The following is a 66,568-nucleotide window of genomic DNA, read 5'->3' as shown; positions in this document are numbered from 1 at the left end:
AGGGGATTGCCATGTCCTTCGTTTTTTAAAAAGGGGCTAACCTTCGGAAAATTAAAAACTTTAACATCTTATTTTTTGATGGATTTTTTGAGTAGAAATCGACGTGCTACATTATGTATTGTATATGGCTGAAGAAATTATATACTTTGACTTTTGAAAAAAAGATCTCTTAAAAAATCTTCCAATTTATAATAACACGTCAGGAAATTGATGCATTTACCGTCTAGTGATACAGTTCCCGGACCATAAGCTAGACTCGGGTCTGGAAGAAAATAAACAATTTCTAGAAAATGTCGCATACATTCAATTCAACCTCTTCCCTAGCAGAACACCAAACTTACCATTTAAACTCAACAAATGCAGAACACTCTATTGCAAAGAACAATTAAGTATATAAATATACAATTTTAACACAAAAATGTGTCATGCGCAAGCCATAAACTAGTTATTGTAATTCGAAACTCCACAGGCCGATGAACGCGGTAAAAATGAAAATGTTGCAGTCTCCATTAGATTGAGTCTGTTTTTTAAACGTAGTGGTAATGCCTGTTACGTCCACCCCCTCTAGCTCCGTGATGAATAGAACCGTTACAAATTAAAATACATTTAAGAGACATATGCATATGTATTCAAACCCGGCAGTATACATGGAGCATTTAATGAAAGGCGTAGGGTTTCCTAAGGGTTTACCGTCTTGGATGGTCTGTAAGAAAACTCTAAACGGGGCTCAATTAACGGTTTACCTAACCTCACTGTTGCCATCCCACCCCCTTTCCACTACAGCTCAAGTTTAAGAACTTTTGGTGTTCTAACTTGTTTATATGTTAAGTTACAAAAATACATAATCACAAAAATACAGTCAATATAACTTCAACCAAGTTTAACTTGGTTAGTTTGGGAACATATTAAAACCATATCATTATTAAAGACATGTGACTAAGTCAGAATGGTTTAGGAGATTGTTTATTTCGGGCAGGGTTTACTGATTTCATTGTTGATTCTTAAAGAAATATAAAAAGATGTCTAGAGGTTTTGTTTTTACTGCCTAAAATTAATGTGTTATACGATATATCTTACAAGAATGAAATATTCGTTAATATGTTAATCTGATAAAACTTCAATTATGTTCAAATTTCTTAAGTTTTAAGTTGATTTAGCATCAAACTTAATAGATTCAATAGTATATTGTAAACACTAATTACAGATGCTTTAAATTTATTAATTACCCCAGTAATATTTCGAAAAATTGCACACAATTGACATTTTCTAAGAGCAATAACTTCACATCGAGAAATACTTAATGTTAAGATATTATTTCTACAAAAGTTATAAAACACATGAGTAGGCATAAAGATCAGACAAAACTATTTGGTTTTGAATACCGAAATAAAGCGAACATGTTGACACACCTACGTTGTTTGACTGTACTGTCTATAATAAACAAGGAATAGTAAATTCAGATTAAAATTTACATTTCTCCCTTATCGTAATGCTTTTCTGAATTTCGTTTCATACGTTCAAACAGTGAAGTTTTATATAAATTGATTTAGCTCCTCGGAAAAAGTTTCGTATCTTATTAAGTGCCGTTACGTCCCAAACATTCAAACTCGAAATCCATCTTAGGGCTCCATCAAGCAATTTTAGTGCAAAATAGGGAAAACATGGACCTGCCATTCTTTTGTTAAGAAAACCATGGACCGCCTCTCTCTTTTTTAGGAATAAAAGGACATGCCTTTCTCTTTTTTATAAAAAGTGGAACCGCCTTCAGAGACTGCCTGTAGAAAAGTTTTTTCCATGCAGCTGATTAAGTGATTTGAACACCATAGTATCTTATATATTTACGCATTATCTGTTTAGCCTACATTAGCAAACGTAAGCAACTTTTTCAGTCAAAGACAGTACAAAATACCGCTTCCAGAAGCGAAATGGGTAAAGTACACGGGTTGTAAATCAATCATCATAATAAGTAAATAGAAAATAGAACACATAATGTTAACATATCTCGTTTGTAGTTTATTACAGAATAGCTCAACAGCACAAATGCATTAAATTGATTATTTATTTAAATTAAAGGGTCATAAAAACAAACATTTTTGCTCGTTATTAATACTAATTTTCTATATTTACATCTTGTACTTTCATGCACACCTATAAACACATTTAGTGTTTACACCAGAATACGAGGAATCGTAAACTGAAATTAGCAGAGGTTTTTGTTAAAAAGATCCTTTGGAAGCAAAGAATGCAACCAAGAAAAATAATAGCAGACTCGATTGACTGAATCTGTTCATGGGAAGTCCCGCAAACACCTCTCAAGCTCCCTAGCACCGACTACGCGGAACCCCTTTTATACATATGTTGAATGAACTCCATGATCCCCAAAAGGACCAGTAAATATAAAAAACACTAAATCCCCAAGTACGGGGAAACTTTTAAAAAAGTTTAGATTCTGTTCATGTTATTATGGCAATTTTTGCGCGGGTTGCAGACTTATTGACATATAAAAAATGTATTAAAGCAAGTAAAGAAGAAAGAGACACTTTTTCTCCTAGTAAAATAATGCTGTTTTGTTTACTTATTTATCACGCTGTATATATATATCAGGAAATCACAAGAAGTATAAGTAAAAAAGAGAAGGGAACACTTGCCATGGACTAAGAAAACGACCATTTCAAAAAAGGTTATACAGAGGTTCAAAAGATGTTAGAGGGAATCCTGGCTGGAGAACCACATGGAATATATTGAAAAACAAAGAACAAAAACATTATCTTCTCTAATAACAGCAGCCAAAGCAAAAAAAAAAAAAAAAATGATTAATGTGACAATCTTTGTCAAAATCGTATGGATGAACTCAAACTTAAATGCCCTCGGGCGTACATGAACGACTTGCATCATCATTCGGACGCATAATTTATCAAAGGAATATGATTTCAACGACATTCACTACCTTGAATGTCATATCTAGAATATTTACAGTCAAACCCATTCCCGACCTGACTCTGATATTTTTAGCCCCTCAAAGACAGGTCATATAACCAAGCAGGGAGGAATATTTTTGGTTTTATACTGACGTAAATGACAAGGCACTTCTAGCCCTACGGATGGATCATTTAAAGTGGACCCATGTTTCTGTAAATATATTGTCCTTTTGGTGTGCGAGCTAGTTGCAATTAAGCTGTCTTTTTTAACACATGATTGAAATTCGCGAGTGAAAATTAAAAACTAAAAGGAAAGCCTGTTTGATATTGGGATTTTTGAAATCAGCTGTAAAAACATATTGCCGCAATTACCGTAATTCATCAAGTATGGCAAGATCTTAACGATCGTTTAAGTTTTGACTCTAAATTTAATCCATTAATGGGAATGAGACATTTAGTAGACTTGCTCTCAAAAAAGCTTTGGAAGAAAGAAATGATACTGGATGATGAAAGGTCAACAAGTCAGACAGTTAATTATTTAGAGTGCTGCTCCCAAGTAACTGCACATAAAGTTGCGAAAAACCTGAACATTTCAAAAAATTTTCACACGTTTTGATACTATACATCAAGAAAAAAATGTATAAGAAGATCTTTTAAGTACAAACTGCAACCAACAAAAAAATAAAAGTCTTCACTTGATCGAGTCTATGAAAATGCTGAGTCCGTCACGCCCCCTAGTGCCGGCTAAAGCAAAAAATTCTATTGTAAGGAAAATGCATATATTCCATAATTACAAAAGGAAATGACAATATAAACGACTCTAAGTTAAGAAATGAGGAGACTTTTGCACCCGCTTCCGGGCACTTAAACTGTACGGATAGATCATAAAGTCTATAAGAAGATATACTTGAAAGCATAAAGTGTAACCAAAGTATTAAAAAATAGCAGACTCGGTTTGACTTAGTCTTGTAATACACCTCACGCCCCTTCCGTGGCCTGAAAAAGAAACAAAAATTTTTTCTACAGTTTCAAATGGTTTGTCCTAAATGAAAAAAGCAGAAATATGATTCTTCAAAGAGGCACGTCCCCCCTTTAAAAAAAAAAATTTTAAAATTTTCTTAATAAAAACAAAATGACTAGAAAATAGCAAAAAACAACAAAAAAAACACAGCCCTATCTTCACCATAAAATTTTAGCCACCTGTCACACTCTACTCAAAAACTCCCCAAAACTTTTTCTTACCGGAATTGCTCTAATACGATCCAAATTGGCTTTAAGCAATGCCCTTCTCATAACCCCGGAGTTGAAAGTTTCGCTTTATTCAATAAGTGAGCGGCGACGATCTGTCTCTAAACAAAGCCTTACCGGAACAAATCCCGGGGAAAACTTAGCTATGCCCATATATCGCAAAACACCCTTCTCTACCCGAGAAACTTTTGCTCCCTAGGTACAATTTCTCTAGCATACCTACAGGTATTTATCTCCATCACTTTCCTAAAGTAATACGACCAAACCCCCAAATCTGAACATCTACTTCAAAAAAAAAGTCTAAACTAAACTGGCAAACTTCAAAATGGCGGACCCTTTAAGCACCCTTCAAAGTCTGGAAAGCCTTTTCTTGATTTCCCACCCCCTCTACAAGATTTGGCTGACCCTTTTTCGTAAAACTGTGGTGGAACTGCAATGCGGCAAAATTTTGGGGATAAACTTTCTGAAAAATCCACTACCCTAAGAATGAAGTGTTCCCTTTTTTTTGGGTCTCTGGGCATCCTGATAGCCTTCCTTATTTGGAACTGTTCAAGGGTCGAAATCTCCTACATATCCCTAAACATTCAAACTTCTGAAAACCTAAAAACACTTAGTCATTTTTGGGGTTAACTTACCCTTCTTAGTTTAACAACCCCGAAATGCTACTACTGTTCTGGCCTGTGATTGAAAACCCCAGATATCATCAATGAAGCTATCTGATGCCCAGATCTTTCAAAACCTTCCGATCAGTCTAAAAAAACTTGGGTGCTTTAACAAATCCAAAGGGCATTTTACGGAACTGGAACAAATTTTTTGGGGGTTTCAAAAGCATCGGGGTTTACCCTTTTTCAGAAAAAGGGAACCTGCCAGAAACCCTTTTTGCTAAAGTCTAGTTTAGAAAAACTATACTTGATAGTTTTGAAAACATCTCCTCCGTTGGCATAGGTTCGCATCAAAAACCGTCAGTTTGTTGCCCGGCAAAATTATACAAAAACCTTATACTGTTTTTTTTTTCCCTTATGAGGACAATGGGGGGAAAAGGGAGCTTTTGTGGTTTGTTTCCCCCCAAACTCCAACTTTTATCTACTTCCTTTTTCACTACGGGCTCGAATAAAAAGGAAAGGATAACCTTTACTCTTATCGGATCTTATTTGACACTAAATGTCTGTTAAAACTAATTAGTTTTTTCCCGGGGAATACTGTCAGTAACTAAAATTTTCTAAAAGTTACTATTCCCTGTTTAAATTTACGGAATTCGGATTTTCTCAAAATTTTGTCTTTCTGTCCCCTGTTTTTAGGACACAAAACTATTCCTTTTTTCTCAACGAAACTCCCCTTTTTCTTCGGATCTAATCTTCATAACCTTTGACCCCTCTAAAATAGCGCCCAACCTTCTTAAAATCCCCCTTTGGGGTATGCTTCTATCACCTTCCTTTCACAGTATGTTTCAGCATTTTTTGCGTGAAAAGTTTTCACTTTCCGTTACTCTATCCTGTAATCGGGCATTTACTACCTTTACTACTACAAAGGCCCTTTCCCAAATGTAACAACAACTTTTTTATGTTTTGTAGGTAACAATACCAGTCCCTTACTACTCCTTAAACCCCCTATCTCTCCTCCTAAAAATACTTCTTGTATCTAGCATACTTTTTGCAACTGTTGTGACTACTTACACTTTTCCTTTATTTTTCTTGCAATCCATAACATAGGGTAAGGGGTTTTTAAACCCTCTCATTCCCCGCTTCCAGCCCTAACTCTCTTACACATTATGGGCCCCACGGATTGTTCTCCCATAAAGTAACTCAAAGGGAGAAAATCCCAAACTTTCTTGCGAATTCACGGTAAGAAAAAACATAGCATTAAAATCCCTATCCAACTCAGGTCTCTCACACAATACGCTTAACATTCTTCAAACTACCTTTAAACTTCTCTACAAAAAACCTTTACCCTAGGGTGATACGGGTTGTTTTAAAACTGCCTTAAATACAAAAACTACTAACTTTCCATAAGGTCTGACTAAACTGCGACCACAATCGGAAAGCTTTTCCCTCTGGCACCCTAATCTACTATCATATCTACAATCCTCGGTACTCTCTCATTTTTAAATATAGGTAGTTATGGTTTCCCGGATTCTGTAGCATAATCACCATAATCAAAATGTACCTTTTTTTACTACAGTCAAGGTTCGATCGGCCCAAACGATGTCGACAGCAATTCTTAAACGGGTATCATCAAAGGTTTTTTCCCAAGGGAACTTACTTACTCTACCCTTACTTAGTATTTTGAAAAATACTACATGACTGACAGTACCTTCTAACCTCCCATTACTCCTGGCCAATAAAATTCGCCTAATACCCCCTCAATTTCCTTACACCCAAAGGCGACAGAACGAATCATGTGCAACTTTTATCACAGTTTCCCTTAAGACATTTTGGTACAATAACGCTACTTTTGTCTAAATTGGGCGGGATACTCTCTATATAAAAATTATTTTTTATCTCAAACCTAAATGAACCTTTTCCTCACACTGTTACTCGTACCTTCCTCAGCCTTCTTTCTACACAAATCTAACGGCTATCTTTTTTTTGCTTTTTAAAATTCCTCTCTGATACTTTAAAAACTGAGACGGGAAATTTTGCTTTACTTTTTTCTAACTTTGGGTTTCGCCCCCGTTTAGCTGACGCTAAACTACTAAACTGAGTTCTACACCCCTCTACATTACAATTATAACATCATTGTAGGGTTACTACAACCAACGCCCCTTTCTGTACCCTTGAAAAAACACAATCAATACTTCTAGACATCTGTATGTTCACTCCCATCTATTTTTACATTACGGTTTTTTCTAAAAAAATGACTTGCTTCTACTAAGTCCCCCTTTCCTATCACACATGTACAACCTTATCTCGCATGCGATTTCATCCCACCATTACAAGTACCGGGTTTTGTAGGGCATGTATTCACTAAGCATACCTAACTCCCCCATCACTGATTTATAATACATTTCCCCCTCTTGACCACTTGACTTATTCCTATCTCTATCTCTATTTTTTCCCCTACTCTACCCTAGATCGGTCCGGCCTCTACCTCTATTTCACTTTTCCAACATTTCTATTCTCCCCTTTACTACTTTCCGTTTCCTGCTCTACTTCTAACTCTGCTGCTGCATTAGCACTATTACCGCCGTACTTTTCCCCCCTACGTTAGAGTATGCCCATTCGACCACCTTATTTCACTTCGTACACCCAAAGGGGTTTAAACCTCTACCTCTATTACAACATTTTCTACTACCTCTATTCTATGCCTACATTTCGTCTACTGAAACGTCTCTGAGGTTTTTAGGTTTTGGGTCCGGTCATTATTGGGTTTGATTCACGACATACTTGGGACCCCCCGAGTCTTTGCAAACAAAATCTGCACTTCTGCTACATCCCCAGCTTTAACTAAAACTTTTACTCAAATTCTGGTATAATCTCTATTTCAACATCTAAAAATTGGGCCCTAAGTATAAAATCTAATAATCCTTTGTACGTTTTCTCTACCCTTTCTCAAACAACCAAACATCTAATATCTACTTATTCTGGGGTAGAAACATCACAAAGGTTCCTTATCACGAGCCTCCAGTTCTAAACTTTTTCTTTTACCATCCAGGGATTCGAACTGACGTAGAAAAACGGCTTTTGTTTACATAATTTCCTATCTTCCAACGGAAGCCCACAAAACCTCTCTTCCGTACCTTTTAGAAAGGGAAAGTAAGTTTTGTGACCCTATCCTTTATCCCAAACCCGCGCAACAGCGTACGTTTTGTACACATTCGTACGCATCCAGGAATCAATTTTCTCATAAGGGAGACACTTAATTTCCTTTTTTTTCTCATTTTTTTAAGTCTGCTTAAACTTTTGCCTGTTTCAATTTTCCACTTTCTGCTTCCCCTTTTCTGTTTCTAATTCCTAGCTAAAAATTTAAATTCTCCTTTTCCCTTTTTTAACTTTTCCCGTTTTTAACTTCGTCCCCTATCTAACTTATCTAATTCTAACTTTCGTTCATAAATCTTCTTTTTCTTCTGCACCTAGCTTTTAATTTAATCTTTCCTTCTCTGTCTTAAAAAATTTTTGTTCATATCATCTTTTCTTTTTGCAACCCAGCTTCTCTCTAACTTTCCCCACGCTTTAACTACCTTTTTTTGCTTCTATCTTTAAACCCTCTTCAACCCATCTTTTTCCTTCTCTCTCTGCTTTACTTTATCTTTTCTGCCAACCATCTTTTTCCCCTCCTCTACAGTTTTCCTCACGGGTCCCTAGCCGCCCCTCCCTTCAAATTCGTAACTCCCCCTTCATAACCTAACTCCTGTCACCCTTTGTCAACTCTACTACCTAGTCATGTTTTTAAGTTACCTACGTTAACACTATACAACACTACGTACAACAGCTACTATAACAACCTGAGACACTAAATAAACAATCGTGAGGGAATACTAGACTACACTAGTTTACACTAAGGCTCTACAGTTACAACTGAAGCCAAAACAAAATACTATACACTACGTATATACTACACAAAACGTCCTCACTAAAATAATAATACACTAAGTTGCGCAACAGTACTATGTGTCAATCAAGGTTGCATAGGCAACAATCAACAAAGTACAGTGACAGTAGGCTGCAACAATACCCTAGCCTTATCAAATATCAATCAACTGTAACTAGTGTTAACACTTAGTGTAACAAATAAACAAAAATAAATCAAAGTGCTTTATCCTAAGATAAAGTATAGGTATAACACAACTGTGTAGCACTAAAACTTAAAAGTAGGTAAAAGTATATGCAAGTAAACAAGCTTGCTAACACACACAAATTAAAAAAAAATATACTGTATCTGGTATGTATACAGTACACTAATACATATTAGGATCACTGGGAGAAGTAGGGCGACGCACAATTGAGTGAGTAGGATAACTCTCCTTGTCAAGGGCGGTCACTCTCAGCACAAATATATGGTGGCTTAATCATAGAGTGACACAAAATAAACCCAAAAGAAAAATAAAGGAACGAACTCACCCCAGAATCCAAGTGTCGTAAGCAACTGTCTATCAGTCTGTGACCACTAAAGCTGGTTAGCTGAAGCTATGGATCTGTCTTGTCTTGTCTGAGGTAAGACGTAACTCTGAAAAATGAATAAAACTATTATATGTGTAACAATAGACCAAAACAAGAGGAATCTTTACAAATTATTGCTGCAGTTAAATGGGTGTTAATAATGTTCGAATAGCTACTGTGTCTGGTCGACCAATCCCACTTCTGACACCATTGTGACAGGAAAGGCCGTACCGGCGACAGTAACCATCAGAACAAATCAACACCCTTTACAATATTTACAAATTTATTTACAAAAGATGATTATTAACAATGAATAGATGATATGAAAAGAAAAAAAACTGATTATAAGAAAGAAAAAAAAAAGTTCAGTATCTCTAGATACAAAAGTTCTTATAGTTCCATTCTAATCTGACGTGACACAGTTCTTTAATTTAATTGTGAACTTTAAGTAGCACAAACAATATATGACAACATATCTTCTAATCCAGTCCCTTTAAACCGTGAATACGTTGATTCCGTATTGGCTCCCTATGGTGGTAGGTGATTGCATCCCTGAGCTGACTTCAGAGGATAACAAAAATCATCGTCTTTGCGGTTTACGGCACAACCATGGGACGAAAGCTCTGCGCTGGGAAAATCACATCCAGGCGAGAGAAGACAAGTGAACCTCGGGCATTGTACTTCCGGGTTATGACATCACCAGGTAAATCGTCTGGCGGGAAAAAGCTAAAATATATAACAAATGGTAAGCACCATAGCAAAACAGATAAGTCAGGGCATAAAACTGCTCCTTGGGTACACCATACCTCCGTAGGCTCCCCTAAATAATACGTGCTACTTATACAAAACATATGTGCTACTAAGTTCATACGTCACGTGATTCAAATACGTCACTAATTACTTCCATTATTACAAAAATCACTTACTTAAAAGACTAAAGTTAAAGTATGAAAAAGATATGAAACTTTTATGATGAAACATTATAGATACGGAAATGATAAACTGCAGCTATTATTTACAACTAAAATTAACAAAATTCAATGTAAATCAAACGTTATATCATAGTTGGCATCCATAAAATATCTAATGCCATACACTAAAACGGACATTGTATGTATATGCAATAGACTGGCACACAATTACAAATTACAATAATATGTTACATACATGGTACTAGACTTGCCATATAGATTTATACATAACAATACAATGCAGTAATGGCGTTCCATAATTAACAAAATGTTTGACATAAGTTTTTGAAACAGTGCTTTACAATTATCACGATACAAATTTCAGTATAAATCTAACATCTTATATAAACGAAACGTTTTAGATTCCTCTTTCCAGATAATTTACAAAAGTCTGAAAAATTTAATAAATTATTCTGACATACCGAAACGAGCCAAAATCACATGCCGAAAATTAAATGTTACAGAATTCTGTAGAATGCACAAAAATTTACCAAATAAAAATCATAATGCAAAAATCATACAAAAATCTAACAAATAAATTTCTTACCTCGATCGAGCATAAATTTCTAGCAAGAAAAATTAATCAGACATAGATTCGTCTATAATGTCGGAAGGTGGTGTGCGCAAGGCATATCTAGTCCAGTCTATTTAAAGGGTAATGTCCCGCCAAATACTAAATTTCATGGGATTCACGGCTAAGCCGTGAGCTATGACTATTGTCATTTCCACGGGATTCACGATATAGCCGGGGAATCTAACTACTTTGGCGCGGATTGAAATTGACAATTTGAGGCCCATTATAGTGGTTTTGGGGATAAAAACATAAATTACTGAAGTTTATAGAATATAAACTTTCTTATTACTGAACCGAATTTAATGAAATTTACATGGAAATTTAAGTTATGAAATACAGAAAAACATGAGAGGTACTTTATGCGTGAAATCTGACATTTACCTCAATAACTAAAAAATTTACAAAAAGATGATGCAATACCTGCATTTACACCACAGATAAAATAAGGCCCGTATGTCAATTTGTGACAATACAAGGGCCTTTATTCGGGATTCCTGTTGAATGGAAATGATATTTTAACTAGTCTAATACAACCTAATCCAAAAAAGCACATAGACTAACAATGTTCAATCAATACTTAGGTATAATTAGACTAAATTTGACGCGAAACACTATCAATAAGTATAAGAATAATGCAGTTTTGTATGGCTAATGATTTTAACTGAATACATTGAATTGAACCTGGAAGTAGGAAGTTACCAGCTGATTTTGAGAAACTTTGATATTGTGTTCAAACTTTAACTTTTACGGCATATTTGTTTTCCCAGGCGGTATCGATTATATCTAATGGGCCATTTTGTCGTATGAAGTGAAGTGTCCGAAGATGTGATACCACGAAAGTTAAAACTTAAGTCTTTTTACATCTACTCTGTCCACTTACTCGGCATCACAGACTGAAATCTGGATGGAGGCGCATGGCATAACAGTCATTTTGCTTGAAAACTGAATAATAACGCGCGATTATTTGGTGGAATATTTTATTTTCACTTCCAAATAAAATCAATCCGTTTCTGTCGGACACTTATTACGACAATTGCGTTTTAATTATAAACATAAAATGGTACGTACTAGTAACACGGAAAATTCTTCTGAAGTATCAGACAATTTCAGATCTATGATATCATGATGCAAGAAGTTTCCTGTTAGCCGTATGGGATAACTCCATTCTTTACATGCACGGATCCAGAGCCTGGCAGAGGGGCATTGTGGGTCAATCCCCACTTTGATTCTTAAATTTTACAAAACAAAATATTCATTTTTTGGAGTTTAATTTATTACTTAGATAAAAAGATCAAAATAATTGATAAAATATTTGTCATTTCTCTTATTGTGTTTTAAATAATTATTTTATTTTTTATTAAATAAAGATGAGTGTTTTCTACAGAACAGAACAGAACAGAACATGATCTTTCTTACACCCAAGTAATTATACAATATGGGAATTAAACATAATGGCAATACATAATAACATGTTTAAATGAACTTCCGACAGGCAACTATTATTTTGTTGTTGGGGGAAATCATGAATGTATCAGAAATTTTATACATCAAGTAGAAATCAGTATTTCAAAAATTACAGAGACTACAAGTTGTATTTATAGCAAGTAATGTAGTTATTAACGAACGAATAAGAAATAGTTGTCGTCATGATATCGTGCGGACGTTTTCAATTTTGTTTGGGTAATGTGGTCAAAGGTGAGTCACTTACGCGTCGGATTTATTCTAATAATAGCGGCTACATCGCACTATTTTTTAACGTGCACTAAATTTTACTGTGATAGTAGTGCGGTTATAATAATTACTCGAGCATATTATTCATTCATAATGGAGTAAACATGTGTGGGCGGATTATAAACTAAGGTAAAGGTAGGTCAGTTAGTTCACTTAGAACTGAATTATTATTGCTCTAATCATTTTGCACGTTTCTGACAAAATACATGGTGAATTTGAGTTAAGTAAATTACGAAAGCAACGTTCTGTATCAGTAACATCAATATTCGCTAAGAAATTGTTCAAAGAAGTTACATTTGAGCAAATAGTGCCGCTATTGCATTTTGAACATGTTCGATCCAGAAAATGTGTGCCATCATACCTCCCGGTTTCAACCGGCAGTCTGTGATTACATGTACGGAATTTGAAAAAAGTAAGGTAATCATTCTTTGGAAGAATTCGAAAATAATTTTCATACCCTAAGTTATTTTTAAAACTATTGAATATCATTCCTTTATTAGACTGTTGCATTCATTCTTGTTGAAATTGGTCAATGAGAGTTTGTTTAATTTGCTTATGTAGATGTTTTGTGACAGAAGTAATCTGGTATAACCAAAAGTCAGGTCTTCCAACAGAAGTTAGAATTTCTTTGATTTTACTTATCCATTTATAGTCGAACTGGTCCTGAGATACCATATATTTGTAAATTATAGAAGACAATTTTGTATCTTTGCCTTATAACAGTTTAGCCAAATAAGTGATCATTTTTGTTTTAACTATTATAGATATTGAGTATCTACCTAATTCGCCATAGAGTATATACATTGGAGTACTTTTGCGCGCATTTGTTATCCTTAGAGGGAAATTATTAGGAACTCTTTCAAGCAAATCAATATTTTCAAAACCAAATATTTCCGATCCGTATGTCAGTATTGGTAAAACTGTATGGTCAAAAAGTTTTTAAATGAGATCGACAGGGAGATCAGCATTATTTGCCCTTGAAACTAAAAGGGTCATAGCTTTGTTTGATTGCTGGACTACATGTTTCCTGGCGTTCAAATAAAGAACCATTACTTGAAAAGTTAACACCTAGATAATGATATTTATTCGTAATTTCAACTTGTTGTGTTTCGAGTGTAAAGTTAAAACTATTGGTGTTTCTTGCACCGAAGACAATTATTTATTTATTTTTTTTTTTTTTTTTTTTTTTTAAATTAACTTTTAATTTCCAGTTATCACAGTATGTATTAAATTGATCTAAAGAGTTCTGAAAATCAGACGCATTAGAAGAAACAATAACAGTGTCATCAGCATAGAGTAATAGTAAAAGTTTAAGATCTCATCATCGGGACTATATAACTCTATGCCCAAAGCACCATTTGAAAAAAGATTGTAAATAATTAAGATACAGGGAAAAAATATAGGACTCAAATTTTCTCCCTGATGTAAGCCGAGTTCAGACTGGAAGACTAACGATTTATTATTGTTGTGGGAAATACAGGACTTGATATTCTGATACATATTAAATATTACTTTAAAAAACATCCCATGTATTAGATTCTATGACAGTTTATGCCGCAACCCATAGAGCCAGATTTTATTAAAGCACTGGGAAAAATCCACAGATGAACAGAAAAGTTTTTGCTTCTTTTTCTTTGGAATTTCAATAAGGGCATGAAGTGTAAAAATGTGAGCAAGAGTAGCCTTTTCTAAACCCAGCCTGATTTTCATCTAACAAACTGAACGTTTCGACATATATTTTGTGAGACGATAATTTAGAACTACGGTAAAAAGTTTGCCTAAACAGCTTAGTGTTGTGATTGGCTTATAATTATTAGGTTCCTCCGAGTTTCCTTTATTTTTAAAAATAGGTATAATGGTTCCCTCAAGCCAATAAGAAGGGACATATCCAGTAACAAACACGCTATTAAATAACCTGATATATATTGGCATTAAAATACGTTTCGTGCTCTTTATGTATTCAATAATGATACTGTCCGATTGCCTCGATGTTTTTCCGTTGTTAAGCTTGTTAATACACGCAATTATTTCGATGTCGTTAATCAGTGAATTAAGAAATTCATTCGAGTTATCCAGAAAAATTTGTTTATCTAACGGATCATATCCTTGATCGTCATGCAAATTGGTATTTTATTAATAATTTTCTTGAAATATTCATAAAACTCTTGAATGAATGACGTTTTGTCTTCTTTTGGTTTTGGTTTTAAACTTTTAGGAAACTCCACTATTTTTTAGGATTTTTCGAACTAAAAGATCTTAATTTTTGAGCTTTTGAAAATTTATAATTACCAATATAAAAGTTCATAGTTCTTTTATATGCCTTACTTGCGTTTTAAAGTCTTAATTTATTATCTTGTGTTGGCTTATCTCTTAAGGTGACTTGGCATCATGGTAATTATTACTTGCTCTATGGTATTTTGGACCAAACCAAGGTTTATTTTTTATCATTTCTGAAATATGTGTTATCAGCTCAATTAAATGTAATATTGGCTGAATGTTCAAAAAGTGCCTTTATTTTGTAAGTAATATTTTCTATAGACTTTCGGTTTGCGGTGTATGGAACATTTCTAGAATAACGTTTACATGCTTTATATCAATATTCTGTATAAATTCGTTACATTTATTTGTGTTCCACTTTGGACTGTTCACCCGAGCACTTTGCTCTTTCATATGTATTTTTAGCGACCAAATCAATGCATTATGACCATCCGAAAAGATTGAATCAGTTTCAGTTATTTCAAATTCATGTAGACTATTAAACCCTTCCGCACTTGTAATCACATAATCAATAATGGACTTATCCCTAAAAGTATAGACACCCTGGTTCGAATCATTCCCAAATCTACCATTAACGATAAATAGGCTATTTTTGGCACATTTCAATCAACATAAGTCCATGAGCATTTGTTTTATCTCGAGATTTACGTGACACTGGAATTCCTAACTCTTCCAAGGCAGTATATTTATCAAAATGAGTCTGCAAATCTTGATCAATGGGAAAAACTTCATTAACGTATAAAATCGGTTAACTGTGATACTCTGGCGTTAAAGTTAAGAACACGAATCTATTTTGGCTACAAAATGTGATTATTTCATTTTCAAAAGTGTTTAAATCAAAGTCATTTAAGAAACGTGAGTTTTCTGGGGGACATGTAGATGACGCCTAGAACAGCATTGTCACTAGTACGTAACAATTGTTTATCGACGGACAACCAAAGAACGTATTCATTATTGTTTGGTAAAATTTGAACGTTTCCAGAAATATTCTTGCGGACATATATATCATAATCATCAATCTCAACCAAATCAAAGTTATCAGTATGGGTTTTGATAACACAAAAATGACATGCATTTTTATAAAGTCAACAATGTCCGGATAGTCTAATCGCTTTTTGAGACCATTTACGTTAAGGGAACATATTTTCAAGTCACTTTTAAAGTTGGTATAGTTCCCCCATTTGTCCTAGTGTGGTTGTGCATAAAAGGGTGAGCATTGCCTCGAAGTAAGAGCTATAATTTAATTAGTCATGACTGAGCAATTACAATTAGTATATTGTCAACTAAAATAATTTTGTGTATATTCTGAAAAAAAAAAGCTGCATTTCAATCAATAAATGCAAAACACTGGAAATAACCAATTATTGTTACAGATCAATAAAATTTATGATCCTCTGACATGGACTACATATCCAGTCTACAGGAGTTTTATGGACTTTTATCAGACTGGACCAGACAAGTTCCTCTTTATTGGGCATTTACATGTCTGGCATTTAAGTGGGGGGTCACTTATATAGGAGATTTTCTTTGCCTTTAATTAACTAATTGAAAGAAATACGCGCTATATTAGGAATTCTTAGTACAAATCAGAATAACAAATACTTTTCAGCAAAACATTCAGCTTTTGAAATAGCTTTCAAAATTAATGCAAGATTACTGACTTTTCATTGCTTATAATACATATTGATTCAGTATTTAATGGATAGCCATGGATGTCAGACGTTGTCTGTGTGGGCTCACTACTTAAGGTAATATGCGCCACCTAACGAAAGTCAACGGACCGTTATGAAATTTTGCCGAATCAAAATTGACAATATTTCCGATTGACTAGTATTTTTTTCATTTTTCTGTTATTCTCCATTTTGCTGCTGTAAATCTTCAAACATGGCAACTAACGTCATTTTTTCAGCAGAGCGCAAAATGACGTACTTGACTGGTTTTTTGAGTATCGTTTTTATATACAACTAAAAAACGGCAAAAATTCTTTATTTCCAAGTTTATATTAAAATTATCATTCCAGTGATATATAATTTGTTATGTTTATTTCAACGTCACATCAGAGGCAAACGATTTATGAACGCAAAATACGTAAAACTGACGTTGAGTTTCACCCGAAATTTCGTGTAAAAACGCCTATATCTTAAAAACTGTGAGATAGATTTTTGAATAAATTTCAACAGAAGTACAAAATTTCAATTGCTATCGATTCCTTAAAAAGAAAAATAGGGGTCACCGATTTAGATTTCGCTCTATTTACCGTTGCGCGTCCCCTACCCCCATTAAAAATAACGACGTTTTCATACTTATTTCGTAAATTTCCATTAATTCAAATTCAGTTTCTTCTTCTGTTGGTGGATATAATGAAATAATATCATTTTCTGCTGTTGGACATAATGAAATGATATCACAATGATGATAAAATGAAGACGTTTTTTTAGTTTATTAATTTTTTCAAACAGATGAATGTTTTCTAGAAAATGTTCTATACATGACAAACAGACAGGTTTTATTACAGACAATTTTGCCTAAGTGCCTGTGCACTCTATACAGTATTTCGAAGAGTGCGCAGTTAATGATTCCATCTTTACATAGAAACAGTTAACAGAATTTAGATTACGAATACAGTACTCTAATGAGGAGAGAAAGGGATTTGTCCCATAAGTTTATTTAGGGTGTTAAGAATCACATGTACCTCCAAGACGTTCACACTGCAAAGTTTCACTCGTGGTACTTTTGATTAATGTTGGGTACTTTAACAAAATACTTGTTTTGTTTATATATCCCGGTAAACAAATGTTACAAACAACACCGAGGATAGTATGCGCCTGATATCAGAAGACGCAGGTTCATACATGTGCTATATATCCCGACAAAAATTATAAACGTCTGCTAGAAATTAAGCAGTAAATTGAATAAAATGCTCACAAAACGTGAGCACGGCTTTATATATTACCCTCTTTTATAATTTAATTTTATACTACAGTCATGTTTTACAAAGTCTCCATTTTATTTTCTGGCCACATTAAAATTTTGCTTAATTAAACTATCTACCGTGCGCATGCTTTCAATGCCTTTAAAATGAGACATTTAAAATTGTGGTATTTGTATGGTTTGAACCTACGTCTCCTGATATCAGACGCAAACTTTCATCTGTGTAGTCAATCTAGATGACGATCTTAACATTTGAGCCAAGCCATGAGAAAACCAACCAAGTGCGTTTGCGACCAGCATGGACCCGGACCAGCCTGCGCATCCACGCATTCTGGTCATGGTTCATGCTGTTCGCTAACAGTTTCTCTAATTGCAATAGGCTTTGAAAGCGAACAGCATGGATCCTGACCAGACTGCGCGGATGCGCATGCTGGTCTCAAAGCCACTATGTTGGTTTTCTCATGGCGCGGCTCATTTATGTTTTGACGTTTAAGTGACAGATATTGAACAGTCACTGTAGTAGCATGAATGACAAAGCAACTAAAATATAAAAAAGAATGTGTAAGAACAAAGAATCAGTCTTTATATTTCCAATCTGCACTTTTAGCCCCGATAATCTATTGTTTAAATAGAACCTACGTATGTAAAAACTGCACTCATTTATAGAAATAACTGTATTTTTATTAAGACCGCACCGTCTTCTGCGTTTTCTTATAAACCATTTCATTTTGTTTACCTCACACGAACGGACCAACTGAACTTCCGGCGGGGAAGTTCGAACTTTTACCTGTTTCCTCTCCAGATAACGGTTTGTGCACACAAGTTACATGCAGTATTATTTTCTAGAACGGTTCCTTTTGTCCCTATCATGCGTTCGACAGAATACCAAAGTAAGATAAAAAATACACTGACATGGAAATATCCAGTACTGGCATGAAGCATACTTGCGTGAACATAAATTTAAAACGAAGTCTTAGATGAACACCAAAATATCCGGTAATAGAATCTCTTTAAGGATGTTGGATACATTTCAGGCCAATTTATTCTACAATTAAGTATTTTTTCATACTTTGCATGTTTGAAGATCTTTAGTATCTATTTCATATAAAAGCAAAAAAACGGTAGGTCACCGAACTCCTTTTCATTATATCGGTCATTTTCTACACACACTGTCAAGACAAAAGTGAAATTTGAAAAACCTGAAAAAATTGGGGGTACATTTCAAAACACAAACTATCTTTATCAGTTGTAAAATAATTGTATTTCTAACAATTCAGTTTGAATATGCTATGAAGTCAGTATGAAATTTTAATGATTTTCACATAAAACTGTTACTCATTTTCACAAGGCAATATAATTACCCCACCCACTTTTTTTCCAATGGGACCAGTACTTGATCAGTCTAAAGATAGCATGACATATTTCTACAATTAAGATTTTTGAAATACTTTTTGTATATATTGTGTCTCAAAACTGCTTCAAAATAAGGGTAAAAAATGGGGTCACCGGACATATAAGAGAGATATTCTGTATTTTATCACGAAAGTATCCAAAATTTTAGAATATTGGGTTTGCTGGCAAATAAGCTATAACAACAAATATTTTCATGAAAAAAAAACAACGCCTAAACAATATGAACATGTGTGCAAAACATAATTTTAAATAACAAAATAGTTTAAAAACCATTTACATCGACATTTCATCATAAAAAAACAGATGTAATATTACCCCACCCACTTTTTTAAAGTTAAGTATGAATTATATAGCATTGTTAACACTCCAGCATGAATATTACTATAAACAATCTTCACCAAAGAAAAAAAAAAATATGCATGGCTACATAATCTGGAATGTGTTGCATTATGGGGATGATCCGACCAGTATATCAAGAGTAATGTGCCCCTGATATAGTAAAAAATAGCAATATTTACCCATTTTTTACAACTGTATCATTTTTATTTAAAGCAATCTTGAATAAACTTAGAAAAATGTCTAAAATAGACAATGTGTACGGCCATAGGGTCTTGCAAGACCTAGATTTCAGGCATTTTCAGACTAGCAAGTCCAGAGTTATCTGTCCCTGTTAATAAAATGTGCAATATTTGACAATTTTAACGCTCTAGTTTGAACTTTTCATAACAATTTTGATCAGATTTAATGGCAATGTATACGAGCACAAGCTCTTGGAATAACTCGATTTTGGGTATGATCAGACCAGCTTGTCCGGAATTATGTGCTCCTGATATATCACAAAAGCTGTCTGTTAACAGCACACTTGAAGGGGTTTAGGAGATACAGAGCAGACACAAAATTGAAGGCTTTGAGTTGTGACCTTGACCTTGAACCGACATGGGAGACTCATGGGTTCTGCACATTGTCTTGATGGGGTGATTATTTGAACCAAAATTTCATGAAAATCCTTCAACATGTTCAAGGGGGTTTAGGAGATACAGAGCGGACACAAAATGTTACGGAAGGACGGAAGATGGAAGGACAGAAGTAGGGAAGGATGGACAGAGACCATTCCTATAACCCCCACCACTTGTGGCGGGGAGTTATAAACACCACGACAATAACCATGGAGGAAATGACCTTCAATTCAGCACCTATAAAATTTCATGTTGTGATAATTGCTGCAAAAACAGTCCCAGTACTGTACCGTATTATCATTTTCTAACAGATGGTTAACCACCTTAAATATTTCTAACAGGTAGTGAACCACCCCAAGTAATCTAAAATATTTCTAATTGTCACTCAAAAATGTTCTGGTATGTAGGATCAATGAAAATTATCTTATATCATATATGATAATAAATCACCTTTAATGTCCAGAAGTTGTGTTGAGCTACCTTAAATAATTCTTCCTATAGTAAGTTACTGAATTAAACCAACAAGAGCTGTCAGTGGACAGCGCGCTCAAACTATTCTCAGTGCTTGATAAGCAATGAGTAAAACTTTAACATTACTATAAGCATATTCTAAGTCGAAAAGGGGCCATAATTCAGTCAAAATGCTTGATAGAGTTGCCTCCTCCTTTTTACAGACTGAAGTCATGATGGTAAACCAGTATGCAAAATATGAAAGCAATATCTCAATTGACATTGAAAATATTTGGGATGGTACGCAAACTTTAACATTTATTCAAAGTCGAAAAGGGGCCATAATTCAGTCAAAATGCTCGATAGAGTCGCCTCCTCCTTTTTACAGACTATGGTCATGATGGTAAACAAGTATGCAAAATATGAAAGCAATATCTTAATGCACTTTGAAAATATTTGGGGTGGAAACGCAAACTTTAAACATTTATTCTAAGTCGAAAAGGGGCCATAATTCAGTCAAAATGCTTGATAGAGTTGCCTCCTCCTTTTCACAGACTTGGGTCATGATGGTAAACAAGTATGCAAAATATGAAAGCAATACTCAATGGATTTTGAAAATATTTGGGTGGTACGCAAACTTTAACATTTATTCTAAGTCGAAAAGGGGCCATAATTCAGTCAAAATGCTTGACAGAGTTGCCTTCTCTTTTTTACAGACTGGGGTCATGATGGTAAACAAGTATGCAAAATATGAAAGCAATGTCTTAATGCACTTTGAAAATATTTGGGGTGGTACGCAAACTTTAACATTTATTCTAAGTCGAAAAGGGGCCATAATTCAGTCAAAATGCTTGATAGAGTTGCCTCCTCCTTTTTACAGAATTGGGTCATGATGGTAAACAAGTATGCAAAATATGAAAGCAATATCTCAATGGACTTTGAAAATATTTGGGGTGGTACACAAACTTTAACATTTATTCTAAGTCGAAAAGGGGCCATAATTAAGTCAAAATGCTTGATAGAGTTGCCTCCTCCTTTTTACAGACTTGGGTCATGATGGTAAACAAGTATGCAAAATATGAAAGCAATATCTTAATGCACTTTGAAAATATTTGGGGTGGTACGCAAACTTTAACATTATTCTAAGTCGAAAAGGGGCCATAATTCAGTCAAAATGCTTGATAGAGTTGCCTCCTCCTTTTTACAGACTGGGGTCATGATGGTAAACAAGTATGCAAAATATGAAAGCAATATCTTAATGCACTTTGAAAATATTTGGGGTGGTACGCAAACTTTAACATTATTCTAAGTCGAAAAGGGGCCATAATTCAGTCAAAATGCTTGATAGAGTTGCCTCCTCCTTTTTACAGACTTGGGTCATGATGGTAAACAAGTATGCAAAATATGAAAGCAATATCTCAATGGACTTTGAAAATATTTGGGGTGGTACGCAAACTTTAACATTTGTGTGACTCTCACGCTCACGCCGGGGCGAGTAGGATAGCTCCCCTATTCTTCGAATAGTCAAGCTAAAAACCTATCAAAGTATCTTTCAAGTTCAGAACTGACTATAGTACTGAAATAAATAAATTTCTTTTTAATTCACTGCACAAGATATTATATTTGAAAATTTCTATTAATTGACTATTTGAGAATAGTACCTTGGACCTTTCATCAACGAAATTTACCAAAATTCTCTAATATAAAGCAAAGAAAACCTGTAAGGCGTAAAAAAAAAAATTGTTTGTTTCCGGTATCCCGACCTACCCTAAATTTTTGGCCCGACCCTAAATGTTTTTATGGCCTTGGAGAATAATTTTTTCAACTTTTTGACAAAAAGTTGCCAAACTGCACTTTTTATGCTTTAAACATGGTCAGTAATGTTAAAAATCAACTTCCTGATGCTCTAAAGGCATAACCCCCTTATTTGTATCAATTTTTTGACACAAAAATAATTTCCGAAAAGTTGCCCTTAATAAAAAAAAATCCAAAAAAAAAAAAAAAAATTTCGGACCTACCTACCCTAATTTTTTTGAGCATGTTACCAGAAACAAAGAATTTTTTTTTAGGCCTAATTTGTTCAGGATAATATTAAACAGTAATGTTCAAATCAAATAAAAGTACATGAATTTGTATACTGGGTATAAATAACTCAAACAGATTTTCTGAAAATCTATTAATAGAACAGTTTTACTTTATGCTAAAATTAGTTAACCACTGGACCAATGAAAAATCAATACTACCTTGTAATGAGGATGTGGAAAATTGCTGGAATCCCAAAATGTGTACAGTAACTAATAAATGGGGATCCAGAAACTGAATAAAAAAAATAGGGCAAGTCTAAAAATAAATTCCATTGACTAAGATTAGTAACAAAGTACTGGCTTGTTGAATATTCCTTTTAATTGTTAAATATATTGTTTTTAAAAGAAATTTTATTTTGATGGCAATTTCAATAGATTAAATTAGTTTGAAAAGAGACAGATAGAAGATACATCCAAAGAACTACAAAATACATTATAGCTATTTGATACAACATGCAGATTCCTTCACCAATTATAGTTTAATTCTGTTAAAATCCCTTTTACCAAGTTTAAAGTGACTTGTGAATTTTCTTTCTATCTTTACAATAGCACATCATCTTGGCTGATAGTGATTTTTTTTTTTTAATTTGTACTTTATTGAAATCACTCAAAAATCCTAACTGATTACTGAAATACTAAAAAAGTTGTAAAGTTTCAACATCCAATTTTGGAAAATTTTGATTGATTTAAATACACATTAATTTTACATTCACTCTAAACCTGTATGATATAATGAACACAATTCTCTCAGATCACTAGCTGTTTACTGGAGGAATCACCGTATAAAAGTCAATCAAAATAAGTGTAGACCAGTCTGTAAATACTGTCTCTTCTGTCAATGGTAAACCTGCTTCCAAACTTTCCATACACTAAAAGTTTTCATTTTACTAGTATAATCTTTCTATGTATGTTGTTTCGTCAGAATCACCAGATTTTTTCTGCATCCTAAACTCAGTGTTGTCGACCTCTGTAATTGACTTTGTACTTCTGTTCTGTCACCCACTAACATTCATAAAATTTCTTCACTTGACAATTTAATCACCACATATGTATGAACATCAACATATGTGTGAAGTCTGGAGTACATCTGACATTGTACTTATAATATAAAATTCTGGTTCACGTTTTTTAAGAGTATCCTGCACCCAAAACTCAGCAAAAATTTCTCTCAGAATTGATAATTTATAAATTAATGTTACTTCAAATACTTGTCAATCTGGCTGCACATCATTTAACGACCACACATTTACAGTTGACACCTCATCACGAACTCTCACTGGGGCTGCATTATTGTACTCGCCCTTACTTCGAACTTTACCAGTTATAAGAAGTAGAAATGTGGTCTGTTCTGCTCTTTATTATTTCCTTAGTAAACTGTTCTACCAAGACATTTCTCAAACTGTACTCTACTCATATCTGGTTCTGAAAATAGACATAATCATATCTGGTTCTGAAAATTGACAATCAATACAATTCGCATTGTTACAGAATACTAACTTGATTACTTATAATTAAATATTTTAAAATTATGTATCTAGGTCTTTATTAATTCATTCATAAATCATCATGATAAAACATAATAAGCACGATGGTCCATTACTCCAGAAAAGATAAAAGAACCTTAAGGCCTCAACAGATATTAAGTTCTAGTTGTACAACACTAATTTAATTATCTAAAAGATGTACTATTTTAAAATAGGTACTGAAAAGAATGTCTGAATGTAACCTCCTTAATAAAAAATAATATCCAATGAATTTGATTATGCATGACACAAATGAGCCACGCCATGAGAAAACCAACATAGTGGCTTTGCGACCAGCATGGATCAAGACCAGCCTGTGAATCCACGCAGTCTGATCAGGATCAATGATGTTTGCTTTCAAAGTCTATTGCAATTAAGAAACCATTTCATAGCGAACAGCATGGACAAGACTGCGCAGATGCTGGTCGGAAAGGCAATATGTGGTTTTCTCATGACGCGGCTCAAATCTTACAAAATAGAACATGTCCTAATCTGTAGGTCAAGAAAGATTTACGAAATCAAGGAATAGCATCGTACACACGATAACATTTGGCTGTACATCTTAAATTTAATTGGTGTTGTACAACAAAAACCTACCGTCTGTTGAGGGCTTTAGAATGAACTAAAATAATTAATCAACAATTACAGTACAGTATGATCTACTATCAAATGACAATACAATATTTTACATGACTCACCAGACTTTGGAATCTGTAAACCATAAATGAACAGAACAATGCCACACCACTCATGACAACTTCCGCATTCATTCTGGTGCTGTGCTATTTGTGTTGATGTCGTATGTATTTCCGTGTTGTTTTTTTTTCCAGTATTTATTTTTGGGAAATTTATGGAAATGTAGACAAGCTTTAATTTACTGTCGCCCAGTGGCTGCTTTTAAATTTCTGACTTTTGTAAGCTGCCTTGTCAAGTGGTCCAATTCAATAAGTCCTTCCTTCCTGCCATTCTGGAAACTCATAAAGTCCTCATGGATCACTAGTGTAGGAATTCCGAATGCCAGACAAAATGTCCTTTTTACGAACCATATTAGATCTATAGAAATACTTCACAGTCTGTTCCGGTACTCTCGACAGCTAACAGTACTGCCTAAAACTCATGGCAAACGTAAAACAAAAGACAGACGTTGTGAGACGAAGAATTCGTCAACTTTTAGCCAAAAAACTGCATCAAGACGACACTTCCGCATTGCGCCAAAACAAACGACCGCTTTACGAAACCGGTGAATGTCGTTAAAAATCCCGCGATAAACTTAGATTTAAAGCCTCAACGAATAGTTTCCTTCTACCTTTTCCATTAAGACGCCGGTTATTGAAGATTCTCTTGGATAGCAAGCAAAAAATAAGTAAAATTCAACACACTTTAAATTTTTCGACTTTACGTAAAACGAGACCATTCGCGCATGCGCACAAAATGTATCGAACTACCTTAAGATTGACTCCAAACATTTTGCTTAGAACTTTAACATTTGATGTGCTTCACTTTTCTGCTAAGGTTTAAGCGTTTTGACAAATATTTTTAATTTTATTAAATTTAAACATAGTTTGCTTAAGAATTGAAGCTGCAAACTACAAATAAAAATCAGCGTATTCTAGGTGAATACAACTTTCGGCTAAAATGTACTTTACCGATACGTATATCCTGTTTCAATAAAAAGGACTCTGTGTGTCTGTGTCATGTATAGGAGAGCAATTTCCTGAAATCATTCATTTATTTCAATAATTTCATTTAATCATATCTTTTTTTTTATCATTACTGGAATTTAATAGCATTATATCCACCAACAGAAACAGAAACGGAATTAAAATTTATGAAAATTTACGAGATAAGTATAAAAACGTTGTTATTTTTTACTGGGTGTAGGGGTAGCGCCACGGTAAATAGAGCAAAATCTAAAACGGTGACCCCCATTTTTCTTTTACGGAATCGATAGCGATTGAAATTTTGCACGCTTGCTCAAATTTATTAAAAAACTATCTGGCAGTTTCTGAAATATAGGCGTCTTCACGCAAAATTTTAGGTGAAGCTCGACGTCAGTTTTGCGTGTTTTTCGTTCATAAATCGTTTGCCTCTGATGTGACGTCGAAATAAACTTAACAAATTATATATCATTGGAGAGATAATTTTAATATAAACTTGAAAATAAAGAATTTTTGCCGTATTTTAGTTGTATATAAAAACGATAATCGAAAAACTAGTCAAGTACGTCATTTTGCGCTCTGCTGAAAAAATGACGTTAGTGGTCATGTTTGAAGATTTACAGCAGCAAAATGGAGAATAACAGAAAAATGAAAAAAATACCAGTCAATCGGAAATATCGTCAATTTTGATTCGGTAAAATTTCATAACGGTCCTTTGGCTTTCGTTAGGTGGCGCATATTACCTTAATGTGACTATGTCTTAATAACTTGGAAAGGGACTTGCTACATTCGGTGGACTTGCTACGTTTCTCGGACTTGCTACGCTTCCTTGACTTGCTGCGCTTCCTGGACTTGCTGCGCTTCCTAGACTTGCTGCGCTTCTTGGACTTGCTGCGCTTCCTGCACTTGCTACGATTCCTGGACTTGCTGCACTCCCTGGACTTGTTATGCTCCCTGGACTTACTGCACTGCCTGGACTTGCTACTCGATGTGAAGACTTGCCCCACAATAGGAGACTTACTTTGCAAATAATGCAAAGCTTCTGACAATACTGAGGAGATATCTTTTTCGGAAACAACTTTGTTTTGTTTTCCCGATATTCTGTCATTAAACATCAGGTTTCCTTATTTCTCTCAAAATATATATAGCAACGGCACTAACCGGGTAGAAAACAATTGACGTTACGTCACAATACAAACGACGTCAAAGTAAATTAAAACAAAACTATGCTTCTTTTAGCGCCCAAAAATACTTATAACTTTAGTTTGGAAAATCATATCGACATGAAAAAACCTGCAAATAAAAGCTGAGCCAAATTTCTATTAATTTACAAAAATAGTTTTATCTGGTTCGTGCTGCCAAAACAAAATAACAATAAAAATACAATAAAACGATGAGGTGAAAGTAATCTTGACAACAGCCCCTCTTTCAAGGGAATATACATATTTCCATAAAATCAGGCAAGATTAATTTCAGCATTTTCTTTCGTCATGGCTTTCTGTGTCTCTTCGTCGGTACTCTGCATGTCTTGTCTGCTCAGGTAATCGGCATAGAAGTTTTGCGAATCTTTGATCGCCTCAATACGAAAACGGTAGTTCTGTAGGAATAAGGCCCACCGCATCAATCGTCCGTTCTCCAACTTGCTTTTCTGTATGTAAGGCAGGGCTCTGTGATCGGTTTGAATCACGAACTCTTTGCCGTAAAGATATTTCTGGTACTTCTTGATTCCAAAAACAATGGCGAGACATTCTCTTTCTGTAACTGCGTAGTTTCTTTCCCGCGGTTGCAGCTTCTTACTGGCGAAGGCCACAGGGAAGAGTCCATCTTCGTACTGCTGAAGCAATGCCATTCCTACTCCAACATTTGAAGCATCTGCTTGAAGAATGAACTCCCGATTGAAGTCCGGCAGTCGTAAAATCGGAGCCTTGGTAAGTTGTTTCTTAAGGCTGCTAAATGCTCTATTCTGAGCATCTCCCCAAGTCACATTGTTCGGATGTCCCTTCTTGGTCAGGTCTGTCAAAGGTGAGGCGACTTCTGCAAACGATGGTATAAACTTTCGGTAGTATCCGGCCAGTCCCAAGAAAGCTCGAACTTGACGCTTTGTCTTTGGAATCTCGGCTTGTCTGATGTGTTCGATCTTGTCTTGTTCCATCTGTAGCACTCCATTTCCAACCATGTGTCCAATGAAACCAATGTTCTTGAAACAAATCATACATTTCGAAGGTCGAATGGTGAGCCCTGCTTCCCTCACTCTCTGGAAGATATCTTTAATCATCTGCAGATGGCTGTCCCAAGTGACTGTATGTCCAAGAATATCGTCGACATAACTATCTGCACCACTGCAGCCATTCAGTAATCGTCTCATCATTCGGTTGAATGTGGCGCCCGAGTTAACCATTCCAAATGTAATCTTCTGGAATTAGTAAGTCCCCTTGTCAGTTGAGAATGCGGTCAGATGTCGACATTCCTTTTTAGTCGGAATCTGCCAGTACCCTTTAGCCAGGTCTATTTTCGTAAAGAAGACATCGTCATTGAGTTTTGCAATGATGTCATCTACGTTTGGCATCGGTTCATTATCGAATTTCGTGATGGCGTTAAGTTTTCTGAATTCTACACAGAATCTATTACTGCCATCTGGTTTCCGGACTAACACTGTTGGTGAGTTGTACTCCGAAACGGCCGGCTCTTTTATTCTTGTGTTCAACATTGATTCAACTTCAGACTCTACGTCTTTTCTTTTGGCATATAGCATTGTGTATTGCTTCTGTCTGATGGGAGTATGCGTTGTTAATTCTACTCCGTGTTCGGTAAGTGTGGTGTTCCCCGGCTGATCTGTGAAGATATCTGCATACTGTTTCACCAGATCAAAGATCTGCTTTCTCTGGGTTGATGACAGCTCTTTGAAAACTTTGACGTGTTTGAAGCTTTCTTTCCTGACCACTGTTACTAGATCCAGGAGGTCTTCGTCATTTACTGCCCCTGTATGATCCTCATTTTCTGTTTCCACAATGGCCATACTTGCAGCGGCGGATTCTGTCCTTTCTTCGTACTTCTTCAGTAAATTTATATGGTATGTGGCACTCCTTTCACCAATTCTAACCTTATAGTCGATCTGATTGATCTTCTCAACGATTTCAAATGGTCCTTTCCATTGTAACATCATTTTGTTCTTGTCTGTGGGCAGTAGCACCAACACCTTGTCTCCGACTTTAAGGGACCTTCTCCTTGTCTTCTTGTCATAATGGTGTTTGTACGTCGCTTGAGCTTTTCTGACACTTTCAGCTGCAACCCCTACAGGTTTCTTCTAGCCGGTGTTTCAAGTCTAACACATACTGGTCTCAGGCACGTCTTCGTCAGTCCACATCTCCTTCAGAATTTGCATCGGTCCTCTTACTGTCCTTCCATAAAGGAGCTCAAAGGGTACTTGCTTGTTGCACTTCACGGTATGCAAACAAGACCGCTGCCAGGTATCTGTCCAAGTCTTTTGGTCTCTCCTGGCACATCTTCTTCAGCATGTCTTTGAGGACCCCGTTTATCCGTTCACACAATTCATTACACCGCGGATTGTACGGCGTCGTGAAGAGTTGTTTCATGGATATCAAGCGACTCACTCTGCCCATCAAGTCTGATGTAAACTGGCTACCTCGGTCGCTGAGAACTTCACTTGGAAAACCCACTCTTGAAAATACCACCAGCATTGCTTCTGCCACTCTTTCAGTGTCGATCCTAGGTAAGGCAATGGCTTCCGGATATCGTGTGGCATAGTCTACTATTGTTAGTATATATCTATTGCCACTTTCTGACGCTGGTATTATGGGACCGATTAAATCTACAGCAACTCTGTGAAATGGCTCATCTATTATAGGCGTTTTCCCCAAAGGAACTCTTCTAACACGTCCTTTTGGAATTGTCCTTTGACATATATCACAAGAACGGCAAAATCTTGTCACATCACTACATATGCCTGGCCAGTAGAAACTTGTCATGACCCTATCACTCGTTTTCTGTGAAGAGATATAGATGTCCTCCTACAATGGACTCGTGTGCAAGCTCCTTTACTCTCCGTCGATATGGAACTGGCACAACCACTTGCTTTATCTCCCGATCGCTCGGTCCATTGGTCTTCTTGAATATCCGATACAAGACATCCTTCTGAACTTCATATCTGTATTCAGCTCCGCTCGCCGTCTTTAACCTCTCTCCTGCCACTGCAATGCTCCAAAGATTTTCTAGGGCCTTATCTTCTTTCTGTGCTTTCTTAAGATTATCCACATTGACCTTTTTATCACAGGATGGTTCTGGGACTTGTAGTGCTTTCATCGGTCTCTCTGCTTTCTGGGTCTGCGCTCTTGTCATCACTGCAGCAGTAGCTTCTGATTTATCTCTGATACTCGTCCATTCTGGATCTGCTACATCCCTAACGGCTGGGATGTTTCCTATGATTAGGTCACAGATGAGAGTCTTCGGAACCATGACTTCAATTTCACCCTCGAAGTAAGATGTATCCACGTCAATCTTCGCCAACGGGACAACTTTAGCCTGTCCATCTACAGTAATCATAACTATCTCCTTTTCTAGGTACTGCTCCGGTCGCACGAAGTCCCTCCGCACTGCAGCCGACTCGCAACCCGTGTCCCTGAGGACCTTGACTTCTTTATCGCCAACAAATCCTCTTCTTAAGTCGAGATTTCTTGCCCCCTCCATCATCTCTATGGTACAGCCGCCTGAAAATATGGGAAGGACTTCTCCATTTTCTAGTCTCAGCTGACCATTTCTTGTATTATCTTTCACTGGGCCTTCTTTCGGCTCGGCGAGTGTACAGGCTGCAGATATTCGCTTATCGTTCTTTTGCCACGGACTCTCTCTGTTTGGTAACTTAAATCGACAATCCCTCGCAAGATGACCTGGCTTCTTACAGATGAAGCAAGTCTTTGCTTCTCTCCCAGGGATATTTTTTTCATTAGGTGGAGACATCTTATCACTCCGGCGCTCGGTGTCTTTCCCTTTTGGAGCACTGCTTGAGGATTGTTTCGAGGACGCCAATCAACCACCATGTGCCTCCACGTACTGCTCCGCTAACTGGCTCATGTCTGTCATTGTCGTCGGTGCCCTCTCTTTCAAAAACATGGCTAGGTCAGATGAGCAGCTTTGAATAAACTGCTCTCTTATCATCAAGTCGCACAATGGTTGATAAGACTGCTCTTCCTGTGCCATTTCCGTCCACCGTGAGAAGTATCTCCTCAATCGAGAAAGATATTGGTGAACGGACTCTCCTGCCTCTGGTCTACTGCTCCTAAACTTTGTTCGAAATCCTTCCTCAGTCAACTGGTATCTCTTAAATACCGCTGTTTTCAGCGCTGTATAGTCACACGCTTCCTCGGGAGACATGCTTGTATATACTTCAAGACCTTTCCCTGTCAGAAGCGAACTTAGACTCATCGCCCATGTCTCTTCTTCCCAACCTTGGATTACTGCATACCTCTCGAACCTTTCGATGTAGGCATACATATCGTCACACACCTCATCGTACCGAGGTAGTTTCGGACGCAGCACTCTGCTGGATCCCTCTGCAGCTTGCCTCGTTTTCTTGATCCGCTCAACTTCTAACTCCTTTTCGTTTATCTGAAGCTCGTGCTGCATCTCTAGTATCCTTCTTTCCTCTTCTCTTCGCTGTGTTCTCTCCTCTCTTGCAAGGAGGTCTGCTTCATTTTCTTTAACAAATGCTACTAGATCTCCGCCCTTAAGACCTAGCCTTTTCCCTAATCAAATCCATTCGTCGTAATTCATAATGCTTTTCTTTGTTAACCTTTTCGTAGTAAATCCCGGACGAGCCCACAAATTGTCAGACGTTGTCTGTGTGGGTTCACTACTTAAGGTGACTATGTCTTAATAACTTGGAAAGGGACTAGCTACATTCGGTGGACTTGCTACGTTTCTCGGACTTGCTACGCTTCCTTGACTTGCTGCGCTTCCTGGACTTGCTGCGCTTCCTAGACTTGCTGCGCTTCTTGGACTTACTGCGCTTCTTAGACTTGCTGCGCTTCCTTGACTTGCTGCGCTTCCTGCACTTGCTACGATTCCTGGACTTGCTGCCCTCCCTGGACTTGTTATGCTCCCTGGACTTGCTACTCGATGTGAAGACTTGCCCCACAATAGGAGACTTACTTTGCAAATAATGCAAAGCTTCTGACAATACTGAGGAGATATCTTTTTCGGGAACAACTTTGTTTTGTTTTCCCGATATTCTGTCATTAAACATCAGGTTTCTTTATTTCTCTCAAAATATATATATAGCAACGGCACGAACCGGATAGAAAACAATTGACGTTACGTCACAATACAAACGACGTCAAAGTAAATTAAAAGAAAAGTGTGCTTCTTTTAGCGCCCAAAAATACTTATAACTTGAGTTTGGAAAATCATATCGACACGAATTAATCTGCAAATAAAAGCTGAGTCCAATTTCTATTAATTTACAAAAATAGTTTTATCTCGTTCGTGCTGCCAAAACAAAATTACAATAAAAATACAATAAAACAATGAGGTGAAAGTAATCTTGACAATGGATAATTTTGGTCTTTATTTATTTGTGATGCCAACTGCAAACAAAACACCTACTATAAATAAGGACAAAATAATATTTTTTTCCAAATCATTCAGTTTTTCACCTCTTTCAACACTTTTGAACACCGCCTACCGTTGATATTATGTACACTGGTTTAGTACTCACAAGGTAGCTTTGGTTTTCATGAGATTATTATGAAAGGAAACGCCACAAACATGCACCAACAAAAACCAAAAAACAACCCTATCTTAAAGCCCGCTATATGTTAAAGCAGGCATCACAAAAGTGCTGAACAAACGGCCTTTATCTGACCGAGAAGAAAAAAAAAATGGGTAAATGACGAACAACAAAACTGTTTTACTCTTCTGGCATATTTCCTCGAGCTCTCAGCTGCCTGGGGCCGAAATGCAACTACAGGCGTTATATTTTTCTATCCCTGTAGCGTCGATATCCGACTATATGCGCGTTATCGGGATTCCCCAGAACGGCGATTGACGGGTTATGTCGCGGCACCAAAATCATGCCGATTGCATCACGTACTTGTTATTTTTGAATGTAGGACATATTCCCCCCCCCCAGACAACCCCCACCCCCCGCCCCGCCGCCTTGCTATTTTTGATCTACGCGGACTGTGAAATTATCAAGGTGGACAAAATCCCCCTTGTGAAAATATCGAGTTGGACAAAATACCCACTGTGAAAACTTTATTATTAACATTTTTATTTTCAGAATAGAAACGTAATAAATACTGCAGCTATAAAACAAGATTATTTAAACTTATAGATTTCTTAACATCTAATAATGTGAAGAGACTTGAAATACTGAGTCAAGATTATGCAAGACTTCAATAAGACTTAATTAGTTGTTCTTCCAATTGAACATGAATAACCTTTTTGTTCAAGCCAGTTTGAAGTTTTTAATATGTTTTTAACACTGTAATATGTTGAACATACTTAAGATGATAGAATGTTTCAAGTTTAAAAATACGTTTGGTTGAATTTATATGCACTTTGTATGTTATCTTGTTAATGTAATGTACCCGTTTTCCATTATGCATTTTGTATATTAGTATATGTTATCATACTGCTGATGTTTCCTGCTATTGTGAGACTTATGCATTTATTGTAATTTAAATAAAATCTTGAAAAAAGAGGTACATTTGTAACAATTACAGCACACTAGTATTTATAGCACTTTCTTCTGTCATTACAATATCAAATGGAAATGCATTCTATTGTGTAAATACATAATTACATAAATAGCAAGCGCTGTAATAAACAACATAATTAAAAAGAATTAAAGACATAGATCAGATAATTATCACCATTAATGACAGTTTGGCAGTCTACTTGTAATAATCAGGTATGGAATGTCTTTCATGTATCACTTTGAATTAAGCAATTTTAATGCAATTCCAAATTGCAGTCAAGAACTGCTCATTGCTTTTTTCTGCGATTGGTTGTTGGTTCACCACTCTCTCAAACAGTTTTCAGCATATTCAAATTAAATATTCTGTGGTTTAAACATTAAGACAAACTTTTCCAACAAAGATATGTAAATAAAATATTTCAATGTGAATCATCCATTACTAGAAATTATTATTTAAGTACAATTAATTTAGTAGTAGTGAAGGTAAACTAAATAGTAAAATTAAGATAATAATGAATAATCTTAAATGACAAGAATTAAAGAACAGAAATTATATGCTAACTGTAAACAAAAGTTCTACTTTTCTGGTTCAACCTGACCTTGACCTTTAACCTACTGACCTAAAAATCAACAGTTGTCATCTGCTGGTCATGATCAACCTCCCTATTAATTTCGTGATCCTAGGCCCAAGCGTCCTTATGGTATCGTCCGGAAAGGGTGTAAATTTTCCGGGTCATTGTGACCTTTACCTTTGGCCTACTGACCTCAAAATTTACAGGGATCAACTACTGGTCATGGCCAACCTCCCTATCAAGTTTCATGATCCTAGGCCTAAACGTTCTTGAGTTATCATCTGGAAACCGTTTCACTGTTCAGTGTCACTGTGACAACCTTTTACCTAATGACATCAAAATCTATAGGGGTCATCTGCTGGTCATGATAAACCTCTGTATCATCTTTCATGACCCTTGGCCTAAGCATTCTCAAGTTACCGTCCAGAAACCGTTTAACTTTTCCTGGTCAATGTGACTTTGACCTTTGACATAATGACATTAAAATAATAGGGGTCATCTGCTGGTCATGACCAACCTTCCTATCAACTTTCATGATCCTAGGCCCAAGCGTTCTTGAGTTATCATCCGGAAACCGTTCAATTGTTCAGGGTCGCTGTGAAATTGACCTTTGACATACTGATCTCAAAATCAATAGGGGTCATCTGCTAGGCTAGTCATGACCAACCTCCCTATCAACTTTCATGATCCTAGGCCCAAGTATTATTGAGTTATCATCCGGAAACCATTTAACTGTTCAGGGTCACTGCGACTTTGACCTTTGACATACATATCTCAAAATCAATAGGGGTCATTTGATGGTGATGACCAACCTTCTTATCAATTTTAATGATCCTAGGCCCAAGAGTTCTTGAGTTATCATCCGGAAACGGTTTGGTCTACATACCGACCGACCGACCGACAGACATCTGCAAAACAATATACCCCTTCTTCTTCGAAGGGCTGCAAAATGATTCTTCAAAGATGGATGTAATTATCACAACCTTACTGTACTTTACATACGCTCTCAGCGTGTGTCACACAACGTTCGTGTACATGTTTTTAAATAGATTATACATAAAAATAGACCATTGATATTCCCACAAAAACAGCTGTAAATTTCAAGTAATGCTGATGTAAATATTCTATGTTAATAATGAATTTCTATATGTTGGAATTTAATGTTTATATATGTGAAAAAAGTAAGAAAATCAGAAATGTTTCAAATATTTATTAAACGTAATAGGTGTGTTAAAATTGTGAATATTTCGAATTGAAAATATTATTCTATTCCGATATGAAATTGAATATAAAATATTTGTCCAAACTTCAAAGATTTTGTAAGTTTATTTTAATTTACATCCAAGTTATTAATGTGTCTCTGCATAATTTCAATTGACTGCATGCGAGTGTGATTATGATAAGATCAAATAATGTTCTTCGGCGTCAGGTGGTAATTATTATCTCTCCCGCAGCAGGTATGTTACGGTATCGACCTCAGGGAGTTAGGGGTGTTTCTCTTGTTGTTGAATGTTGTTGGCTGAAATATATAGAATAGTGTATGTAACGTATCGGTTTAGCTTTAGGTAATTTTATAACTGACATTTAAACATTCACTAGTTTTAAACGAAAGTACGTGTAACTTCTATTGTGATATATAAATGTACACTTAAAGTTGTGTAAAGGAATACATACGACTTTAGCCTAAATAAATTCCAGCTGAATGCAAAATGAATTAAATTTTTTAAAAAGTGGTACAAGTTTACAGGGTATTAAAAAGATCTAATTTTCTGCAAATAGAATAATTATGCCATTCAGGCCCCAATATCACGGGAAAAATCTTAAAAAAGTAATTACATAGTTAAATCTGTTATTTAAAATCCCAATATGCTTTAGTTATTGCTGTTCAATATTAATTTTTTGCTATAACAATGTATTTATAGCTTAATTATACTATAGTTAGTAGTATTTGCATGTAACATAAATGGTAAATTTTCCAAGTACTAAAATTATGTATTCAAATATCAAATCATGTGTTTGTCTGCATTTTTCTCATGTAACTGCGGAGTGCTGCAGGGTGAAAATCTTTCCCCAGGACTGTCATTTCGTTTATTTATTTCGCTGGGTTTAACGTTGCACCGACAAAATTATAGGTCATATGGCGACTTTCCAGCTTTGATGGTTGAGGAAGACCCCAGGTGCACCTCCTTGCATTATTTCATCACGAGCGGGTACTGAGTTAGAACCACCGACCTTCCGTAAGGCAGCTGGATGGTTTCCTCACATGAAGAATTCAACGCCCCGAGTGAGGCTCGAACCCATACCGATGAGAGGCAAGTGATTGGAAGTCAGCGACCTTAATCACTCGGCCACGGAAGCCCCCAAACATAAATGATTTACAACATTACTTAGAAGCAAAAGGCCACACTGGCATTAAATTCAATTATTAGAACAAAAAGTAGACACCTTCCTGAGAATACTTCGTTTACTTTTTGTTGATGATACAGTCTTAATTGGTGAGGACCCTTAACAATTACAGCCAACTCTTAATGACTACGTTGAATACTGCCAAACTTCGAAACTGAACATAAATATCAGCAAGACTAAAGTCATCATATTTGGGTCCAGATATGATAGAAATCATTCTTTTACTATGAAAGTGGCAGTTTTTAAATGCCAGAATGGTCCAACAAGCAAATAAAAAAGGATATGGAACTTCTGTAGAGAAGAACTGATAATTTATCTCTACCACCTGAAATAATTTTCAAGCTATTTGACCATACTGTTAGTCCAATTTTACTCTTCTTTTCATCAGAAATTTGGGGTTATGCGAATAATACCATCATTGAGAAAGTTCATACTGAATTCATAAGGGAAACGGTCAACTACATTATAAATGTTGTATACTGAATTTGGCCGATACCCACTCAATATTTTAATTAAATGTAGGATGATACACTACTAGAATAAACTGATCACAGGAAAATAAACACAACTGCCATGTCAAATGTATAACTACATGCTAAATCTGCCAAACTTTGAATAAAAGTTGGTTAATTACATAAAATGTATATTAACTGAAATAGGTAGGGCTGATTTTGGCAAAATCAAGAAAATATCCAGTGTAAAACTACAAAATACTGTGAAGTAAATACTCCTTGATAAAAACTATCAAAACTGGCATTCCTCCCTTCAGAATTCTACAAAAGGACTAAAAATTATAAGAGCTCTATCTCACTAGAAGGTTATCTAATATGAAGTAAGACAATGCCTCAACTGGGAATCGTTACAGTCCATCAGCTTGCCCAGAAATCTGCGTTTGTATCCATTTAAAGGTAGACTTTGGAATAAAAAAATATACTGCCCATATTTGTACTGATGTGCAAGACGTTGCGGTTCGGACAAGTTATGTGGACGCTTATTACGCAAAAGGAAAAAAGTCTTCCAAACAATCCGAAGTTAGACGCTCTGTGCACGTTTCGGAAGACACATTTTTTAATTCGATAGTATATCTCATTCGGTATATATCTCCTGTTACTGTAGAGGGATTGGTCTCGATTTTCGTCGCAAAAAGGATCGATTCCCTATTAAATGTAAATAAAACAAGGGAATTATATGTTGAAATTTAGAACTGGTTACCACTTTTCCCCCTGTGAAACTGGGAGATGGATACAAAGGCCAAATAATAATAGGTACTGGTCTATTTGTACAACATTAGATGTTTAAAATTGTATGTTAAACCATATTATTATAGAAGCACAAATATTCTCAAATTTAAGGAGCTCTTGTTCACAGAGTCAAATAAGAAATTCGTTCCATTTGTAAGTTTATTAAAATGTTAATAGAAATTGTTAAAACTTAAAAAAAAATATATATATCTTTAATTATTAAATCTAAAAGTGTTGTTGTTAAACCTTGCTAAATCTGTTTACAGCTATATTTTCATATTTTACCTACTATGTTCATATAGCTGTTTATGTATGTTTACAGATGTATATGCATGTTTGTTTGTATATGTGTATATTTGTATATGTATGTGCGAAGTCAATGTCATTTAGGTACAACAATAATAAGTATTCTAGTTTTCAAATATATATTCTGTATATATCTGTCGTGTTCCAGTTTCAATCTGAGGAGGTCAACCCAGCGTTGTTATGGTACAACCAATAGTTGTACTGTCATACCAATTGTCAACCACTGACATGGACATTCTACATGCAGTGTACGCACGTGCACATGCATGAGCAGTCTATTGAACATACATAACTATTTATCCCAAAATTTATTTATCTAGATTTATGCAAAGGTTTACCTTGATAACATAATTGACAAATTGGTACAATACAGTCAATGAAGATAATCCGATAAGATCCCAAATAACGTAAACACATGATCACCTACGTTTTGCACACAGTGAAATTGACACAGTTGTTATTTCTACCCAGAGACGTGCCAAACTGACCAATCAGATTTTAGCAATGTTTTAAGGTCAACTATCGCTACGCATTCAGTTATAGTCTCTTTCAAAAATGTAAAATCAATTTGTGCAACGAGAAGTAGTTAAGAGTTAGGTGCATGTTTGAGATCTTCACCAAATTATAGAAAGAAAGAATTGTTTTTTCTTGAAAATTACGCAGCATATAAAACATTTATAATATTCTACAAAACTATTGTCAGATTACTCATACATGTATTGAATTCCGGCAAGGGGCTGCATGAAGGGGCCACACTCCTGGACAGTTTAACGCCTTTAAAAACCCACCATTTTTAAAAAGCTGCTACATGTCTTCGTTTTGATGCATTTGCAACAAATGTACTATTGCTTAAAATTTTCATAACGAGGTTAAACATTGTTTTTGACAACAGTTTACCTCTATTTCTTTACAAATGTCATTCCTTCTTAAAGGAGGGACAACTGTTTTAGAATATTTTAAGTATCAAATTCTATGGGACAGAATGGTAAAAATGTATTGGACAGGTTGTTTTTAAAGATGTGTTTCGTTTTCTAAAACTTTCTGTGGTTTTGTGATATACTGCTAAACCTTAATGCCGCCACAAAGATACCGGTTTCTTTCCTTTTTTCTCTCTCTTGTGAGAAGTGTAATTTTTGTTGTTTTCTCTTTGTTCCATGTTCACGATATGTTGTCACGTGATCTGATTTGTAAAGTTGGAATAGCTTTGTATACTTCAACAGTCATACACGGTTTTGATAATGATGAAAAAGTCAACATTGAAGACGCATAAAGGGCAAAAAACAAGCATTTGAAATAACAGACTTAGCTAAGCAATTACTTAAGTTTTTTCATGAAATTAGGGTCAGGTATTTTAATGTCGTGCAAATATCTCCGAACTACCCCTTGTATGACACGTATTTGTCTAAACGGCATTTTTCAATTTAATGTGTTTTATTAATAGGAAATGAAAATCAGACAAAGGGATAGAAAATCTTTGTTTCTATTAATAAAACGAGCTCGAAAATCGAGCAATACGGCACCGCAAGTATACTTTCACACTTGGTGATGGATTTTAAAAGTTTCGTCGGAAGTTCTAAAAGAACTCCCCTATCGGAAGGAAGTACTTCTCTCCGCAGCGAATTAGTTAACTCCGCAACGTATACAGAGCGTCTTTCGATTGATCAATACATTACATAAATAATGTGTGACTTTAAATCAATAAAAAAATCATTCAGTTATTTTGAAAAACAAACTGTCAAACATTATTTGGTAAATTACATTTGCCATTTTGCCCACACAGCTCGAGTTCGCAGTACACGAGGTCGGAGTTTCCAATTTAAATGACGTCAGGAATTTATTTTATTTGGCGGATAGGAAGTGGTTCTCTTCGCAGTGAATACAGAACTTCATTCGATTTCTGAAAATTATTCATCACTCGAAAATCATGCAAAAAAGCTTTCCAGTTATTTGAAAAAAAAAATCTTTTAAATGACGAAACATTGGTCAGAAAATGGAAAATATTGTCATTATAATCACGAGTTCTTTTGAGTACTGAATAGTTTCTTTGTTACATATAAATGATACATATATATATATATATATATATATATATATATATATATATATATATATATTAGCTAAACCTGATTTTTTAGCTCGCTTTGAGGCTTTGCCTTATTTCATATAACGGATTGTTGCTTAATCCCAAAATACGCATACATATTTTTCAAGGCATTGTAAAGCTCTGCGGGGCCTCCGTGGCCGAGTGGTTAAGGTCGCTGACTTCAAATCACTTGCCCCCTCATTGATGTGGGTTCGAGCCTCACTCGGGGCATTGAATTCTTCATGTGAGGAAGCCATCCATCTGGCTTACGGAAGGTCGGTGGTTCTACCCAGGTGCCCGCTCGTAATGAAATAATGCACGGAGGGGCACCTGGGGTCTTCCTCCATCATTAAACTGGAAAGTCGCCATATGACCTATCATGTGTTGGTGCGACGTTAAATCCAACAAAAAAAATATATGTAAAGCTCTGCATGGTTTAATGTTTTCACTGACAGACAGTAAATGATTTGATTAAATATTTTGTAAATTTGTTTGGCCCTCTTTGCATCGGCAAGTCTAGATACTAAACAGTCACACTGTATATAACATGCAATTGCATTTGTTTGTTTGTTGTGATTTTTCTTTGGCGGGGATGAAGTGAAATCTGAAAAGATCAAAAAAAATAATATAAAAATAATCAGCTACATAAAACTAAAAATTACATCTTAATATATATTTGACAGAATTGTCCAATCGCCAGTCCTCTGCAGTCGCACACATTTGGATTTGTGCATACACCAGGACCACAATTCGGCCTACATATTGCTGAAAAAACATGGAAGTATGTATTTATTTATTAGCTAACTGGACACATGGATTTTGGTTGAAATAGTTGTGTGTTTTAAAACATTTACATTTTCCAGTTTACAAAGTCCACATGCTCACATTGCTGAAATATCTCGATAATTACTCGCCTGCCTTAATGCATATATACATTGTATATATATTCCAAACATTCTGCTGATACGAGAGAATAATTCTTATAGAAATAATCTTGATTATTAGTAGTGTGGTCTTTTTGTTTAAAAATATACTTTCGGTAAGGTAATGTTTTTCATAATTATCTCATATACTGTGTATATGTCAACATATTACTTTCTTTTTCCATAAGCATATCTCAACAGATCTAATGATCAAACGGCTGTTGAATGTGCTTTCACCCGTTTCACTAGAACAATCATTCAACTAAAATCTTAATAGTTCTTTAGTTATTTAAACAATATTCTGGGGAGTTCTGTAACGGTGTAACATTTTTGTTGTTAATAATGGAACTATAGAATTTACGGATGTTGCAGTTGAAGTCTCCACTGTGTGTCCATCCATTTTGACATCTGTAAGCATCTACCAGAATATTGCATTTATAACTTCTCCAATATCCGCATCCCCCCCTTTGAAATATAGAAATTAGATAATAATCTTTAGCATTTTATATCATTTATATACTTTACGCATTACAGCATTTTATGATTTCTTAAGCACTAGACATTCGAGTGTTTTATACCATAATCCTAGACATTAGACTTTTACGTATTATGTGCCATTTTAAACAGCACACATTCAGTCTTTTTATACCATTTGAAGCTCTAGTCATTAAGCATTTAATACCACATCAAAGCATTTAAAAACACTTCATACACCGAGCATTAAAACATTTTATCCCATTTTATACACTGGACATAAAAGTACTTTATACAATTACACTAGACATATGCGCATTATATATATATATATATATATAATATATATATATATATATATATATATATATATATATATATATATATATATATATATATATATATATATATATATATATATATATATATATATATATATAGCACTACTTATTCAATGGTGCTATACCATTTGAAAAAACTGGACATGAAACATTTAATACCACATCCAAGCAATCAGCACCACTTTAAAGGGAATTCCTACAGTTTTTATGCGCATCTTTCTGCGCAGCCGACACTTTCTATGGAAAACTGAAGTGAAGTCAACTTTTGTTGAAACATGTGACAGATAATCTTGAGGAATCTTGAATGAAATAACATTTTGATAAGTTTTATTAGTAATCAAATGCTGATACTGGTTTATGTTGTATTGACAAGTATCATGCCTGACAGGTATCTTGCCATTTTTGTGATCGTGTTTTCACATCACATTTTGGTACAAAGGCAGTGTTGTTCATATAATGTTAGACAATTGACTTAGTACACATAAGACAATATCTCCTTTCAGATTATTTAGTATTCAATTATAGTAATAATTAAGAATTTTTAAAACATTTTTTAACTTCTAGCAGATATACATGTAATCAATTTGATCAGAATCGCGCCAATTTTCGTCCGAACAGGTGTTGTATTCAAGCGGTCTTAACATAAAATTTAGCCTGGTGACCCATACGTTTTAAGCCATTTTTATGCTCCCAATACAATTATTTATACACAATAGAAAAACAGGAAAAAAATCTATGAAACATTTTTTTTTCAAAATTTAAGAAAAATATATTCTTCACTATGGGTATTTTTCATTGAAAAAAGTTCACAAAAGTAAATATGAAACATTATTTTTTTTTCATTTGTACCCATTATTGTACATGTTGTAAGGATATAATATTACAGATATGACTATGATATCAAATAAGTATATAATAAAATCTGTAAAAAGAATATACCTTATTGTGCTGTCTTGATGTATATTTTTGTTGGTATTTATAAACAAGAGTGCCGGAATGTCACAATATACGCCCGTCACAGCAAATTTCTTTACACTAGCACCTGCATTTGCAGATGGAATTTTAATTTTGTGGTAGTAATTATTGTAATTCTTTTGTTTTTCTAAATCTACATAAAAACTCCTTACCAGGTAGAGATACATTAAAATACACGTAAAATTTGAAAGTAGCATCTATGTTGTACCACAGAAAAGTGGTCTAGGTTTTTCCCTACGGTCAATTATAAAAAAGTTACAATATAAGTTATTTATAGTAACAACTAAGGGAAGCTAATCTTAAAAAAAAAAAAAAAACCCAAAAAATTGTAAGTCCACACAAAAATCCTTACAAGGTAGAGATAGGTCAAAATACTCTTCAGAATTAGATGTAACATGCATGTTATACTACAGAAAAGTGGTCTCGATTTTTCCCTACGGCTAGTAATGAAAAAATTACAATACAAGCTATTTATAGTAAAAACAAAGGGAAGTAATTCTAAAGAAGGGACCTGCGCATGGCACTTCGTCTCATGATCGTGTACAATTGTGCCAAGTTACATCAAAATCCCTCCATGCATGAAGAAGAAATGCTTCGGACAAAGTCATTCTTGTATCTGACCTTTGGCCTCTAAGTGTGACATTGACCTTAGACCTAGGGACCTGGTTCTTGCGCATGACGCTCCGTCTCATGATGGTGAACAACTGTGCCAAGTTTCATCAAAATCCCTCTATGCATGAAGAAGATATGCTCCGGACAAAGTCATTTTTGAATTTGACCTTTGACCTCAAAGTGTGACCTTGACCTTAGACCTAGGGACCTGGTTCTTGCGCATGACACTCCGTCTCATGATGGTGAACAACTGTGCCAAGCTTCATCAAAATCCCTCCATGCATGAAGAAGATATGCTCCGGACAAAGTCTGTGGACGCCGCCCGCCCGCCCATACCCCCACCCGCCCGACAGGGGCGTTCCCATAATACGTCCCGTTTTTCAAACGGGCGTATAAAAAGCAGAAAATTATGAAAATGTTGAATAATCTTTAGCAGTTTCAGCAACAATGGGTGTGTTCAGAACAATTTTGTACAAAAACAAGCCTGGTGACCCATTGTTTTTATTTGTTCATTGTTTTCAGCACAAATTTTCCTATCATATATGTGAATTTGAAAAAAAATTCTATGAAAGGAAAAAACTATAGGAATTCTCTTTAAACACTAGACATTCACTATGTTATACCATTTGAAACACTAAACATTCAAGCACTTTATACCATTTTAAACACTAGACATTCAGACATGGACGCTGCTTCAACATTATATTTGATTCACATAACGCTATATAACCATTTTACACAAGAACGTGACGGTTAATACATCGGGATATTAATCAAATACGAACTTTATATCCATTACTCACCACCGGTACCAAAGTATACAGTATCTGCAGGTTCTTCTGTCCCATCTTTTGTAAGAATGAATGTTTCTGTAAACAGAGGAAAACGTACAATTATGGGCCTTTGCAAGTATAATAACTACATTAAACGACATAGTGCAGAGTACATGAATTGAAAATACGAACAAAATATTCACGAGGAATGATAAAACGAGGTATATCATAAGAATGAGGTATATTAAATGACAACAAACATATTGGTATCATCAGAAAATGACTGATATACATGATAATAATGACAAATTAGGAATTTGTCTATAACCATATTTAGGTTGCTTTCAAAATATGCAACATTTAATTCTAACAAGGCATGCTAACTATTTTGAACACTGAACCTATGTGTTATTTTGCAACACATTAATATGTACTGTATGTACGACAATATGTACTGTATGTACGACACAATTGTTACGTCACTGACGCGCTGGAAAGGAAAACCACATAAAACGGGCAAATATTTTGTGCATATTTTCAAAGAATGATATTCTTAACAATCCTTGATTACGTTATATCTCTCAAACAATGACTTTCGAATGCTACTGAAATTTATCAAGTATTGGAAAATAAGTTGAAACAATTATTCGTGAAACAATTATTCGTACAGTCGATGTATAAAGATGTAAATGTATATCTAGTAGAAGCTATAATACTTAAAATTAGCTCGAATTGTGCACGTTTTAGAAGAGTTTGGTTAGTAGTAGTAGTAATAGTTTTATTCGGCGTAAGTGTACATAACATGAGAATTTAAAAGAAATGACATATAACATTGGTGAACTACATCAGACTAGAAATATGGCATGACATAGATAAATTATATGAAATAAAAGCCATGTAATGCCCACTAATACCGGGGATAACACAAAAAAAGAGGAAAGGATTTCCGTTGTGGTCCCTGATATTGGAGGTATGACACAGAAAGTCATGTGATAATGAAATATTCAGTATGAGTATTGCACACATTTACATAATTCTGAAATGCATTTGAGATCACATATATTACATGTCAATCAAAGTTTGTATCACATCATTGAAACATGAAATAGTGCATTACAGAATTTGTCAGCAAATCTTTAAAAACTATCATTGATATAATTAAAGTTGAGGTATTGATATTGTAAAAATGAATGCATTGATATTATTAAAATGTAATCAGTACTGCAGTAGAGTAAAAAAATGAATAAATTACTTTGAGAAAAATATCTTTAATTAAAACTAAGATTCTCATAATTTAACATATGAAAAGATTCAAATACTAATTGAAAGTGACTAAAATGAAATAAAGTGGGCTTTAATGGCATGCTTGAACGTGTGGGAAGATTCAATACACCTAAGATGTTGAGGGAGACTGTTCCACAGAACAATACCATTCAAAGCGAAAGATTTTCTACCAAAGCTTCCTACCTTTGGTAAAGAAAATCGCCCTGTATCACTAAAAGTATAGATAGCATCAATTGAATCGGAAGAAGGAAGTGCAGACACCCTGGATCTGGTACAATGGTCATGGACATGAATAAGGGGTACAAAATGCTTCTTTAGATATTCTGTTTCTGAGTCTGACTTTATTTTATACACATGACAGAGAGTTGTCTGATCTACTCTCTTCGGACAGGTAACCAGTTAAGAGACTTGAATTGATCTAACCTAACATGAGACCTACTATCCATATTCAAGACAAAGCGAACCAATTTAGTCTGGGTAGTCTGAAACCTACTTTTCCAATTTTGGGTCAACCTTGGGTACAACAAAGAACATACATAGTCAAAGTGACATTGTACTGAGGACATGACCAAACGTTTCCTAGTGTGAAGATCCCAGAACTGACTCTATGCAAGTATTTCAACCGGGCATTTGACTTTGTAACCACTGACCGTGCAATTTCATCACTGGAAAGATTCTGATCCAATGTAGCACCAAGATACTTAACTGAACTGGTGGCCCATATACTTATACCATTACAATATTTTAAGTACTTTGTGACCTTAACTTATGCTTTGAATCAATGATAATAGACTCTGTCTTACCAAGGTGGAGTGAAAGCTTGTTACCAACAAGCCATTCACTTACATATTCCAGCTCCACACATAAAAGAAATTCAATGTCGGATATACTTTTACCATTAACAAGGATCCCAGAGTCGTCAGCATACAATAAAAGTTTGTTTTTTACCAAAGCCGACATATCGCTAACATAAATTAGAACTAAAAGGGCGGCCCAAGATTGATCCTTGGGGAACCCCACAGGTGATAGGAGCCTGGCTGGAATGAACACCAGATACATCAACAAACTGGTGTCTGTCAGAAAGATATGATTGGATCCAGAGGACAGCATCTGGACTGAGGCCAATTGCGTTCGGTTTCATATACAAAATACCATGACTGACCGTATCGAACGCCTTCTGCATGTCAAGAAAAACCATGTTACCTAGATTCATTTGAAATTTAACAAAATCTGATAAATGGATAAGACAAGTATCCGTAGAAAATCCGCGTCTAAAACCAGGCTGAAACTGTATAAAATCTTCTTCCCATTCAAATAACCTTCCATTTGGTTATTTATGACCCTTTCAAAAATCTTGGAAATTATACACAGAATAGACACTGGCCGATAATTACCAACTTTGGTTTTATCATTCATTGCAGAGAGGGATAACCCAAGCATTCTTATGATCATCAGGAACAGAACCCTGAATAATAGAAAGATTGACAATGTGAGTCAAGGGACAGGCTATAACTGTTGCACTGTCCGAAACCTACAGGGGATACCATCTAAACCAGTGGCCTTATTAGACATTGTCGATTTATGTGAAGTCTGACTGTGAACATCGAATGCGGACTGTCTAGGGAGCGTTTCAAAACACATTTATTCATTTATTGGTTCGTTTTGGTAAGCGCCGTTTTTTACAGTATTTCTGTTATGTAACGGCAGGCAGTTGGCCTAACAAGTGTTCCTGGATTGTATATCGGTACAAGTTAATCTGTTCTCAGCAAGTAATTGTTGCTGTTTTTTCAAGGAAAATGTTAAAATGCAACGAGCAAACGATCTTTAAGTTGCTTTAACAAAGTGACAAGTCACACCCATTAACTGTGCATACTGAAATAAGACTGATCGGAGACCATGTAATTACAGTTTGGTGATCATCTGTTAAAGTTCACTTTAAGCTAGTGTAGAGATTTTTAAACTATCAAAATGTGTATCCCTAGTGGATGAAACTGGTAGAAGCCGTGCATTTTATTTTCAGTGACTACAGTTATGTGCTTAAAGTGCGCAATCCTAAACAAATTATCCTGTTTTTTACATTATTTTCTCGACAGTCTCTTATACATTAAAGTGCTCATCAATCTATAATCATGCTTGAGAGATATTTCAAAAACGATTTTTCTCCCTTGCTGAGAAAATAAAACGGGGAAGTATATGTTAACTTACAACAAAGAAACCGTTATACTGCAAGGGCGTAGCCAGAGGGGGGAAGGGAGGAGTGCGACGGGTGCAATCGCACTCCCTTTTCGGCAAAGCTTCCATTTTTCATTATATCAAAATATCCTTGAATGTCCATTCTTTCTTTTTCACCTCGCTGCGCTCGCCAACTTGCCTATATTTACTATTATTGACGTTGTAACCTTTATATATAGTCTGATGATGATTCTTTATATTATAGAATATGATTTTTAGAAAGGTCAGAGCATTACTTTTATGCGAAACTGATTATGTATAACAATTTACCTTTTCACAATTATAGCGGAATGAAATGTATAACTAGATGACCACGGGCAACATGTAGAGCCCGCCAGCTGTCAAAAGGACTGGGAGTTGCACACGACACTCCTTGTCTCATTGAGGCAAACATTTATGCCAAATAAAAAAAGATTGCAAAAAGTTACAATATAAGTTATTTAAAGTAACAACAAAGGGACGTAAATCTTAAAAAAAAATCTAAGTCCACATAAAAATCCTTATCAGTAGAGATAGGTCAAAATACACCTAAAAATTTGATGTAACATGCATGTTGTACTACAGAAAAGTGGTCTTGACTTTTCCCTACGACCAGTAAATAAAAGTTACGAATATAAGCTATTTATAGTAACAACAAAGGGAAGTAATTCTAGGATCTTGCGCATGACACTCCATCTCATGATGATGAACAATTGTGTCAAGTTACATCAAAATCCCTCTATGCATCAAAAAGAAATCCTCCAGACAAAGTCATTCTTGTATCTGACATTTGACCTCTAAGTGTGACCTTGACCTTACACCTAGGGCCCTGGTTCTTGCGCATGACACTTTATCTTATAGTGGTGAACATTTGTGCAAAGTTACATCAAACTCCCTCCATGTATGAAGAAGAAATGCTCCGGACAAAGTTGTCATTCTTGTATCCTTTGACCTCTAAGTGTGACCTTGCCCTTCGACCTAGGGACCTGGTTCTTGCGCATGACACTCCGTCTCATGATGGTGAACAATTGTGCCAAGTTACATCAAAATCCCTCCATGCATGAAGAAGAAATGCTCCGGACAAAGTCATTTTTGAATTTGACTTTTGACCTGTAAGTGTGACCTTGACCTTTGAGATAGGAACCTGGGGTTTGCGCAAGACACTACGTCTCACTGAGGTTAACATTCATGCCAAATATAAACAAGATTGCTCCATGCATGTCAAAGTTAACGTCCGGACAAACAAATCCGGACGGACGCACGGACGCACGCACGCACGCACGGACGCACGCACCTACACCGAACAGCCATTTGGACAACTATGTCTTCGCTTCCGCAAGCGGGCTCGACAAAAATGACAGTTTACATTTACATTAAGTTTCTAAAAAATGATGTAAAATAAATAATGTAAACTTTGTAACTGAATATTATGAAATTTATTAACGATGTTATGTGAATATTTTTAACGGTGTTATGTGAACTTTAGTGTAAAAATCAAGGATCATATATCAGTGAAAAAATTGTTTAGCGGCAGGACCCGTAACTAGGTTGCTACTCATTATATTCAAAAATGATTTTAAGAGTAATAACTCCGCAAACAATATTTCGAGCGACGTGCCAATGATATGCACAACAAGGCTTTATACCAAACACTTCCTACTATCATTGAAATCTGGACTAGAATTTAGAAATGAAGCCATGACAAAAATTTCTAGCAGGGCTTTTTTCCCCCCTATAAATCTACCTCCAGTAAAAGGAGGTAATCCCAAAGCAAAGAAAGTATTTTTTCCCCAATTCTAAATTTAACATTCCCAAATTAGTGTTACCTCTTAGGAATTTTGCCGGTTTAAAATAGTTTTGCTATTTTGTATGTATATTTTGGTCATTAAAACAACAGTAATACTGTTGAACAATTTCTGAAATGCAGTCAATTAATATTTTACACAAAAATATCTTTACATAGATTTTGTTTATTTGCAAATAATTTTCTCAGATAAAACAATTTTCGAGAGCAATTTCCTAATTCCACTTGTGTTGATGGCGTTCCCAAAATGATGAAAAAGGACCTGTCTATATAATTTCTATCTCTAATAATGAAATACAATTAATTCGTCAAATCATTCAACGTACAATCCATAACTTATGAATAATATAGACCTGCAACTATCATTCCTAAGACGTTTCAGTCAAATCACACAAACAGTATACTAGGAGTAGTAGTCCGAACATTTTTTTTTTCAGTAAAATGAATAATGGACATAACTCCGGAAAAATATTTCGAGCAGTATGTACCAACGATATGCACAACTTATTTCAATAAATCCCTTAGGCTTCAATGAAATTTGGAGATGAATTACAGAAAAAATCTCTTCATAGACTTTATGTATGATAATCAAAGGGCCATTACTCCGTACAAGATCATTTAAATATGAACCTCGTAATACATGCTCAGCTAGAATTTGTACGGATCATTCCTATAAAATTGTTTTCAAATCCTGCTAATTATAAAGCACTTCGGACAAATTTCATTCAAAAACTACTTTTAAGGGACCCAAACTCCACAAAAAAAACGAGGATACGCACAACAAAGCTTCATAATATCATTTCTGTGAAGTTCCGTTTAAATCCTAGCAGAGGATTTTGAGAAGCTAGATCAGGCTATATGAAGACGGACAGACGGACGTACATATGACGAAGGCAGAAACAAAATGTATCAAATGAAATGGGAAACATAGTTTATGGAACTTTTGTAGAATTACTATCTTTTTTAAAAGAAATCTTATTATTAGTACATGTATATTTTGGAGCTCTTGATAAAACACTTTACTCATGCTTGGTTAAAGTAACTCTTCTAATGTCTTATGAGAACATTCCTATACTAATATTTATTTAAATTGTCCCAAATTTAATTACTTCCTATACAAGCACAGAACATAACCAAGACTCAGTTTCATTCAGTCTGTTTATATAATACATTTTGTACTTGAATGACGTTCTGTCAGGAACAAAGTCAGCTACTGTAACAGTGGATGAAATACAAGTATGTATTGAGAAGACCCCCAGGATTTACAGCACATTCACAGTTCATTGTCCACATCAGCTTAAGCCGACAATGTCTATTAGCACTGAGCCGATTAAGGTACTTAAGAATTTTGTTCTCTGAAACAACTGAAAATGAAAAGCTATTTGGAAAAATAGCTTTGGATAAATAAAATTTACTTACAAAAGATTTATCATATTTAGAACATCTACTTGGCAGTTTATCAATTAATTTTGATGCAACTGTTGTATAAAAACTGTGTAATTTTTCAGCAACATTTAAAATATCAAAGCTGATTTCTCCATTAATTTTTAAACCAATGTTACTAGAAGAACTCACCTTTCTTAGATGGTAAACCAAACTATTTTTTAACGTTTCTAAAGCGATTTAGTGTCAGATTTATTGCTTTCAATACTTTACTATCTTTGAAATAGTTTTTCTTAGCATTGTGAATCAGTTTCTTTATCTGATACATTACTTTTATCTATAACGAAACATTTTAGATGTAGAACTCACTTCTACCCACCCTTTTTATGGTAAATTATTAGGATCAGAATTATGTCCCTTGAAATAATTTATAAAAGGCATTAGTATACAAAAACCCACAATATACTTATTTATGTAATACAAATGCCCCACCATTTTTATGCGAAATGTATGTCGGAGGAAATTAGTAATCAGTCTGGTTGCTCAGAAATGAAATAAGTGTGCATATTTGAGAGTAACGGCCCTTGATCTTGTAAAATTATACAAATATTGGACAACACTTTTAATGGTATATCTAAACTTTGGTTTTTGAATAGTTTTGTTCAGCTTTCTTTTCGAAAACGATGTTATAAGTAATAAAGTACGTGGGTTATGAAGGAGTGGTATATTGCTTTGCAGATGTCGGTCGGTTCCGGTATGTTGACCAATCGGTTTCCGGATAATAACTCAAGAACGCTTGCGTCTAGGATCATGAAAGTTGACTTTAAGACAGATTATGACCAGCAGATAAATCTTATTGATTTTGAGATCAGAAGATCAAAGGTCAAGGTCACAGTCACCCAGAACAATTAAACAGTTTCCGGATGATAACTTGAGAACACTTGGGCCTATGATCACAGAACTTAATAATGTGGTTGATCATGACCAGAAAATGATCTCTGTTGATTTTGAGATCAGTAGGTCAAAGGTCAAGGTCACAGTGACCTGGAGATGTTGTACCGTTTCCGGGAGGTAACTTGAGAATGCTTAAACCTAGGATCACGAAACTTGATAGGGATATTGATCATGACCAGCATATGACTCCCATCAACTTTGAGATAAATAGGTCAAATGTCAAGGTCACAGTAACCCAGAATAATAGAACATATTTTGCCATATAACTAGAGAATGCTTTGGCCTATGATCAAATTTAATACAGAAGTCACTTATGAATGGTAAATTGTGGCAGGAAAGGCCGTACCGGCGACAGTAACCATCAGAACAAATCAACACCCTTTACAATATTTACAAATTTATTTACAAAAGATGATTATTAACAATGAATAGATATGAAAAAGAAAAAAGAAACTGATTATAAGAAAGAAAAAAAAGAAAGTTCAGTATCTCTAGATACAAAAGTTCTTTATATTTCCCTTTTAAAATCTGACGTGACAAAAGGTTTTTAATGTAATTGTAAAACTTAAGTAGCACAAAAAAAACTAGTTTTAAAATTTAAAAATCCCAGCCCTTTTTAAACCGTGAATATTTTTGTTTTCCGTGTTGGCTCCTATGGGGGTAGGTGATTGAACCCCTGAGTTGATTCAGGGATAAAAAAAACCCATTTCTTTCCCGGTTTACGGCAAAACCCATGGAGGGAAAGCTCTGCGGGGGTTTTTTTCCCAACCCGGCGGGGGTAAAAGACAAGTAAACCTCGGGCTTTGAAATTCCGGGTTATGACATCACCGGGAAAATCGCTGGCGGAAAAAAAATGCTAAATATTAAAAATAGGTAAGCACCATAGCAAAACAAAAAAACGGGGGCATAAAACTGCCCCTTTTGGGTACCCAAACCTCCTGGGCCCCTAAATAAAACTTTGCTACTTATACAAAACATATGTGTACTAATTAAAAACGCACATGAAAAAAATACTTTCACTTATTATTCCTTTACTACAAAGATTACTTCCCTTAAAAGCCCTAAAGTTAAATTTATAAAAAAAGATATAAAAAAGTATATATGAAACATTATAGATACGGACATGATAAACAAAAACTTTTATTTACAACCCAAATTTAAAACAAAATTTCAAGGGAAAAATTAACGTTATATGAGAGTTGGAACCCCCTATAATTTTAAAAGCCATACACAAAACCGGCCATTAATTAATGTGCTATAAAAGGGAAAACAAAATTTCCCAAAATTTTTACAAAAATTATATTAAAAAACATGCACAAATTTTTTGCCATATAAATTTTACAAAAACAATAAAAAGCAAGAAATGGCTTCCTTTATAACGAAATGTTTGACTTTAATTTTTAAAACAAAGACTTTAAAAATTTAATGTTAAAATTTTTCCCCAGTACAAATTTTACATCTTATTTTAAATAAAAACTTTTTAAATTTCCCTCTTTCTAAATAATTTAAAGAATCGGGAAAAATTTAATAAAATTATCCTGACATACCGAAAAAGCCAAAAATATATGCCAAAAAGTAAATTTTTACAGAATTCTTTTAGAATGAAAAAATTTTTTTAAAAAAAAAAAATCTTTAATCCCCAAAAAATCATACAAAAATCTAACAAAAAAATTTCTTCCCCCCCTCGATGACCCTAAATTTTAGCAAAAAATTTAATTCAGACATAGATTGTCTATAAATGAAAAGGGGGTGTGGCAAGGAAATATCTAGCCCCAGTCAAATTTGGATAATGTCCCCCCAAAAATACAAATTTTCCCGGGATTCACCGGCTAAGCCTGAGCTATGACTATTGTCATTTTAAAAGGGAATCACGATTTGGGCCGGGAAATCTAATATTTTGGCGCGTTTTTAAATTGAAAATTTGAGGCCCTTTATGGGGTTTTTGGGGGAAAAAAAACATAAATTATAAAATTTAAAAAAATAATTTTTATTACTAAACCAAATTTTAAATAAAATTTTTACGGGAAAAATTTAAGTTAGGAAATCAAAAAAACCCAGGAGGTTTTTTCATGGTGAAATCTGACATTCCCTTTCCCAAAAACCCCCAAAATTAATTTTTAAAAACGTTTATGAAATCCCGCATTTAAAATAAATTAAAAAAAGGCCCCGTATGTAAATTTGGGACACAGCCCCCCCCTTTAAAAAAAAAAAATTTTAAAATTTTTTTAATTTTAAGAAAAAAAAATGACATACTAAAATTTGCAAACCAAAAAGAAAAAACCCCCCTGGAAATATCTTTTAAAATCAAATATATAGCCCCCTCCCCCCCCTTTCTCAAAAAATCTCCCGGCCTACATTTTCTCAAACCAGGAATTGCTCTAATACTAAACCTATATGGCTGTAAGGGCCAATGCCCATTCACACCGGGAGTTGCAATTTTTCGTTTTAATTCAAATAAGTGGGGGTTTGGATTTTCTCTTTTTAAAAGTCCTTCCCAAAACAAATCCCCGGGGAAACTTGGGGGTTTACAACTGCCCTTAATTTAATCGTTTAACACTCCTTCTCAAATCATGGTATTTTTGCTCCCTGGGTTAGAAATTTTCTACTAGCCAAAAAGCTACGGAAATTTCTTCCACATTTTCCTGAAAAATTACTGAGCCAAAAAACCTCCATTGAACCCTCTACTCTAAATTAAAAAAGTCTGATCAAATTCTGGAAACTTCAAAATAGGGGGACCCTTTAAAGTAGCCTTCAAAGTTAAAAAACCTTTTCTTGACTTTCACCCCCCACTTAAAGTTTTTGGTGCCCCTTTTTCGTAAATTTATGTGAGGGGAAACTGCAAGGGCTGAAAAATTTGGGGGAAAAACCCTTAAAAAAGTCCCACTAAAGTACAAAAACAAAATATTATTTTAAAAATTTCCTTTGAAAAATTGTCTAACTTAAATCTACTATTTTCCCCTTTTTAAAAATGCTACTGGTAACTTTTGGTTTCCCTCCATTTTTGTAGGGTTTCTGTAACCGTTTTATGGGAACAAAAAACTATATCCTTTTTTTTTGTATTTCGAAAACATCACATTTTCATTCGGATCTAATTGTCATAATCTCTCTGACCCCTTTCCCTCCAAAAACTTGCCCCAAACCTTTTTAAAAATCCCCTTATCTTTTATAGACCTTTAACTACTTTCCTTCCCTTTCACAAAATTTTTTAACATTTTTCTGAACGTTTTAAATTTTTCCGTTAATCTTTCCTGTAATTTTAGTCTATTTACTCCCCTCAAACACAAAGAAAGGGCCCCTTCCCCAATGTAAAAACAATTATTCTGTTTCGTAAGAAACAATACAAGTCCTTACTACCCCCTTTAAAACCTTCCTATCTTACCTTTCCTTTTGAAAAACTTTTTTGGTATCTAGCATACTTTTTGTTTAACTTTTTGCTGAGCTATCTTACACTTATCCTCCAACTTTTCTTGCAATCCATACACGGTAAGTGGTTTTAACCCCATCTTCTCCTTTTTTCCAGCCCATAACTTTCCCTTTGCAAGTTATCGGTCCACGGATTGTTCTGCCCTAAAGTAATCAAAGGGAGGGAAAAACCCAAACTTTCTTGGGAACTTCACGTAAGCAAACCAAAATAGGGATTCAAATACCTTTTCCCCCCTCTAGGGCTCTCCCCACACATACGCTTCAACATTTCTTCAAAAATACCGTTTTAAAAATTTTTTTACTAAAACCGTTACAAAAATAGGGGATACGGTTTTTGTAGTTAACTGGCCCTTTAAGACAAAAACCCTTCTTTGGGGATAAGTTTTGACGTTAAAATGCGACCACAAACGGGAAGCATTTCCTCTGCACTCCCAATTTTTACTTTACATATCTACTAAAGCCTCGCCCACTCCCCTCATTTAAAAACTAGGGAGTGTATATTTGGGGTATCTGGCATAAACTACCCTGTCCCCCCCCCAAAAAGTTCCCATTTTTCCTAACAGTCATAGGTTTTTTCCCGGATCGGAACCAACCGATATTTTGGACAAAAGGGGAACTCTCTTAAAAGGAGTAAAAAACCCCAAAACAACAGGAAATTTTTTCCAAAAAAAACTTTACCTCTAAAACCCCTTAGCTTTTATACGTTGACCTAACCTGTATTTTTCGTCCCCTCCTTAAACCCCTGCCATTACCCTGGCCCGTAAAAATTTGCCTAATACCTTCACTAGTTTTCCTTTTACCCAAAAGGCCCCGACAGTAAAGAAACATGTGCAACTTTCTCACAGTTTCTCTAAAACAATTAGGGACAATCAAATGTCTACTTTTGGGCTAAATCGGGGGGGGTTTTAATCTCTTTTATAAACAATCTAAATTTTAAAACTCAAACCTTAATTTAACCCCTTTTCCTTACACGGGTTAATCGTAAACCCTTCCCCCAAACCCTTCTTTCTACACAAATTTTAAAATTCATCTTTCTGTTGTTTTCTTAAAACTCCCCTCTAGATACATCTAAAAACGAGGGCGGAACCTTTTAAAAATTTTCCTTGGGTTTTAAAATTTGGGGTTCGCCTAGTTTCTACGCTTACGCTAAACTACTTTAAAATGAGGGTTTTACCGCTCCCTCTACCCTTTCCCAATTTTAAAAATCATTGGGAGGGTTTTAAACCAACGCCCCTTTTGTTACCCTTTAAATACGGGGGGAAACAAATATCTAAATTTTGCTACATTTTTTCCCATGTTTCACCCCACTAGTACTTACATTCTACGGGTTTTTCAAAAAATGACTTGCTTCTAATAAGTTCCCCCTTTTTACTACACACATGTAAAAATGTTTGATAAAAGGGTTACAAACCCCACCCCTTAAAGTAACCCCGGGGTTTTTTAGGAAAAAGGAAATTACACAAAAAATAAAATAACTCCTCCAAAAATACTTGTTCTATTAAAGTATTTCCCCTCTCTGACCTCTTGCTTACTCCAAATTTTTATCCTATTTTTCCTTGCCTCTAGATCGGTCACGGCCCCTACCTCTATTTTTATTTTTTCCTTACCCATTTTTTTTCTCCCCCTTTTTTACTTTCCTGTTTTCCCGCTCTACCCTTTTAACTTGCTGCTGCATTTTGCACTTTAAACCCCCTACCTTTCCCCTCCCCAGTAATAGGAATATGCCCATTCGGGCCCCACTTAAAACCCCTTCGTACACCAAAAAGGGTTTAAAAACCCCTTTTCCTTATTGAAAAATTGCTACCCACCCCCCTCTATTACTAGTGCCTAATTCCCAATACTAGATACTGTCTCTGAGGTGTTTTTTATTGGGTTTAAAAACTCCCGGTCCCCTTTTTGGTTCATCCGACATATTGGGACCTCCCCGAGTCTTTGCAAAAAAATCTGCATCTTCTGCTACATCCCTACTTTTAAATAAACCCCTTATACTCCCCAAATTTTGGTATAGTTCTTATTACAAAACATTCTAAAAATTGGTCCCTAAGAAAAAATTAAAAATCCCCTTTGACGTTTTATCTACCCTTTCTCAAACCCAAGCCAACCATCTTTAAAAAAAACCCCCCCTTTCTTTTTTTTTTGGCCCGAAACCTCACAAAGTCTCATTTCCCGTTCCTCTCAGTTCTAAACTGTTTCTTATAGCCCCTCGGGCATTTAGTTTGAACTGACGTAGCAGAAACGGGGTTTCCTTTTCAAATCCTTCCCATCTTCCCAAAGGAAACCCCATCAAAAACCCCTCTTGCCGTACCCCCTTTGAAGGAACGGTAAATTAAATGACCATATCTCTTTACCCAATCCTGGGGCCAAAAGCGTCCCTTTTTTGTACCATTCAAGTACGCTCCATGGAATCAATTTTCTCTCAAAAGGGGGACATCTTAAACCTTTTCCTTTTTTCCCTTTCTACTTTTTTAATTTTGTCTTTTAAATTATGCTTTTTTCTAAATTTCCCACTTTTTTGTTCCCCCCCTTTTCGTTTTTAACTTCCTGCTAAAATTAACTTTTCCTTTTTTCCCTTTCAACTTATCTAGTTTTAAATTTTCGTTTTTAACTCTAACTTTTCCTTTCAGCCCCCTAAGTACACCCTCGTTCATATTCTATTTTTTTCTTCTGCAATAACCCTTTTAACTTTTTTTAAATTTCCCCATCTGCTTCTAACCTTTCCTTTTTCTCTTTTTCTCTCTGTTTTACTCTTAATTCTCTGCTTCTAAAAACTTTGTTTTTCTTTTTCTTTTTTTCTTTCTGCAACCCTAGCTTTTAAAATCTAATTTATTTTCCTTTTGCCCCTTTTAACCTATCTTTCTCTGCCTTGCTCTTAAATTTTTCTGCCTCTAAACTTCTTTTCTCTGCCCCCTTTACTATTTTTCCCCAGTTTTCCCCAGCCCGCTCTTCCTTAAAAAGTTACGTAAATCATTTCCTTTTATAAACCTAAATCCTTTCCCTTTCCTTTCCCTCAAACCTTTTTACACTAGTATGATTAAATTCGTTAAAACAGATAAAATACGCACTACAGCTTCTATAACAAATTTAGGGGCATAAATAAAAAAATCGTGAAGGGGAAAACTAGATCTACAATAGTTTTTCACTAAAATTACAGTTAAACCCCTGGAGCCAAAAAAAAATTTCTATAATTTTAAAATTTTAAAACTACACAAAACCCTCCTCACTAAAATAATAATACACTAAGGGGGCGCAAAAATATATGTGGCAAACAAAGGGTTTCATAGGCAACAAACCAAAAAAAGTAAAAGGACCGTAAAGGGTGCAACAATACCCTAGCCTTTTTCAAATATCAATCAACTGTTAAATAGGTTAAAAATTTTTGTGTAAAAAATAAAAAAAAAATAATTTAAATGTTTTATTTCCCCAAAAAAAAGTATAGTATACACAACTGTGTAAAACACTTTAAAAAAAAAAGAGTAGGTTTAAAAAATATGCAAGTAAAAGCTTGTTTAAAAAAAAACAAAAATTTAAAAAAAAAACGTATCTGGTTTTGTATACAGTACAATAATACAAAATTGGATCACTGGGGGGAAGTAGGGCGACGCACAATTGGAGTGAGTGGATAAATCCCTTTTTCAAGGGCGATCACTTCAACACGATATTGAAGGCTTAATCCTTGAGTACACAAAAAAACCCCCAAAAAAAATAAAAGGAAAAAACTCCCCCCGAATCCAAGTGTCGGGTACAAAATGTTATTAAATCTGTGACCCCCAAAATTTGGGTTGCTGAAGCCACGGATCTGTCCTTGTCTTGTCTGAGGTAAGAAAGTCACTCTGAAAAAAGAATAAACTATTATAGGGGTAACAATAAAACCAAAAAAAGAGGAAAACTTTTTACAAAATTTTTTGCTTTCAGGGTTAAAGGGTTTAAAAATGTTCAATAAAATACTGTTATGGTCGAAACCCAACCCCCTTTTTGACACCTTTTTGGCAGGAAAAGGGCCCTACCCCGGGGGCAGTAACCCTTTAAAAAAATCAACAAACCCCTTTTCAAATTTACAAAAATTTTTTTAAAAAGATGATTTTTTTAAAAATTATAGTATGAAAAAAAAAAAAAAAAAATGATTATAAAAAGAAAAAAAAAAAGAAAAATTCAGTTCTCTAGATACAAAATTTTTTATACCCTTTCCCTTTTTAAATTTACGTGACCAGGGGCTTTAAAGTAATTGTGAACTTTAAGTAGCACAAAAAAAAATGCTTCCCAAATTCAAAAAACTCCCTTTTAAAAAGTGGGAAAACGTTTTATTCCCTGTTGGCTCCCTAAGGTTGGGAGGTATTGATCCCGGGGGTGCTTCGAGGAAAAACAAAAAAACATCGTCTTTGCGGGTTTACGGCACAAACCCTGGGGCGAAAGTTGCGTGGGAATATCACATCCCGGGAGTAAGACAAATGAACCCGGCATTGTACTTCCGGGTTATGGGCTTTACCCGGAAAACGTCTTTGGGGGAAAAACTAAATATATAAAAATAGGAAAACACCAAGCAAAAAAAATAGTTGGGGATAAAAACGCTCCCTTTTTTACACCCTACCCCCGTAAGCTCCCATAAAAAAATACGTGCTATTATAAAAAAAATATGTGCTAATAAGTTTTAACGTCACATAAATTTAAAAACGTCCCCTTATTACGTCCATTTTTCAAAGATTTTTACTTAAAAGACTAAAGTTTAAAATTGAAAAGTTTTGAAAAGGGATTGATGAAAAATTTTAGATTCGGGCTGAAAAACTGCATATTATTTACAACTAAAAATTTAAAAAAATTCAATGTAATCAAAAGTTATATGAGAGTTGGCATCCCTATAATTCTAAAGCCCTACAATAAGGACAAATTTGATGTTTCTATAGACTGGCACCCAATTTCAAATTCAAAAATTATTTTAAAAAATTGGGACTAGATTCCATTAAAATTTTTAAAAAACAAAAACAATGCAATAAAGGGTTCCCCCTAAAAACGAAAAGTTTGACATAAAGGTTTTTTAAACAAATACTTTTTAAATTAATTTAAAAATTTTTAGTAAAAAATTTTTCATTTATATAAATTAAACATTTTTGATTTTCCCCTTTTAAAAAATTTACAGAAGTCCTTTAAAAAATTTTAAAAAATTACCTGACTTACCCAAATAGCCAAAAAACATATGCCGAAAAGTAAATGTTAAAAGAATTTTGTAGAAAAGAACAAAAAAAAAACCAAAAAAAAATCGGGAATGCCAAAAAAATACAAAAATTTAAAAAATAAATTTCTTACCTCGATCGAGAAAAAATTTCTAGCAAGAAAAAAATTCAGACATAGATTCGTCTATAAAGTCGTAAGGTGGTGTGCGCAAGGCATATCTAGTCCAGTCTATTTAAAGGATAATGTCCCGCCAAATACTAAATTTCATGGGATTCACGGCTAAGCCGTGAGCTATGACTATTGTCATTTTCACGGGATTCACGATATAGCCGGGAAATCTAACTACTTTGGCGCGAATTTAAATTGACAATTTGAGGCCCATTATAGTGGTTTTGGGGATAAAAACATAAATTACTGAAGTTTATAAAATATCAACTTTCTTATTACTGAACCGAATTTAATGAAATTTACATGGAAATTTAAGTTATGAAATACAGAAAAACATGAGAGGTATTTCATGCGTGAAATCTGACATTTACCTCAATAACTCAAAAATTTACAAACAGATGATGCAATACCTGCATTTACAATACATATAAAATAAGGCCCGTATGTCAATTTGTGACATAAATGACCTATAATTATTGATTTGAGTTCAGTACATCAAACGTCCAGTGCAGAGTGACCAAATAATTTCATTACTGAATGCATCAAGGAGAGCATGTCGTGTTCTATGAGCTCTTGTTCAATATTTCCCTTCGTCTGTCTATTCGTCTCTACACCTGTCAATGTCCTAACACATTTGTTAGATTCTTGCCTTCTGCACCGTTATTTCAAATTTGTTAAAATTTGTGTATCATTTCATTGACAGTACAGATATATCCAACACCTTTTCTTCAGTGTCAAGAATAGGTTTATTTCAACCTTCAGATCAAGGTCAGATGTGATTAAAGATCAATAAATTATATAAACATAATTATCAGCCATAAACTTGTCATCATTACAAATGCTTTAAGATGTTCCCTTAATGTAAGTTTATCCTTTTCAGGACATGAGTTTAATAAGATTTTACCAGATAAATAAAACAATATTGTACACGTGCATTTCAAATTCAAGTAATCAGGAGCTAAAGTCAAAATAATCTAAGTGTGTGAAGTTGGCGAGAAGTTCGACATTCGACATTGAACATCCGATCTCAGAACGACATTGGACATTTGAAGTGTGAAGTTGACAATAGGTTAAACTTTCGATATTGATCATTCGATCTCAGAACGACACTGGACATTCAATACCAGAACGACATTGGACATTCAATTTTAGAACGACATTAGACATTCGAATCCAGAACGACATTGGACATTCAATTTTAGAACGACATTAGACATTCGAATCCAGAACGAAATTGGACATTCAATTTTAGAACGACATTAGACATTCGAATCCAGAACGACATTGGACATTCGAATCCAGAACGACATTGGACATTCGATACCAGAACGACATTGGACATTCGATTTCAGAACGACATTGGACATTCGATTTCAGAACGACATTGGACATTTGATACCAGATCGACATTGGACATTCGATTTCAGAACGACATTGGACATTCGATACCAGAACGACATTGGACATTCGATTTCAGAACGACATTGGACATTCGATTTCAGAACGACATTTGACATTTGATACCAGATCGACATTGGACATTCGATTTCAGAACGACATTCGACATTCGATACCAGAACGACATTCGACATTCGATTTCAGAACGACATTCGACATTCGATTTCAGAACGACATTGGACATTTGATACCAGAACGACATTAGACATTCGATTTCAGAACGACATTCGACATTCGATTTCAGAACGACATTGGACATTTGATACCAGAACGACATTCGATTTCAGAACGACATTGGACATTCGATTTCAGAACGACATTGGACATTTGATACCAGAACGACATTCGACATTCGATTTCAGATCGACATTGAACATTTGATTTCAGAACGACATTCGACATTCGATACCAGAACGACATTGGACATTCGATCTCAGAACGACGTTGGACATTAGAGCCTAGAACGTTATTGGACATTCGAACACAGAACGACATTGGACATTCGAATCCAAAACCACATTGGACATTCGAACCTAGAACGATGTTGGACATTCGAATCCAGAACGACATTAGACATACGAACCCAGAACGACATTGGACATTCGAATCCAAAATGACATTGGACATTCGAACCTAGAACGACATTGGACATTCGAATCCAGAACGACATTAGACATACGAACCCAGAACGACATTGGACATTCGAATCCAAATCGACATTGGACATTCGAACTTAGAACGACATTGGACATACGAACCAAGAACGACATTGGACATTCGAATCCAAAACGATATTATTAGTGTCAGTTAGCACCGATTCCTGAAAGTATATGAGTGCTCCTGAATGTGTCACAGACCACTTAAAATGATTTAAAAAGAAACAGGAACTACTTGGTTAGTGTTATCACTCCTGGCACAAAAAAAGTCTTCGAGTGCTCCTGAAAGTGTCGCAGACCATTCTAAATGATTGATAAAGAAACGTGGACTATTGTGACGATGTTTTCTCCCTTGGCACCGTTTCCTGAAAGTCTGAGAGTCCTCCTGAAAGTGTCGCAGACCACTCTGAATGATTGAAAAAGAAACATGGACTATTGTGACGATTTTTTCTCCCTTGGAATCGTTTCCTGAAAGTCTGCGAGTCCTCCTGAAAGTGTCGTAGACCATTCTAAATGATTGATAAAGAAACATGGACTATTGTGAAGATGTTTTCTCCCTTGACACCGTTTCCTGAAAGTCTGCGAGTGCTCCTTAAAGTGTCGTAGACCATTCTAAATTACTTAAAAAGAAACATGGACTATTGTGACGATGTTTTCTCCCTTGGAACCGTTTCCTGAAAGTCTGAGAGTCCTCCTGAAAGTGTCACAGACCGTTTATAATCGGTTGAATTAATACAGAGGCTAATGGGACGGTGCTTTCTCACTTGGCATCTATTCTTGAAAGTCTGCGAGTGTTCCTGAAAGTGTCGCACATTTTTTTTTTAATGATTAAAAAAGAAACAAGAACTACTTGGTTAGTGTTATCTCTCTTGGTACCGGTTCTTGAAAGTCTGTGAGTCCTCCGACCGTTCTTAATGGGTTGAAATGATAGTTATTGTGAACTTCCAAAAGAAACAAGAACTATCATTTCAACCCATTAAGAACGGTCTGTGACATTTTTAGGAGGACTCGCAGACTTTCAAGAATAGATGCCAAGTGAGAAAACACCGTCCCATTAGCTTCTGTATCAAATCAACCGATTATAAACGGTCTGTGACACTTTCAGGAGGACTCTCAGACTTTCAGGAAACGGTGCTAAGGGAGAAAACATCGTCACAATAGTCCGTGTTTCTTTTTCAATAATTTAGAATGGTCTACGACACTTCCAGGAGGACTCTCAGACTTTCAGGAAACGATTCCAAGGGAGAAAAAATCGTCACAATATTCCATGTTTCTTTTTTAATCATTCAGAATGGTCTGCGACACTTTCAGGAGGACTCTCAGACTTTCAGGAAACGGTGCCAAGGGAGAAAACATCGTCACAATAGTCCACGTTTCTTTATCAATCATTTAGAATGGTCTGCGACACTTTCAGGAGCACTCGAAGACTTTCAGGAATCGGTGCCAAGGTAGAAAACACCGACCCAGCAATCCACGTGTCCTTTCAAACCATCAGAACGGTCTTCGACACATTAGGAGGAATCGCAGACTTTCAAGAACTGGTGCCAGGAGTGATTACACTAACCAAGTAGTTCCTGTTTCTTTTTAAATCATTTTAAGTGGTCTGTGACACTTTCAGGAGCACTCACATACTTTCAGGAATCGGTGCTAACTGACACTAATAATATCGTTTTGGATTCGAATGTCCAATGTCGTTTTGGGTTCGTATGTCTAATGTCATTCTGGATTCGAATGTCCAATGACGTTCTAAGTTCGAATGTCCAATGTCGATTTGGATTCGAATGTCCAATGTCGTTCTGGGTTCGTATGTCCAATGTCGTTTTGGATTCGAATGTCCAATGTCGTTCTGGGTTCGTATGTCTAATGTCGTTCTGGATTCGAATGTCCAATGTCGTTCTAGTTTCGAATGTCCAATGTCGTTCTGTGTTCAAATGTCCAATGTCGTTCTAGGCTCGAATGTCCAATGTCGTTCTGGATTCGAATGTCCAATGTCGTTCTAGATTCGAATGTCCAATGTCGTTTTGAATTCGAATGTCCAATGTCGTTCTGTGTTCAAATGTCCAATGTCGTTCTAGGCTCGAATGTCCAATGTCGTTCTGAAATCGAATGTCCAATGTTGTTCTGGTATCGAATGTCGAATGTCGTTCTGAAATCGAATGTTCAATGTCGATCTGAAATCGAATGTCCAAAGTCGATCTGATATCGAATGTCGAATGTCGTTCTGAAATCGAATGTTCAATGTCGATCTGAAATCGAATGTCGAATGTCGTTCTGAAATCGAATGTTCAATGTCGATCTGAAATCGAATGTCCAATGTCGTTCTGGTATCAAATGTCCAATGTCGTTCTGAAATCGAATGTTCAATGTCGTTCTGGTATCAAATGTCGAATGTTGTTCTGAAATCGAATGTCCAATGTCGATCTGGTATCAAATGTCCAATGTCGTTCTGAAATCGAATGTCGAATGTAGATCTGGTATCAAATGTCGAATGTCGTTCTGGTATCAAATGTCGAATGTCGTTCTGGTATCGAATGTCGAATGTCGTTCTGAAATCGAATGTTCAATGTCGATCTGAAATCGATTGTTCAATGTCGATCTGAAATCGAATGTCGAATGTCGTTCTGGTATCAAATGTCCAATGTCGTTCTGGTATCAAATGTCGAATGTCGTTCTGAAATCGAATTTCCAATGTCGTTCTGAAATCGAATGTAAAATGTCGTTCTGAAATCGAATGTCCAATGCCGCTCTGGTATCGAATGTCGAATGTCGTTCTGAAATCGAATGTCGAATGTCGTTCTGAAATCGAATGTCGTTCTGGTATCAAATGTCCAATGTCGTTCTGAAATCGAATGTCCAATGTCGTTCTGGTATCGAATGTCGAATGTCGTTCTGAAATCGAATGTCCAATGTCGATCTGGTATCAAAAGTCAAAAGTCGTTCTGAAATCGAATGTCCAATGTCGTTCTGAAATCGAATGTCGAATGTAGCTCTGTTATCAAATGTCGAATGTCGTTCTGGTATCAAATGTCCAATGTCGTTCTGAAATCGAATGTCCAATGTCGTTCTGAAATCGAATGTAGATATGGTATCAAATGTCGAATGTCGTTCTGGTATCAAATGTCCAATGTCGTTCTGGTATCGAATGTCGAATGTCGTTCTGAAATCGAATGTTCAATGCCGATCTGAAATCGAATGTTCAATGTCGATCTGAAATCGGATGTCGAATGTCGTTCTGGTATCAAATGTCCAATGTCGTTCTAACATTGAATGTCCAATGTCGTTCTGAAATCGAAAGTCCAATGTAATTCTGGTATCGAATGTCGAATGTCGTTCTGAAATCGAATGTTTAATGTCGATCTGAAATTGAACGTCGAATGTCGTTCTGGTATCAAATGTCCAATGTCGTTCTAAAATCGAATGTCCAATGTCGTTCTTAAATCGAACGTCCAATGTCGTTCTGGTATCGAATGTCGAATGTCGTTCTGAAATCGAATGTCCAATGTCGATCTGGTATCAAATGTCCAATGTCGTTCTGAAATCGAATGTCCAATGTCGTTCTGGTATCGAATGTCGAATGTCGATCTGGTATCGAATGTCCAATGTCGTTCTGAAATCGAATGTCCAATGTCGTTCTGAAATCGAATGTCCAATGTCATTCTGGTATCGAATGTCCAATGTCGTTCTGGATTCGAATTTCCAATGTCGTTCTGGATTCGAATGTCTAATGTCGTTCTAAAATTGAATGTCCAATGTTGTTCTGGATTCGAATGTCTAATGTCGTTCTAAAATTGAATGTCCAATGTCGTTCTGG

General features: G+C 35.3%; 1 long non-coding RNA gene across 1 annotated transcript; it reads right to left on the bottom strand.

Moving 5' to 3' along the window:
* Positions 1-35,311: 35,311 nt before the first annotated feature.
* Positions 35,312-44,347, bottom strand: LOC128553432 (uncharacterized). Its single transcript, XR_008369345.1, has 4 exons — positions 44,281-44,347; positions 41,437-41,540; positions 40,815-40,917; positions 35,312-35,635 (listed from the first exon to the last, which is right to left on the bottom strand). It is a non-coding gene; the product is annotated as an uncharacterized LOC128553432 (long non-coding RNA).
* Positions 44,348-66,568: the final 22,221 nt, after the last annotated feature.

Source organism: Mercenaria mercenaria, unplaced genomic scaffold (genome assembly GCF_021730395.1).
Source record: "Mercenaria mercenaria strain notata unplaced genomic scaffold, MADL_Memer_1 contig_3819, whole genome shotgun sequence".
NCBI classification, from domain to species: Eukaryota; Metazoa; Mollusca; class Bivalvia; order Venerida; family Veneridae; genus Mercenaria; species Mercenaria mercenaria.
The sequence above is the reverse complement of the archived record's forward strand: the minus strand, read 5'-3'. Positions and strand labels throughout refer to the sequence as shown.